The sequence below is a fragment of the Squalius cephalus genome (genome assembly GCF_949319135.1).
Source record: "Squalius cephalus genome assembly, chromosome: 20".
NCBI lineage: Eukaryota > Metazoa > Chordata > Actinopteri > Cypriniformes > Leuciscidae > Squalius > Squalius cephalus.
The window spans coordinates 32095450-32167538 of NC_137141.1; the positions used below are offsets into that span (position 1 = coordinate 32095450).

General features: G+C 37.8%; 3 protein-coding genes across 7 annotated transcripts in view; 1 reads left to right on the forward strand and 2 right to left on the reverse strand.

Annotated features, from left to right (window-relative positions):
• Positions 1-33114: 33114 nt before the first annotated feature.
• Positions 33115-42691, reverse strand: supt7l (SPT7 like, STAGA complex subunit gamma). Its single transcript, XM_079853647.1, has 5 exons — positions 42560-42691; positions 41547-42024; positions 39441-39765; positions 39121-39358; positions 33115-34888 (listed from the first exon to the last, which is right to left on the reverse strand). Exons 2-5 carry the CDS (start codon positions 41975-41977, stop codon positions 34626-34628), a joined length of 1257 nt encoding a protein of 418 aa, XP_079709773.1. The 5' UTR covers positions 41978-42024; positions 42560-42691; the 3' UTR covers positions 33115-34625.
• Positions 42692-42893: 202 nt separating this feature from the next.
• slc4a1ap (solute carrier family 4 member 1 adaptor protein) lies at positions 42894-58728 on the forward strand. 5 transcript variants are annotated; one of them, XM_079853648.1, is made up of 15 exons: positions 42894-43246; positions 44278-44721; positions 45691-45889; positions 45979-46107; positions 47527-47587; positions 47756-47895; positions 49971-50131; positions 50218-50287; positions 50367-50559; positions 51958-52060; positions 52284-52464; positions 52718-52825; positions 52983-53062; positions 55274-55343; positions 56487-58728. In XM_079853648.1, exons 1-15 carry the CDS (start codon positions 42905-42907, stop codon positions 56534-56536), a joined length of 2331 nt encoding a protein of 776 aa, XP_079709774.1. In that variant the 5' UTR covers positions 42894-42904; the 3' UTR covers positions 56537-58728. The 5 variants fall into 5 exon arrangements, with proteins under 5 accessions (XP_079709774.1, XP_079709775.1, XP_079709776.1 ...); XM_079853649.1 differs by having other exon boundaries at positions 52986-53062; XM_079853650.1 differs by having other exon boundaries at positions 42897-43246; positions 51961-52060.
• A 3197-nt stretch (positions 58729-61925) lies between these two features.
• LOC307147674 (uncharacterized protein) overlaps positions 61926-72089 on the reverse strand; it is a 35514-nt gene continuing 25350 nt past the window's right edge. The window contains exon 6 of the mRNA XM_079852583.1: positions 61926-63674. Within this exon, the coding sequence (XP_079708709.1) occupies positions 63549-63674 (126 nt within the window). The 3' untranslated portion in view covers positions 61926-63548. The remainder of the gene's footprint in view (positions 63675-72089) is intronic.

Sequence of the window (72089 nt, forward strand, 5' to 3'; positions counted from 1 at the left end):
TGTAGATAAATAAAATTACTCAGCACTTGTGTAATTACACTGTAACAACTTCACCTGAAAATAAAGGGTTACACTTTATTTTAAGGTGTCTTTGTTACAGTGTAATTATGCATTTAAGTACTGTGTAATAATAATTAACTACATGTACTTACTATACGGCTTGGTTTAGTGCTAGTTGCATGTAATTATGCATAATTTATAGTTATTACTACAGTTATACATGTAACATGAAGGACACTGTTACCAAATAAAGTGTAACCATAAAGCGTTACCTTACATAATCACATTTTAGTATCACAATTATTGTAACCCAAACTTTGTTAAGAAAATTAAATATTTCCTAATGTAGAGAAGTGGTCCAAGTCCCCTCCAAATGTTAGCAGAGACAAAAACAAAAAACAGGGTTTATTACACTGAACAACAAGGGCTTGTAAAGTTGTGTGTTGCTGACACTGCTCTTTCTGATATCTCGCTGTCAGCCCTTTTTCAGTCAGTCTGGGAACATCCTCATTCCAGGGTTTATGTGAATGGATATGTTTTATTGTGCTTATAAAACACCCTTTCTCTTTCAGGCTAATTCATTTAGCTGTTCCTTGCTGAATATTATTTTGGCAGATCAGTCCTGCAAGTTTGGGAAAGCCAGTTAGAATTGCCTAGGCTGCCAGAATCGTTCAATAAACTCTGCCGCTGTCATGACATTTCAGATACAATTTGGAGACGGGCAATAACCATGACAGAGCTTGTAACAAAGGACTTTGACATCTCATTGAAGTCCCTATTGATGTCTAGCTAGAAACTTTGTAAAAAAAAAAAAACTACTTGTGCCCTCTCTTAGAGATAAATCAGTGATGAATACAATGTGAGTGAAGAGCAAGTGGTTTCAATGATAGTGAGAAATCCTTGTTTTTAAACAAGATGCGACTGTGTCATGATGTTCTTCCCTTTAACAAGCAATCAAATTGGAGTGTGTTGCCAGCACTTCAGACATACTCCAAGAAGTGTGGAGAGGGGTAGGGTAGCAGGGTGTGCTAATTGAAGTAGAGAAGCCCTGCACCCTGTAAGTCTGCCGGAAACATGGATCTTGGATTAGAAGTGCTGGGTAGGGACCGACATGGAAAAACTACAGCATTAAAAAGGTAATTGTCAAAGTGAACATCAGAGCAAAGCATGGACTATGTCTGCAACTGAAGGCAGACGCCCGGCTGCCCATTTAGGCCGTTTGCACCTGGTATTAAAGTCAAGTCAAGTCAAGTCAAGTTTATTTATATAGCGCTTTTCACAACATAGGTTGTATCAAAGCAGCTTCACAGTAATAAATTAAAACAATACATCAATGTTTGTTTCTAATGGAACGTCCATGTTTGGTAATGCTGATCAATAGTATCGTTGATTGATTAATTAAATTAAATATCCCCAAATATCCCCAACTGAGCAAGCCAAAGGCAACAGTGGCAAGGAACCGAAAAACTCCATCAGGTGACCTAATGGAGAAAAAAAAAACCTTGGGAGAACCCAGGCTCAGTCGGGGGCCAGTTCTCCTCTGGCGTTTATGAACTAGAGACCGGATTTAACTGTAAGATTAAAAGTATTATATGAATGCCTGGCTGAAGAGATGCGTCTTTAATCTAGTTTTAAACTGGGAGAGCGAGTCTGAGCAACAAACAGTATCCGGAAGACTATTCCAGAGTTTTGGAGCTAAATGTGAAAATGCTCTCCCTCCTTTGGTGGATCTGGATATCCTAGGTATGACCAAAAGCCTCGAATTTAGTGACCTTAAAGAGCGCGATGGATTATAGGGCGATAGAAGATCGGTTAAATAGACTGGAGCTAAGCCGTTTAGGGCTTTATAAGTCAGTAGCAATACCTTGTAATTAATACGGGACTTTATAGGTAACCAATGTAGTGATGATAAAATTGGTGTTATATGATCATATTTTCTTGATCTAGTTAGAACTCTAGCGGCAGCATTTTGGACTAACTGTAGCTTGTTTATTGAGGATGCAGGACAACCAGCTAATAAAGCATTACAGTAATCTAGTCTCGAGGTCATGAAGTGCCCTTTTAAGTGGCCAAAACGTATTAAAGTGCGTTTTGGTCAATTGGATCACAAGTAGACGAGGGAGACGCATACCCATTTTGGTGTTTTAATCCGTCTCTTCATCCACGTCTGTCCTGATTTCTTCGAGGGGAGGGTCTATAGGCAGGTAAATGTATGTTGTTGTTTTTTTTCAGATCTTTCAATCTTATGGACAAAATATGCTCACGCAATTTACATAAGAACGTGCCCAGAGACGACGGAAAAACATATGGACAGCAGCTTTCGTTTCTGCTCTGATAGTCACAAGACCAGCTGAACACTGTGAGTGTGTCCTAGATATCAGGAATGGTGAGAGAATATTGTGCTTTGTTTGTTTTTCATATTCAAACCAAACTTGGGTCTTCAGCCATAATGTTTAGGCATTAAGTCAGTAGACTGAGAGTAGACGTTCTTTTGAGGCTGTTTGAACACATTCAACCACATGAGCGTTTACACTACGAAAGCAATCCGGTCGAAGTGTTTTCGACTACCTTTGGAAGTGGTTGAAAGTGGACAAGCTCAAAATGTTTTAGACCCCGTTTACACCTGTATTTAGCATCGTCCACTTGTGATCCGATCACAATATGCATCTTAATACCAGGTGTAAACAGGGCCTTAGTCACAGACTGATATATACAGAAGCGCCAAAACCAGCATTTTAATTTTGCAATGTATAGTAAATGTCACCTAAACAACTGATTCACATGTGGAAATACTGAAAACCCAAGGCTAACCAGGGAAATACGGGGATGCATAATTGCGAATAGGGGGTTCTGCAGCTGCAAATGATTGCAGGAATAGAAGGGTACAATTAGTTGCCCTCCCATGCATCACTGCTGGAGAGAGATAGAGAACTCAAGTCAAAGAAGCTCTGAATAGCTTTTTCCTTAAGGCCTCGTGTTTTAACACATTGTTATGCAGTTGCTAGGATGTTCTGGGTGGTTTCTGTGTGGTTGCTAACAAGACCGCGACCAAGTCTCTGTGATCTTCTGCTACCTAGAAATGGCTTGGGCTTACATGTACTTTGTAACGAGGTATGTTGTTACGGGAAGGAGGAGGCGGGAACCGGCGAACATTTAAAGACTTTTAATGACAAAAAATAAAACAAATACAAAATGAAAGTAAAAGCCAGCAGCCCCTCACGGACGACTGCTGGCAACACAGAACATCAAATAAAACACAGGCCTGTTCCTCTCTCGCTCTTCACTGTCGTCGCTCCTCCTTTATGCTTCCGCTCCTCCGTGAGAGATGCGAGACCGGTGCGTCGCGCACGTGTCGCTCATTATCAATCACGCCACCGGCCTCGCGCCGTCCTCCCACGGCCCTCGACCTCGTCGTGCTCGCCACATACTTCCACCCAAATAATCCATTTATAATCAGATTGATGGCTCAATCAGACTGAAAAGCTTGATTGAGCTCGATCCATGTTGGTAGCTTCGAATGCGGCGACTGGGTTTTGTTTGACTGAGTCTATGTAAAAGATTATTTGTCTAATTATATATATATATACTGTATATATAAAGAAAAACTATTTGACTGAGTCAATGGATTTTTTTCAACCATTTTCTTTAATAATCACTTAGAAAAGCAATAAGAACACTTCTCCTCAATAAGTTGAACTGTGGGGATGCACAATTTGGAGTATCATTCATGTTTGCAACATAGGACTAGTTCCAGCGTTTAATATTTAGCGCTTGGAGTTTATTAAAATCTCTAGTCCAAGAATTAACAATAGTAATAGTTACCTTGTCAATATTTTGGCTCAATGATATTCTAAGAATCTCCAGAATTTCATTTAGTATTTTATCTACTTGATAATGCGCAGACATCTGTTGAAGCAGACGTTTTCCTTAACCTTCCAGCTTGGGAAGATATGACTGCAGAGAACAAATCCCAAGGTGTTGCAAAACCCAGCTTGCATCCGGAACAAGAATACTGAGGGAAAACAACAGGCTAATATATATTACTTTGATGTATTTATCAGTTCTGTTTTACAAATAACCCAATCAATATGGCAGTTAGCATATTGATAAGTAAGGCAAACACACTGATATCCATGAACGATTCCACAGAGAAAACATTATTCAGAGTCTGTCGTGAGATTTTGTAACAATCCCACCATAAAATGAGAGCTTCAGCAATCCTATTTCTCCTGTGATCTAAAATGGACTGACTGACTATGGATTGACTATGATTGGACAAGCAATTGTAATCATATGTCAGCTAACCAATTGACTCAGTGGACATTATATTTATAAACACGTAAGTCTAGGCAGGGAAACACTGTCTTAAGGGAATAAAAAATCTCCAATGCTCTTTTTCTTGGGAGAAGGTTCTGCAAAAGCAGATTATTGCAGGCGTAGCAAGGGAACCATTAGCTGTGAACTGTGCCTACACCCCCATGCATCACTGCGGGAGAGAGAGATGGAGAACTAAAAAAAAAAGCCAGCCAGCAGAGATCTGGTTCTGATGAGAGCATACTGACCCCCTGCAAACATTCACCATATACCTCACTGGAAATTAGGGACGCTAAAATGTAACACTTTTCAGAGGTGATCCTGGAACTGCTTCTGTGGACAGCTTTTTAAAAGAACCTAAGGCCTCTGAAAATTGCAAACAGGACTTTCTGTTTTGCTCTGTCACCAATAAGGACTGTTTTGTGCCTCTCCAAATGACCCATGCTGTGCATCATCAATGGGATGGAGTAAGACATATCTTTCCATTAGGATGGTGTTATTTTAATTACTCTAGAAATTACAGCAGATGGTCCATATTTGCCGGGAGCGGAAACAGAAGTCGAAGATGCAGTACATTGGAGAATTGTCTATTGAATAATGAATTAATTTGAGCTTCACACCTCCCTCCTTCGAGATTTGCCCATTTTGGAAGTGACAGGCTGGAGCTGTGTAATTAGATGCGGCTCGACAAATGGTGAATATCAAACATGCCGCATTCTCCTGATTTCTTCCCAAATGCCTGTGTATCTGACCTTTTGTAATACGTTTGGAATGGTATGCTACCATGCGCATATTTTCTGCTGATTTTGCACTGTGTCAACGTGGTACTTCAATTTCATTCAGCCACAACAAATAAATCCAAATACAATTCTTGGTGTAATTGTAGGTATCAGAGCTCTTTGCTACATGTATTCTGGGAAGCTTCACTCAAATATGTCCCCTTGGAATAGTGGTGCAATTTACAGAAATGGTTATTTCACTAAATGGCTTTCTTTTATGTTTGCTGTTTAGAGGCACTTATCTTGCTGATTCATTTTTACTGTTCCCCTGGTTTTCTCCAGTCAGGACACTCTGTTTTGTTACCTGCCTGTGTTGTGATAGAAATGAAAAAAGGACAATTACTGTATGTTGGTGAAGGTCATCAATCTGTGTAGTAGGGAATGGACACATTAATCTTCCCCAATGTCAATACAGCATCTAAGGCCACATGTAGCCATATCTTCTAATGCACCTGATGCGGTGTTGACTTGTGGTGTGTGATGTGGTGTTTTGCCAAATTTTTTGTTATTCTAAGAAATTTTGGAACATTGTTTCTTGACTATATGTTTTCTAAAATTCCATATTTCATCAAAGGTGAATCTGAACTGATTGATACTGCGAAAGTATCTTTATGTTTTTAATCAACACACTCTATGTATTAATTTCAGCTACACTATAGAGCGGTCATGTCCTAATAAGGTGCGATGTAATAAGATTCGCACAACAAGCCTGTTCTCACCAGATGTGACAAAATCAATCAAATCAGAAGAGCGTGGCCAACTCTCACTTGAAATGAATGAGTACATAATCGAATTAACAAATATTTAATTATTTTAAAAAAATTAATACAAATACTGAGTGACTGATACAATCTTTGTCATAGAATTGACTTGTTTGTTTACATTTAGACTTCATAGTTTGAGCAATCTTGTTTCCCTTCATTTATTTTCAAGATCGGATGTAATTGTTGCTTTTAGTATGGCAACTGTTTACAGGTCAGGCAAAATTACATTAAATACCCTTTTAACATAAAAAAAACACAATCAGAACCTGAGATTATCATTGCCATATAGTTTGCATGTTCTTGTTGGCTGGTTAGGACAAAAACTTAACATGATTAACATGGAAATGATTGGCCTACTTTTTATTGCCGCAGGACACAGTGTTAGTGATCACATCTTCACTCCCCTATCCATCTTAACAGAATCCTACAGGATCATGGATCATCCTACAGTGATGTTACGGTGTTAAACTCAAGTTAAGCTCTATGGACCGCATCTGAGACATGCTACCGATTACAAAAGAAAAAAAAAGGACTCTTCCCTCAGTTTGTTAAAACAAGCTCAAATCACGTTTGCTGTGATGCACTTGGAAATAAAAGTAAACTCTTTTAAAGGAGTGAATGCACTACACGTTTGATTGCCTTCTTCAGAAGAAAGGTCAGGGATGATTTCACATCTCAGCTTATATGATCCATTTACTTGGTTCAGAGTTTAGAGTCTGGTTGAGAGGGTTGTTTTCCTGAGATAAGACTTAAAGGTAGGGTAGGAAATGTTGGAGTACTGGTTGAAACTCTCTTAACATCCTGATAGCAATCAATAAAAGCAGACTAAATATTAAAACATGTACATATATCTTCTTTGGAAGATACAAAACATTCGTCCAAACATTACATTTGGTTTGAATGCAATGATACAATGTCCTATCTCCCTGTCAACATGTATTTCCATACCTCCACACACCTGCTCTGTCAGACATCACACGTCATCAGTGTTTTCCGTAAGGCTATGTAGAGTTGTAGACAGACGTCAGTCACAGAGAGACACAAACAAACAGCAGCCACTTTTACGGTTCCTCCTGAACCAAAACAACGAGCTTATGCTGCGTTCACACCATTTGTCGATTGTATGTATGCTGTAATTACGAGATGGCAACCTGTGAGGTTCTACTCTGAGCTGTTCACATCCTCAGATGTATGTGTTTCTATGTCAACACTATCAACGCTGAAATTAATCTGCAGCAGTCAGGAGGTACAATTACAGCACTGTAAGTTGTTTACATTCATTATTATTGTAAAGTTATTTGAGACATGAGGTAATTTAACGGTATCTCTCGTGTCTCTTTGCAGACTCTGCTTCGAGAGGTCATGTGTTTTGGAGGAGGCGTGGCTTTGGAGACGCTCTGAAGGGAGGGTAGCATCTCATGCTTTCAAAGCTTGTTCGCTATTGCTAGCCTCACCGAAATTGCCAACCCTACCTTTAATATTACCTGAAAGACATGCTCAGATCTTGGTCATGACTCTTGGAAATAAAAGTAAACTCTTTTAAAGGAATTATTTTCTTTGCTCATGATACATTTTTCTGGGCTGCTATTGTATATTTCTCTCTGTCTGTCTATCTGGCAATTCTTCTACTGCAACAGAAGGCTAGACATAATTTTGGTCAGAAGAATGAGATGTAAGCTGTCACTGTCTAGGAGCATGTGCTGTCTTTCAAGGTAAGAAATGCTTCAATCCTGTCTTAGCAAATACACAAATACTGCAAAGACCTTTACAGACACAAAACCACATTTATTGAATCCAGTCAAAATAAGAAAAAAGAAAGTATGAACACATATTTCTGATATCTTTTTTCCTCTGATATTGGCATTTTTTGCTCAAAAATCAACCATTCTGGGGTGCGCTTCCCAAATCGTGATAAAACAAAATGAATGGCTTTATGTTCATTTTGTATAATAATTTTAAACACATTAACTGCAATTTCTAATTTATTAATTAGCAGAAATCATCATCACCAGCACGTGACGTCATTAATGACAATCCTATATTGTTGAACTAATGTGGTTCAGACGACAGAGGTGCGACCGGTTTTGGGAAACAGTCGTGACTAGCTAATTAGTTTCTACAACGATGCAATGTACTATTTTGGTTAAACAGCAAGCTATGTCGATGTATGGGAAATGCGCCCCGGGATGTTAGGAGTGCTAGTGTCTGAGAGTGCATATTTTAGGAACAGACAGAGAAGACCTGTTGTTATTCATATCAGTGCATCTGTATTAGATCTGAGATCTTTACACAGCCTCACGTTTTTCCAGATCCATGTTACTTGAAAAATATGACTTTTCCATGTAATTAAAGTGTGTGGGGACTGGAAGAAAAAAGTAACCAGATTATGTGATAACAAGAGAACGAGGTTAAATGAGTTTTATTTTTTGACTGATTATTATTATTTAAAGGTGCTCTAAGCGATGTTGGGTGACGTCACTTCTTGTTGACGTTCGAAGTATTGTCAAACAAAATGAAGGCTAGCTCGACCCTCCCTCCTCCTCATCCCGTCCCCTCCCCCTCCTTTCTGTGCTTCCTAAAACAGTCATGAACCATTTAGAAAAAAAAACTGGATTTCCCCGCCTGTCCATCAAAAACAGAGCCTCCTGAATGTCGGATTGGAAGCCCTTCTGCCGGCGGAGTTCTCACCACCTTTTTGAACGCTTTTCCGATGTAAATTCGGGACTTTCCACGTTCTTTCTCCTTTTCCCCATTCTTTGTTATTTGTTCATCTGAACGTCGTCTCTTTGGTCGTGTGTCAGCCATATAAAAACCCCCACCCCCACCCCCAATTAATTCTTGTCGGTTATTGGCTGGAATACTGTTTGTTATGTTTCGTGGTCCAGGCTGGGCCAGTTTGTTTTTCTTGCCATTTGTGGAGCCGGGGCTGTCTACAGAGACGTGTTTTTTTACAGTGTGTTCAGGGGACAGGCAGCTAGCGGATAGTGAGGAGATGTTTGCTGCATGTGACAAAAAATGTTTTGGCATCGCTTACGGCACCTTTAATTCAGATTGAACTCACTCTCTCCCCCTCTAAATTTCCACAAGCCTTTTTAGCCATGTAACTTTTCTCAAATCAAAAAAGCAATTGTGCACATTTTTGCGGAATGCTCACACAGGGAACATTAAATTAAGACCAGAACATCAACAAACACAATCACTACAAGCCAAAGTGAGCAGATAAATTGGATGAAAAGTAACTATTGATGCATATTTGCCTCTAGCTGCAATTACTGGCATTAACTTAATTTGTTCAGGAAGAAGACAGCAAATTAATTGCATCACTGTCACTGCTGCTCAGAAGGAGCAGGACACTTGCAAGCAAGCAAGCAACTTTATTTATATAGCATATTTTCAAACAACAGACGTTACCCCAAAGTGCTTTACAAAAATGATAACATTAAAATCATATAACAAAGCAAACATAACTTATTCAAAAGCTAAAGAAAATACATAAGTTTTTAAATAAGACTTAAAAGTGGCAATTGATGGAGCTGACCTCACGTGAGTTTTATTGCACTTATCTGCAGTTTCAATGATCTTCTGTGACTTTTCTCATGCTGTCGAATGCTTATACTGGATTTTACTCAGAATGGTCATTTCGGACAGGGAAAGCATGTAGCCCACTGTCTGGTGAAACTACTGGGAGTTTCACCAGAACAGACTACTGGGAGACTCTTCACCCTCAGCTTGTGGAAGTGGAAGAAACATTGAAGAAACCGAATGCATGTCCTGTTTTTGTTCTCATTATTTAATTCCTAACCATGAGCATTTCCCTCATACATCATCATAAAGTACCACTCGCACAAAATTAGTATTATCTCGAATGCATTGTCCTCCAGTTATGTTCACCTCACAATTCCTACAATATTTCATGACTTAATTAATCAAATCAAGTTTATGAAGCCCATAGTATTGGTGAGAGGAAATTTGTTTAAATAAGCCAGAATAAATGGCTTAGTGTTTTGTTAGCCTTATCACAGCTTTGCAAGGTTTATAATTCAAAATGAGAAAATGGATGCATGTGAAAATATGTTAATATTTGTTCACCTGGGACTGTGAAACCGTTCCACCGAACAGGAAACAAAGGTAATTTACACAAGCAGACAAAGCCAGCATTAACAGTCATCAACTATGACCACCAAAGCTACCTGAGATGAAGGAAGAGTTGATGTAAGTGTCATCATCAGTATTTTGACGTACGAGGTATCGCTGAAGACTCACTGATTGAAAAAAATAAAAACTTTTTACATTGACTGCAGATTATCATAGATATCATATTTAGCGTGCAGACTGTAAATTGGCTTTTATGTAATTATAATACAAATAAAATGTCACATTTTATTACAATTAATTTATCAGCGCTGTCCAACTGCAACATAACAGTGCAGCAATGCCAATTTCAGTTGAATGATGGCAGATCTGTCAAACAATATTCATACAATCTATATTGTTTGTATTTGCACAAAAAAAAGAAAAAAAAATTTATCGATGCTCTGGGACTCGTTAATTGCATTGGGGAATCAACTGAGCACAGACATTTCCATATGTTTCGTTGAAGATTGTCTAAACACTGGAATGTTGGATGAGATGGGGTCATCAACCTATCTGCTGCTAAAAAAAAGAGTCATGATTGGCTGCAGAAGCAATGAAGCTTAAGCAGACCAAATAGCCAAGTTATTAAAAAATGAAATGCTTTTTGCTTGTCTGGTGAAATTCACATCTCACAACAGACACCTTAGTGGCTGTCAGGCCCTTGAGGCCCAAAATCCAATTTAATGGAAGTATTCACTCCATAAACGGCGACAGAAAAAAGGGTAGGCAAGGTCTTGGAAATTTAAATGGAGGGTTTAACCCTTTCTGGTCTTAATAGTGTTGATACTAAACTCGAGTGAAATCAGGACTTCACAAAGAGGTTAAAATGTTCACTGGAGTTTTGAATAGTAAGATTTTAGTCACGAGACATACAATATGCATTTGCCCCAACTGAGAGTATTAACAGAGAATTGCTGGAACTGAAGATATGGTGTTGTCAAAACACATGTTCCAAAGAAAATTGTAAATATTGATTATGATGCACTGCTGAATGATGGATCGACTTACTTGATTTTGCCTCCTTTTGGCTCAAATATAAGCTGTGAAATTCTATTGCGAAAAGAAAACACACATGCTGGAATGGATGGCTTTTTATCCATTGACCCACAAGTGACCTACAAATTTAATTGAAATACCTGTTTTTTTCCCACAGGAAAATCCTTCTGTGTGTGTGTGTGTGTGTGTGTGTGTGTGTGTGTGTGTGGACATGTTTTTCTACACCGGTGGGGACTTAAACTTGAATGCACACAGACTCATGGGGACTTGTGTCACCGTGGGGACCTAAATTGAGGTCCCCATGGGTACAAAAGCTTATAAATCATACAGAATTAGTTTTTTTGAAAATGTAAAAATGCAGAATGTCTCCTGTGATGGGTAGGTTTAGGGATAGGGGCAGTGTAAGGGGATAGAATATACAGTTTGTACAGTATAAAAACCATTACGTCTATGGAGAGTCCTCACAAAGATAGTGCACCAGACATGTGTGTGTGTGTGTGTGTGTGTGTGTGTGTGTACTTGTACAACTGTCTCTGTGAGGACCAGTTTGAGTTTTAGACCATTGGAGTGAGGACAAAGAGAGTAAAGTGAGGACATTTTGACCGGTCCTCACTTTCTGAGACCCCTTTAAAGGCCTGTTTGAGGGTCAAGACTTGGTTTTAGGGATAAGGTTATATTTAGGTTAAGGGTCGGTTTAGGGTCAGGGGTCGGGTTAGGCACTTAGTTGTGATGGGTAGGTTAGGGTAAGCGGCTAGAGATTGCACTGTGTCAATGAATGTCCTCATAAAGATAGATGTACATCAATGTGTGTGTGTGTGTGTGTGTGTGAGTGAGTGAAAGCTGAAACATGACTGATGCATGTACATCTTGACGGCATTTTTAACGTGAAGCCGTTTCACCCAAACATGCGACGGCATTGATGTTTCAGCACTTTGGACAGGGACTGCACAGATCTTATTAAAAGCGACTAGGTGTGAAATGACTAAAATCCTCCTGCCACATCCACCTGGAATTATAAGAGACTGAGGCTGTTCACTACTCAGCACACATGCACCACCGACTCAAAAGCGTTGTCTAACATCTAAAGCAGATCCGATACCTGGAGAAAACAGTGGACAAATGCTATTAGTCACCCGAACCTAGACACAAAACAAGGTGCGTTTACCTCTGGCGCTATAGCTCAACAAAATAGCTCATGGGAATACACTCTATTTGGATGCCACAAAGACAATTGAGACCAGACCTAAATCTTTAGTCCACCAGCATTTGTCTCAACTACATAACAATTCATTATGTCTGCCACGGCGGTCAATAACAGCGATTTTTCTCCCTCCCCCTTGTCCTCGATCTTGCGATCCAGAGGAAGTACCATTGACACAATTCACAGTGAGCCATTTATAATGACTGCTTCATCTCACCTGACCCTCCGCACACATTTTTCATTTCCTGGTTGGACAGGACAATCTCGAACCATCCAAGAGCATTTTGCGCATGATGATAAATCCCAGAGTTAAAGACAATAACACTTCCCTATTTCAAAGGGAGAGGCCGTAGCGTGACAGCGGAGCATAGTGAGCTGATTCAGAATGTATGGAGAAATTAATAGATTGGTTTCGACCAACCAGAATCTACAAATCACACATTACTTGTTTGCTGTTTTTAAACGAGAACTGTCAGTGCATAGTTCTGCTGAGGATGAGATAAATGCATTCTTGTTCTTAATTTTGCTCTGTTTTCCCAAACTTATAAAGCATGGAACATGCAGAGTTTGCAAAAGTAAGATCTGCTTTCACATGAATGAAACAGCAGTCAAAGAGTTTCATAGTTTAAAAGAATATTTCAAATGTCAGAAAATTGCTTATGCTAGCAAATTTCTGGAAAATGTGACAACAAATCTTGGACCAAACAGCAATGGAAAAGATTAGCATGATTTCTGCCAGTTTAATACAATGAACAGTATTTATGAAATGGCGTAAGGCATACTATCATAAATCATAGAAATATCTTGAGCACACAATAAAGGTTGCCAGCTTTTCACGTATTTTTGTTTGGGAATAGACACACTGGGAGCTTAATTGCCATATGGCATGAATAAATAATACAGTTTTTTCACTATTTGTTAGTTTATTTTGCTGTTGTAGTTTTTGGTGTCATTTTAAGCTTAGTATTTTTTTTTTTTCTATTCTAAAATCATGTTTGTTGAGTTTTGTATGTTGAGTATTGATCTGTGCAAATATATTGATCATGGTTGACAACATACCGGAAGTTCTAAACAAATCACAACAGATGCAATGTAAACAGAATTACAAAACAGAATTCATTAAAAGTAATTAAAGTCAAAGGTCCCAAAAGTATGTTATTATTATGATTATTATCCTGCAGAGCAGCAGAATGTCTTTGTTATGTGCAGTATTTTGTTGTGTGATGACCAAAACTTACCTATCCAAAGGGTTAGTTTCATTCCAAAAATGAAAATTATCCCATAATTTAAATCACCTTCAAGCCTTCCTAGGTGTATATGGCTTTCATCTTTCAGCCAAACACAATCAGAGTTATATTAAAAAAATATCCTGGCTCTTCCAAGCTTTATAATGGCAGTAAATGGTACCATAGATTTTGAAGTACATAAAAGTGCATCCATCCATCATAAAAGTAATCCATACTGCTCCAGGGGGTCAATTAAGGCCTTCTGAAGCGACGCGATGGGTTTTTGTAAGAAAAACATCCATATTTATAACTTTATAAACTATAATCACTGGCTTCCGGTAACGGCTGTACGTGAGTATAGTTCTGTCCAAAGAGTGACCTTTGACCCGACGAAATGAAAACAGAAAATATAAATAAAATAGTTTCAAAACATTGCAAAGCCTCTAATCGCCTTAAAACCTTAAATTTAAAATATAATGAACAGAAAACACATGATGTACCGTGTTTGGATTCTCCTCTTATTTGAATATGTAAATGAGCTGGATTAGAATGTTAAATAACCACATGAGTATTCACACTCAGCACCAGCACATCTGTGAACATACATCACCTCATGTGGAATTATGTCAACATAATTTATCCATAATGTAGTTGCTTTGTATCTCCAAGGTTGTTCCCTCTTCATATAAACGATTTTATCAGAACAAGTCTCTTACCCAGGTGGATTTTTAGCTCGGCTTGTGATGTATGTCTGAAAGAGCCATGGTGTGAGTGCGTTTAGCCTGCTCAACATTCAACTGGAGCCCGTCTCTGGGGAACACTTGGAAGCACCACAGAAACCGCCTGGGTCCTTGTCCTAAAAAATGCACTCTTTCAGTCTCAGAGCTGAAGTGTCCCAGTGGTGTTTTATTCTGGAGACTGTGGTTCTGAAGTAGCCTGGCTCCGCCCTCCTACGCTCAATTTTCATTTTCCTTCAGTACTCCGCCTGAGTTTGCGGTATAATCATGGGTTTTTCCCAAATGTTTTGGCGGTCCAATCAGCGAACAGAGGGAGTGGCTGAGAATGATGACGTTGATGTCGTGCGCTAGTTTGAGTTGTCACGACCAAACGTTAGCGATTGGTTATGGCAGATCCAATAGTTTTAAACTTCAACAGAGTACCCGCCTTCAAGGAAGTTAACGCTTGTCAATGGAGAGTGGCCAGACTCTCTGTACAAATGAAATGTACAAGAGTCTGGTAGGACCAGGCTAGTATTTAAAAGTGCCGTAAGCGATTTCTGCTCAACATTCAACTGGAGCCAGTCTCTGGGGAACACTTGGAAGCACCACAGAAACCGCCTGGGTCCTTGTCCTAAAAACATACACTCTTTCAGTCTCAGAGCTGAAGTGTCCCAGTGGTGTTTTATTCTGGTGACTGTGGTTCTGAAGTCCCAAGAGGTGAAATCAGTGACTTCATGGTTTCTGTCAATGGAACTTTGCAACAGGGCAATTGCTGGCTGGGGGAAAGTTGGTGATGATGTAGGGGCCTTAGGGGGTCCTGCGATTTCATTTCATCCCCCAACGTTTAACCATTATTGTTACTGAAGCAGACTCAAGAGATGGTTAATGAAGATTTAACAGGAGTTTATTGACAACACAGAGCGGAGACATGTTGCAGGTAAGTGATATGAACAAATATACTTTGGAGAGCGGTGTGCAGGCGATGAGTGGAATAGTTCTTACAGGTATGGAGATTGATCGTGGGTGAGACGGATGATGGAACGAAGAACACTGGAGACACACCGGAGAGACGAGACGCTGGAGATAATGGTCGTTTGGGAAATCGAGGTTTGTGATAGCAAGGTAAGTAATCCTCTTCGATTAAATGAGACCGGACAGTGAACAGAGGTGAAGAGTGTGTCTTTACAGTGATGATGAGGTGCAGGTGTGTGTGAGGGAGTGCGCTGTGATTGGCTGGTGTGAGAGCCTTGCTGATCTGTAACAATTATGGCTCTACAGTTTAACATTTACACGTGTTTTACGTCCTGTCTGTTTAAACATTAAAGCGATTTTAAATCATTTGATAGCAAGAAGGCGTGAATTTCAATTCAGAACTTGTGTAACGGACCCCGCCCGAATGATTGAGTCCGTTTTCACTCAGAATCACCGTAAGAGTTGAACAAACTAAGTACAAGAAGCGCGCATTAACGACTAGTCCAAAAACTCTATCATTAACATTAACATACAGCGAATTACAGAAAACACTCATTACAACAAACAGTAAAACAAAAATATACAGAACTTATGCCTATAACTTATTGAACTTATGCCTATAGCTGCAAAACAACTCTGATGAACTGCGTGCTCTCCCTTTCCTTCCCTGTATCGCTCCGTAGACTACAATACCCGTCAAAATAAAAGTCCCTCCTTAGTAAGACAGATAATGCATTTCTTAAACCTATTTAAACTCACAGAAATATCAAAAATGTATACAAAAACTAATTAGAAGATTTATCACAGCAAAGTGTGTTACAACTTGCGTGCTGTTTTCTGTGTGTGAGTATACCAGTAAACACAGTCGCTTATGGCTTACGTGAACGTAAACAATTGAAAAAAAAACAAAAAACAGATGCGTATCATTATATTGGATCTGTGCATTCGGTCTTAAAGTGACAGAAGCCTAATATTCCTGTTGCTGCCTGTGTCATTAATGTTAATCAAACAACAAAATACAAAGAGAATCACTTTTAGCTTTAACAATGATTAATTATATTTAATTTATGCAGTGAAAACTACACAGTTATTTTACATTTGATTATTCAAATTCTGTACCTGAATACTGTTAGAATTAACTGAAAAACATAAAGCACTGTTTATTTTATTTGTATCTTTGTTCTTTTGTGTTTTTCTGCAGATTAACTCCTCTACAATCATTCTAGAATGATTAATTTTTTCAAAAAGACCTATTCCAGTCATCTGGTGAAACTGTTTTCATATTGCAATTGCAATATATATCGCAATGTCATTTTTTTCCCCCAATATCGTGCACCCTTAGCTTAGATCCAGTTTTTGTTTGGCTGTTTACCATATTTTTAAAAATGTGGCCAATATCAGGTCCTGGTCACGGTCCTGAAAAAATAATAATAACAAAGACGTCAAGAGGCATAAACATTGAGGCCAATGAAATCAGCATTTATATGAGGTAGGAAATAGTGACTGAAATTTATTTTTAGCAAGATCCCTGATCATTTCAGTCTGAACAGTTTGTGTGAATAATTTCAGTGCATATTGTTTTTTTAATACTGCCACAATGTGATCCAAAGAAGCTGTTGTTGAAGGATGGGAGAGCCTCAACAATATTGCATTTGACAGCTAACCCGAAGCCAGTGAGTAAGCTTGGCTAAACTTCAGGATGTGTAATTTTAGAGCTATATGGCGATTCAGGATTGGTTCCACCAAACCTATTCGAATAAAACGGCTCGTCGGCCTTCTACATCTGCCGATAGCAATTTGTGAAAACCCCACGAGTTGATGAAAGCTGAGTGGAAATGTGGATGAAACCCATAGCTTCATTTCTAATGGCCCCTCGAAATTCTTCCAAGTGATGTGAAAGTCATCCAATTACTCAGATAATTAAATCTGTGGAGTGGTGACAGTGGAGAGGAGCAGGTGGCCATCATGCCTCAGTGTTATAGAATCCTGCTTGCAGTTAATGAGCAGCGAGCAGAGAAGTGCCTTTACCTGCGGATCTCAGGGCTTTATATCGGATGGGATGCATTTCATACTGTCTCACACCCGTATTCGGATTGAGAAAATAAGATTGAACATACTAAAGATGCTGAAAGGAACAGGTCAGAAAGAAATCAAAACGTTTTAATTCCGTCAGTATTTACTTATCATTGCTGTTCCAAACCCACATTAGGTTTTGTTTGTTTTTTTCACGAAAAATCAAAGTCTCTATCCAGGCACGATTATAGTCTTGTGGTGTGTTAATACAGGATATGGAATAAAATATCATTTATAAATAACTTCTTCAGATGATTTTCTTCTTTTTTTTGCAAGCAAAGCTGCTAAAAGCTTAACGTTGAAGCGCATTGTTACCTCCCTCATCCCCACAGTTCTCAGTCCCCAAGAAATCTCATGAGCTTTACCAAATGTTAACCTTAAATGAACCAGAGAGGAAGAGAAGAGATTTCAGCCTCAGCTAACCTTGTGGTTTCATGAATATAAAATAGGATTTGCTCAGAGAAATGTCAGACCATAGTCATTAAGATAGTGTCCCTAAACAGTCTATTAGCAACCAAGGCTTTTAGCAATTAAAGCATATTGCTTTATTTAAAGTGAATTAATTAAATGAGGGTTGAATATTAACAGACTAATGATATAAATTGGACAGTGCTGTTAACTATTAAAGAATTATGTAATTACTGAACACCTAATTCCTCAACAATTAAGAGCTGGATTATAAATATATGATGAAATTGCTGCTACTAAAGATCCTAATGATCATCACTAATCATTTGCACAATAAGGAACAAGATAAAGTCAAGACATATTTACTTCATTGCACCACAACTTTGTCAGCAAGTCCAGCTAATACATTCAATTTTAATTGTAATTGCATTATAATTTTACTTGTTAATACAGTGTGATCTAGACATTATATGTAAATTGTATTTCTCAGCCTGACACCCCTGGGTTGTTAGTTACTGCAGAAAAATGTTAAACTGAGAAAAATGTAGGCTCTGTTTTTTCCTCAAGACTGGATTACTGTAATGCTTTGATGTTTCTCTGGATCTCCGTATAAATTACAGCTTATTAAAAACAACAAAACTTTTCACTATAGTATGAGAAAATGTATACACATCACGCTCATCATTATGCGTCTTGTCATCATAAACTGACTGACTAAAAAGCTCATTAGACTACAAAATTGTGCCACAATACCTAAAAGATTTCCTACCGCTTTGATTACAGAACATGGTTCTGATAACCATATTTACAATAATAATCTATATATTGTGTAAAGAACCAAACTGAACAAGTTTTTAATGACAATTAAAAGTAAAGCTGAAATGTGTGTCTTTCTTAAGTCCAAGCAAATGACATGACACTTGGATTTATCATTAAGCACAAAGTAATAAATTAGGGAATTCCCTTCATTTCAATGCATTTCTCGCTGCCAACAATTTGCAGTGTGTATGTGGCCTGATTGTAATAAGACATGCCAGTAACAAATATGCATGCGGACTGACAACACTAGACTTGGAGAAAAAAAACATTATTTTAGACATGGAGGATCTACTTGTAACACAGGCAATTCAATGAACATTTATGTCTCAAAAATCGAACAGGATTTTTTCACAAAAGTGACATGAGACATAAGTGTTCATTGAATCGAATGTAAAATCGATTTTCCATGTCTAAAGACGTTTCCATTTTAAACGCCAAATATAGGCAAATCCACAGACAACTAACAGGCATTAGGACGAACGTAAAGAGGGCGCTTGAGACGCGCACAAGTCAGCAATATTTCTGATGATTTATTGGCGTGAAGTTTCGTGCCCAATGACAAACAGGAGTGCAACATTCTCGAAAAACAATAAGCAGAGTGGACTGCCATAATATCAATGAAAAACATTACTGCAGGCTTCAACATGGCTGTGTTTACGATTACAAATGGGCGTATCGTGACGCGCTCCGAGAGAAGGCCGTTAAAATCGATTCCCTATTTTCGTTTTCGAAACTTGTGTTGGTTGGTCCAATCGATTGTGCAATCGATTTCGAACGTGAAGTGACAGCACTAACAGGCACTACATTTACTCATTAGGCAACACTATTGTCATTATTTTTATTTATTTTTCAGAAATGGCAAAAAACTGCTCCCCACAGCTGGATACTGTATACTGTACGTATAGTATGTTCTAACATTCTTCTCCATCATTTGATCATGATGTTAGAAAATGCACTCGCACATCTCTTTTAATGATGGTCGCATTGTATTGTGACCTTGTTAGAGTGTAAATAAACTGAAATAATGTGTTGATTAATGTATTAACAATGGTTCATTTAGACATTCTACTGACTAAAAGTAACTTTGCAACAACATGTCAACTTATTCTACTAACCCTAGCCTTACAGTCTACTCTGAGTTAGTTGTAGCAAAATTACTTATAGTTAGATGAATGTAGAACGTGGACCATCAAAATAAAGTGTAACCGTAACAAGGACACATAAAATTCAACAATGTACAGTACATACTATGTACTTATTATAGTAATTGCAATAACTAGGTACTGACCGTGAAGCTGTACCCCTAAACCTAACCTTAACCCATGTAGTTACCTTATATTATCCAGTACTTTCTTAGGTAAGTGCACTGTACTGTAAAATAAAGTGCAATTCTGCCTACCGCAGTTCGTAACAGCACACCAGTTAAACAGCGCTGAGTGTGTGAATAAGATATATTCTATTATGAGCCTAAATTACATAGAAAGAAGCTGTGTTCATGCTGAATAGTAAAACTTAATTTAAAGCACAACACTATTTCAGTATATCTAGAGCCTCGGTAACCTCGACTGCAGGTGGTTAGTGGATAAGACTAGGATTTTGTAATGAAATACCATCTGTGGCGCAAATGGTTTAGTGGATTTATGTTTTCATTTTAACGTAACCCGTTTTGTGCATATATGCAAACACACACACACACACACAGATCCTCCTTCAGCTTTGAGTCAGAGTTTAAGAAAGCTCAGTGTCTTTTTATCCCCTCTTCAGGTGAGTAGACCTAGAGCTGAGAGTGGGAATAAAAGAGTGGGCAATTTCGGGTTTCGTTCCATCTTACAATTTGACAGTACCTGTTGTATCAGGTCACAGGGTGGGCTTCAGCTTAATGCCTGTGGAGACCTGCACCCTGTTGCACTCGCACCTGTCATAATGGAGTGCCTTGTGCTACTGATCTTGACCCACATCGAATCTAAAGACTTTCTGACTAACAGACTTCAGGTGGTCAAAATCCATGAAAAAAAAGCTCACCATCTGTCTATATCGGTGTTCTCCACATGCTAAGTCAATTCAGTTCATTCAAATGTACAGTATTTAACAATTTCAGCCACAATTTACACTGCATAGTGAATGGGTTAATTCATTTGTGCAGCCGAATGAAACCAAGACGCATGTTGAGTGTTATGTACAACTGTTATTCTGCTACCTTGCAAGCACTGGTATGTCCTTTAGGAAATGCAAATATAGTTGTTTAGAAGTTGAAATATTCAACACGTTCTTCATACATATTCAACATGTTCTTGGGGCTTCATATCATTTGTGACCTGTCTTACAAATTGAATATCTCCCTTATGAAGAAGCCACAACCTGCATTTTCTCAAGAGGCTGAAGATCTGTGTGAAGACAGACATGCTCAGAGGGATTGTGGACGGCATCCCCATTCAGCTTAGAAGCTGCTCCACCTCCGATAGGAAGGACCTACAGCTAGTTAAGACTGTAAGCATAGTATTGATGGATGAAAGTCTCCACCTTTGGCCTATCTGCCCTTCCTCTTTCTAGGAAACAGCTCCAACATGTTCATTCCAGGATCACTAGTCAAGCATATTTCTGTCCACAGGCTGTCAGAGTATAGCTTTGCTCCCTACCTCTCAATCAGGAGATCATATGTGACCCTGGACCACAAAACCAGTCACATGGGTCAATTTTTTGAAATTGAGATTTATATATCATATGAGAGCTGAATAAATAAGCTTCCCATTGATGTATGGTTTGTTCGGACAGGACAATATTTGGCACAGATACAACTATTTGAAAAGCTTTAAAGTTTACCTTAAAAGTTGTTGATTTATGACCTTATGGTGAAAAAAGACAGGTGTTCAAATACTTATTTGCAGCTGTATCATACAAATAAATAGTTAAAAAATCATACATTGTGATTTCTGGATTTTTTTTTTTTTAGATTATGTCTCTCACAGTGGACATGCACCTACGATGACAATTTCAGACCCCTCCATGATTTCTAAGTGGGAGAACTTGCAAAATAGCAGGGTGTTCAAATACTTATTTTCCTCACTGTATATATGGTTGCAAAAATTATTCTCATCAAAAAAAAAAAAAGTATTTTGATTCAGTACCATGTTTTGTGGAACAGAGGTGCTATAAATGTATTTACACATGAATCATGATTACAGGATTATTCAACTGCTCAAAATATGATTGTTCATTCACGTACACAGCCTTGCTCTGATTGTCATGACAACTAGGTTTGTGCCTTTGAGAGAATATCATGGTCTTTGAAGTCAGCCTAAAAACATTCTGTCGGACACCATGACTTTGGAGGAATAAAGGCTTGTTAGCCATTACTCTAGTTTGAATTGAGCACTTACATTTATTAGTACGAGTTACCTTATTATCTAGCTAGCAGCTTCACTGTCATTTTTTCTATCACTGTCCTATTAATGTTTTGTATGGATTCAGGGTGCTTTTCATTTTGTAACAATTAAAGCATGATGCTCATGTGGGGAACCTATTTTACACAATTTTATAATGTAAACCAATTTTGTTATTGCAAAAAAATTAAAAAATTAAAATAATTCTCCCTTAGATTCTGATGCATTTGGACTTTAGGGTTGATTTTCCACATGGCAAATCCAATGAAGCCAAAAAAAAAAAGCCAAGAAAAAAAAAAATATATATATATTGGCTATTAATGTTTTGGGCATTTCAAAGCAAAAAGAAAAGAATCCTCCAGACATTTTTCTCAGTAAGACTCTTTCCCTGAACAGCCCACAACACACACTTTCCTTGAAATCCAGCAACACAATCTAGAATCTTTCACAAGAGATACTTAAACAAGTGGCTGAAAATCCCTCAAGGACCATACACTGTCAAACAGAACATGATTATTCGTGATACTTTCTTTTCAGTGAATGTATCGGAAAAGATGTCTGCATCTAAAAACATAGCCACTACATTTAAAGGGGGGGTACAATGGTGTTTCATGTATTCAGAGTTGTTTACAGTGTTAAAGAGATGGATTCTCATGCTTAACATGGCCAAAGTTTTTAAAAAATATTTTGGACGAATAACGGAGAATTTCTGTGCCGAAAATCTTACTTCCGGGTTGGTACAAGTTTCGGCTGTTTTTTTTTCGACCGTGGATCTAATGACGTAGACCAGAGTGGAACTCCTTATATGAGCATTTCTCCCGGAAAAGCTCGCCCGCGCACACGTCGACCAGAGGAGAGCGAGACCGCGCACATCAACGCGCTTCAACAGGAAATCATCGGCAGCGCTGCATAGTGTGTTTTTGGATGTGAGGGAAAGCTTACCATGTTCAGCTTCCCAAAGAACCCAGCGTTAGGAACAGTGGATGCAGATTGTTTTTCCGGGGCAAAAACGAGTTGTGTAGACTGTTTGTTCCCTGCATTTCGACGATGAATGTTTTATAAACAAAGCCCAGATCGACGGATTCGCTCTATGACTCTGGCTTCGCCCACACGGCCCGCCTCCAGACGCTCGTTTTTTTCCGGAAAGACTCGGTACAGCCTATCTTTCTTTTATAAATATAATAAAACTAAAGACTTTTTGGAGATATGAAGGATGCAGTACTACTCTATAGGTACTCAAGATTAACAGGGGATTGAGTGAAAATGAGCATTTCACCCCCCCTTTAAAGAATAAAATAACTCTGTGTGACACTAGACTTTGCTTTACTAACAAAGCAATATGACATTTCTACCAAATCAGCCTCATATGGTTTGTTATTTTCAATCTAAATGTTGGGGTCATAAATCGTTTTGGTTATGTTACACCTGTCAGCTTGAGCGTCAATAGGTGCGTTTCCATTACAGATTTTTTCTAAATGTCGACAAAAAACTATTGCGAAATGATGGCGTTTCCATATTAATTTTTTCCTCTCGCGATAGGTAAAATCATTCCAAAAACCATGGCAACGAACGTTGATACTAGGTTTATGTACTATATCCCAGCCACTGCACTAGCCATTATTATTCATCGAAGGAGATGTATGTGTTTTCCAAGCATTAATGGTAAGGAACGACCCTTATTCTTGTGAGCGGCTCATATGAGGTGTTTCTGGGTGTTTCTCCCTCAGATCTGCTTCGAGGTCTTTGATTGTGGCATTTATTTGAGGTTTAGAATCCATTATTCTTGTAATTCTTTTGTCTTATATGAATTTAATAAAGAGCTCTGTCTCGTATTCTGTCCAAACACACCGCGTCATCTACGTCAGGTGACCTGTAAATGCGCAAAAACTGTTCCCATGGCAGTTTTGCGAAATATTTATTTTTCGAATTGCCTGAAAAACCTCCTCATGCGAGCGGAAAACCTTTTTTTCGATAAATGAGAGTTTTTGCAAAATTGACATGCTTCCATTGGGCGTATTCGCAATTTCAATTTCAATTTCCGTCTGCTATGCTGCTATCCCACTGCCTGGACTCATTATTTTCTCATTACTTCCACCTGTGTGTGATTAACTCGTTTGTGTTTGCCTATATAAGCCCTGTGTGTTCTGTCATTCTTTGCGAAGTCTTGTAAGTGTCACATTACATCTCTGAGCATTATTTCTAGTTTTTGATCTTCTGCTTGTCTCCCTGGATTTCCCTGTGTCTTGGACTCTGTCATTGTTTGTATTGTTTGCCTTGTGGTTTTGATCCTCTCCTGTTATATGGATTACAACTTACAAACTACAATGATTGTAGGGATGGGCAAATTAAGCCTCATGAAGCACTGAGGCTTTCCCCGGACCGTTCCAGGAAAAGATTCGAAGCATCAAGAGTGTCGAAAACAGCGCCATCTTGTGGCAGGTCGAATTTATAGCAGCCATAAACCCGAGTGCGCAGCACCCTTGTTTAATCTATTAAGCACATATAAAAGCCTGACAACGCTAAATGTTTTTCAGTTTTCTGATAATATAATTCACATATTCAAGTGTGGCAATAAAAACAATTATATTAATACTTTTATAAAAATACCAACAGAGTTGCTTGATGCAAGTAAATGGAGGTATAATTATTTTATGGTTTCTATGCTGTTTATATGGCAGAATATATGATCATGTAACATAGGCTATAGGCTTATTTATAAACAAATAAAAAAAGTAAATGGACTTAAACTTCCAGAAACCTGTAGAGTAGTGGTCTGGGTTCAAACATCCTGACACGCAAAGTGAAGCATTCACGTGACTGGAAGGAAAGTGAGGTTTCGTTTTTCGTTGATCACGTGTTTCTCTGAAAACAATACGCGCTCCAACACGGAGCTTCATGAGAAATTCCGCTCCGTACTCGACACACGCTTTGAAGCTTCAGTGTCATATGTAACATCAGTACTGGATTGCCCCAATAAAAGCTGCATTTGGATCCTCAACCCCAAGTCTCGGAGCAGTATGTAACATGTAAGAATGGATCAATCATTAGAATGTAAAAATGAATATCAAGTGTCATAAATGAAAAATGTACCAAGATGAAAATGTTATTTCTCAAGCAATTTAACAGAGATTGCAGATGAACCAACTGAGTAGTTCCTTCTAAAATTCTTCAAGAACTAAAAATGGAAACAAACAAGACAATAATTAGCATACAGTATGAGTGTAGAGCTGTAAAATGAACGTGGAAAGTATATAATTTTACTAGAAATGTTGAATATTTGAGTGAAATCTATGACTTCTAAGACTATGAGTCCTAGACTTTGGTATCTTGACAAACGTGTGCACAGTTTGTGACATTGTTGAGATGTATACAATTATTAGGGTATTTTTCTCAGAAGAAACATCTGAGAAGCAGGAGACCCAAACATATTCCCTGCAAATGTCTTTTGTAATTGGTAAAGTGCTCCAGTTCTTTAATGTATTATACATTGTGACCTCTCCATGAATAGTAAATAGGTATATTGGCAGGCATTTAAAGAGATTCCAAGGCCGTTTCTCAATATGCGTTCTTGTCTGTACTTGTGTTCTTGTGGACTTGTGAAACGTCATCAGTCGCTGCCCAAGTACTGTCCCAATACACAAGTTTGCATTTTGGCAAGAACGGTTAAAAATCCCGGAAGTGTTCTTGACACGCCCATTTTACCGAGGATGCAACGGTTGGTAACTTGTGTGAACTTGACGGCAGAAATATCCCAGCATTCATTTCGGCATTCGAGGAAGGAGAGGCAGGTCAATACAAGTCGTTTTTCTACAATTTCGTACGCTATTTCATGACTAAATTCACTTCTGAGAACATTTGATGCGAGAAATAAACTGTGTAGATTTCAAATATTGGCATTTTTACGAAAATTTATGCCGAATCGAAAATGTGCTCAAACGGTTTCGGAAGTGAGAATCTCCATAAGAATAACGGCCAATAAGAACGTCAATAATTCTCGTTATGCTTGGGTACTGCAGACGGCGTCTGTGCGAGGGTATTATTGCGCAACACCAGCAAGAACACATCGTCTCAAACTGTCAGCAGTGTTCTGTGTGCTCGTCACCTTGTGAGTTCATTCTTCCAAGAACAACTAGCAAGAGCGTTCTCCCCAAGAACACAAGTCCGTTCTTTGCATTCTTGGTTTTGAGAAACACCCCAAGAGATTCATTTGGATGGTATCCATAATTTTCATTGGTCAAAACACAATCTATGGTTTGGGGACCAATGGGGGATTTCAATGTAGCAGCAAAAGCGGTAACCATGGTTACGACTGATCAGCCGAGGCATCTTCTTCTCCAGCCTACAAAAGCAGATGGACTGAAAAACAGAGAAACCCCCGGTCCCTAGTCCTGTCACAATCCACAGGACTCTTCATTTGTCATTCATAATAAGCAAGTCATCAAATCGTGAGGCTTTTTTTTCCCCCACTAGGACTTTTTTAAGTGGATAATGAGTTCTCATCTTTTTAGCTGTTACCTAATTACACAGTGTGTCATTAAACACCCAATGGAAACCAGGCAATTGTGTTAAAAACTAAAGGGAATCTATAGTTTTTGCCATTCCTATATTGAATGCTGAAATCTTTCATCTGTAAGCAGTTTTAGTCGTCATATGTTGTCCACAGTCGCACGAAACTAAGGTGCTAAGGTTAATTGCGCAACGCAGGCTTACTTTATTTCATTTATCAGTTAAATATCATACGGTGGTGCATTGCTGCCACATACATATTATTTTTTCCACTCAATTATGTCGTAATAAGGAGATGTTATGTTGTTTAAACAGCACTTTTCACATTAAAATGAAATCTGTTCGTAATAATGAGATATGTCATTAGAATTATGTTTTTTTCGTAATAACGAGATAACGTGTAGTTAAAATGATATATTTTCTCGTAATAAATGACGTCATAAAAACAATATGTTTTTATGGATAACTGGAATACACTCTTCTAATTTTATTTTTAATATTGTTGTTTTTATTGTAGCGTCATACTTAAAAATGTATTTATTTTTTACAGTGTGATTTAATTTAAATTACATTACACTGACTTTTAAAAATTTGTTGAATCTTGTATAACTTATAAAAAAAGTTGAAAATTGCATAACTTGTTTTGGTGAGTTAAAGCAATGTAAAACCATGTTGTCACAACTTATTGATCATATATGTTTAATATGACTAATCTCCAATCTGTCTACAGTATAATGCTGTCCAATCATTGCACTCAAACCTGGTTATATTTTAATATTTTTACCATTATTTTTGAATAATCGACTCCGTCACATGCAAAATATTTTGTTTTAATAATATAAGATTGCGTTATAATAGGAAAAGCTTATTGTTTTTATGCCACATTGTTGTTTTAAGCACATAACATCTGGTTGTTACGAGAAAATATGTAGTTTTAACATAGTTTATAAATGCCGTTATGTATAGTTTATATGACACAATGAGAAAATTATGAGAAAATATATGGTTTAAACAGCATAACATATTGTTATTGCAACATAATTGAGTGGAAAAAATAATATGCGGCAGCAATGTGCCACCATACTGTTATATTTACATCTGTTTAAAGGGATGGTTCGGAGTAAAATCAACCATGGTCATTTTTTTTTGCACCATGACCTCGAGCCAAACACCCCCCAGAAGCCTTTTTTCCCTCGGTCGAACATTATTAAAGTTAGAGCTTATTTAGAGATATCAGCCGAATGGCTTAGTGCAGGCGCTAACGGATCCAAGGCTGTATCTGGTAAATTACCCCACTAATAATGCCAAGAATGGTACCAAACTTCTACAGTAGTACAAATAGGTTCTGTACTCATAAAACGAGGCATTGGAAAGTTTGTAAGTACATCAGGAGTTTATTTAAATAACACTTGCCTGACTGCTAACCCGGACGTCAACGTCACTTCAGTGGTTTGGGAAAAGCACGTAAAAGTCCTGGCATAAAGCGATGCAGAAGGATAAATTATTATTTTGAGTACTTAGTGTTAACTAATAATTGTTGCAAACTGGTACTACCAACAAAATATTAGTGCATTCCTGGAACTGGGCATCGTTACACTTAGTACACCTATTTGTACTACTGTAGAAGTTTGGTACAGTTCTGGGCATTATTACTGGGGTAATTTACCAGATACATCATTGGATCCGTTAGCGCCTGCACTAAGCCATTCGGCTGATTTCTGGATGGCTGGAGGTCATGGTGCAAAGGACACTAGGTTGATTTTACTCCGAACCATCCCTTTAAATAAAGTTTGGGTTCACACACCTTCCATTGACATCAAATATTTACTATTGCCCAGCCAGTATTCCAGTATCCCACTCTTTCTGATGCATCAATTCCATCACCAGTGAACCTGTGCTCAAAAAATGTCATGGACACGCCATAATGTCAGCGACAAAGAAGGTTGAAAATGGAGAAAGGAAAGAGATGTTCTGTGATCATCTGACCCACAGATATCTGCCCTTTACCTCTTTGTCCTTTCTGATAGACCTCTCGTACACAGAGTCCCTTGTTGCAGTCTATCCTGCTCAATGGTGACAAATCAAATATCCACCCCATGCAGGAACACTGGATCCAGTCTCTTTGCCAAAACTCTCAGCAGTTTTGTCTGATACCCAAAATCAGTAACACTGCATTCTGCCTATTAACTAAAAACCTTCTATCAGCCTGAGATGTTGACAGATGAAGCCTGAAAGCAGGACACAATGATGATAAAAAGAGAGAACTTTGTCTTGTGCTTTGTCTGACTAGATACAAATCCAAAAGGAAAAGCAGTGGGAAAAGACTGGCTCACAAAATCATCCCTGTGACGTTAAAAGCCTTGAGCTGGAGACATTCTCTTATCTCTAACCCGTGAAGACGAATATCCCTTCACACCACACAATCATTGGATTAAACAACAACAAAAAGCACTACAAAAGCAAGGGAAATAAGCTAAATAATAAAAATGAATAAATGCTTAAACTAAATGATTTAACAATTATAAATGAATAAATGCAAATAGGTTTCCATTAAGAATCAGTAACACTTTAGTTTAGGGTCCGATTCTCACTATTGGTGAGAATCGGCTGCTAATAAGCTGTTGCTTATTAGCATGTCATGTCTATTACTAGGTTGTTGGCTGTTTAATAGTACTTATAAAGCACATATTGATGGGTTAGTTAATGATATAGTTATTTGTATTCAGATAAATGAGAATAGATTAAAATAATTTGTATGTGCATTATGAATGGCAATTTAATGAAATGCTTGCCTTAGGGAAAATGTTACTTAAGCATTTTTTTCATATTGTGATAATTAGTTAAAATATGCCTTATTTAAATTTTTTTAAAAATTAAACAAATGTTTGGAGTATTAGAATTTAATACTTCAAATTAAAACTGTAAACTCTGAGCTCTTTTGGCTCTTTCTGTTAAAGTGCTTTAATCTTTTTTTTAGTTCGTCTGCATTAACTTAACTTTTCTTTCATTAGAACCAAACAACATCTGACACACTGAATATTTCAATATTCAGACCCGAGTGTTATTTGCGAGGTAAAATTGCAAGGCGTGCGTTTCAATTATTCGCTCTCGCCACAAAATATGAACAGCCAGAGAGATTTCAATGCAACGTACCCTAGCGCTGTCTTGCTCTACTAATCACATTCACATAAAGGACATCTTAAGTCACTCAATTTACCCCAATGACTGAGCTAAGCTCAAAATGTCTGCACTTCATGTCAAGCGGCCATTGAAAGGGATGAATTATCCATACTGCAAATGTAGTTTCACTTGAAAGACATTATAATTCTGTAGAGGTGGGGATTGACATGGATTTTTGAAGATCAGATTCAGGAGCGACTCTGAACACTTAGTTTTAAATGGAGGTAATCTAAGGATCAGATAAAGAACGCTGTGCACGTTTCCTCACAGTTGGAGACCGAGTAATGTATTCAACTGAGCTGGAGGGAATCTTTTCATGTGAGAGGGCAAATCATACGGTTGTTATTCAGTGTTTGGCAAATTAAAGTGGTACTGGGGGTTGGGGGGTTAGAATTTGTACTAGAGCTTTGCGTAAATATGGAATCCTTCAGATAATGGAGTATCGGGTCTTTAAGTTCATTGGGAAAACGATGAAAACTAGTCCTAGGCAAATCAAATCAGCTGCAACTTCAGGGAGAAAGAAAACTGCCTTTGGACACGGGTCATAAAGGCCACATAAAATCAGCCATTTTAAATGAGAACTTTGGTGCTGCTAAAAGTTCTTGCACACCAGCAACTTACTATCACTACTTTCCTGCAATTTTGATCATCTGTCTAGAAATAACAGCACTCACAGTTACGGTGCACAGTTCAGTGAGAAGGCAGAAATACTCAATGCAGTATGACCTTTTTCAGCACAAACGAACGTTTCGCATATATTATTTTTAAAGGTTAACGTTTGTGATACTGTCCTTCATATATAATACAGCTTTACAAAAGAAGCCAATGAACACGTAACACAAAGTGAGTTTTAAAACCTTGGAGCAATTAAATACTAAGTGTGAAACATTTACAGTGGCGTTGATGCTGAGGACTAACATACTAGTGGCATCAGGTATTGAAACAATACAGAAATACTTCAACTGTTGGCTAAAAGAGACCTAGAAAACAATGTGATTGATTCTTAAAGCAATTTGATAGAAACAATAACAACAGTATGTGGCTTTACTTACTGACATTACTTGGTAATTACACTTTTTGAATGTAATAGAAAGTTTTCCTGAAATTGAAGGGGAGAAAGGGTTTTGGTTGAGCTAGTGTTGCCACGTCGGGATAGCCAAACAAGTGACACAATTTTGACTAGCACTAGATAGCCACAGTGTTTACACTCTTCGGAGAAAATCATCTTACAAATGGCTTACCTCTATGTTTAGCTAGTATAGGAGAAAGTCGTTTAACATCAAATAAATGCACAAACAAAACTTTTAAAGGACCAACGAGATGACTATGACCATGTTGATGTATTTCCAACTGAAACAGGAACATATGGGGAGGAACATATCAAAGAGTTAAGGCCCATTCACTCCAAGAACGATAACTATAAAAATAACTAATAGGCCTAATTATACTCTAGCGTCTAGCGGATAATAAGCGCGCACTGCAGTTATGCCATCTCTCACTTTAAATGATCAGCTTTTTAAAACTGTGTGCATTCTGATTGGCTGTCAGTGTTTTTATTGTTCATCATCAGCATGGAAAAAAATCGTTCTCAAAGTTATTCCAATGATCTTGTTCCTCGATGTCATCATTATAGTTGTAGTGTGGACTCTGCTATTCTTTTAAAGGTAGACTGATTAAACTTTATCATTAATGTTATAGTATGGTTCTATTCATTTACATTACAAAACCGACCTAATCTCAGGAGAAAATGTAAGTATTTTACGAGGTGCACAATTTCGTATGCATTTGTATGATGTGATTCATACAAAAAAAAAAAACAAGGAAAAAAGAAAAGGAAATGATGGTCCATCCCTACCCGCCGTAAGCAGATAATATGAAAATGAACCAATGAGATTGAAAGAATTCATACAAATTAAGCCGGGTGCACACTGTGCGATTTATAATAGTACCTAACCCTGACTGTTGCTTGTCTTAAAGTGCCCCTATTATGCTTTTTCAAATATTCCCTTTCATGCAGTGTGTAATAAAGCTGTATGAATGCCCGAAAGTGCATGATAACTCCCAAAAGGAAGAATCGACTCTGAACTGCTTAAACGAGTCGTCAGGAATCCCAGTCTCACTTCCGTGTCCTGCATACATAAAGCAATAACTAATTTGCTATGGCCTAATTGGCTGCCTGCGAACAACGTCTACTTTGATCCGCCCTCAAACACTGTATCTGGTTTGTGTTGTGTACATGTTGAGAAGACGCTGATTTCTGCTCTCCAAAAGCGAAATTTCTTTGTAAACACTTCCAAAGAATGAGGATGTGAAGAGGTTCAAATTAAGGTCTTCCCACATGTGCACCACGATAAATCAGAAATGCACACATGGGTTTGTTGATGAACATACACTTGTTAATACTCATAGGGAGGAATTACAGTTGCAACATCTCATAATGTACCTAAAAAACAGTAGTGTATCTCTGAGAAACATAATGCTCAAGTCGTCCTTGCGATGGAGGTTCGGGTTGAATGACTAGTTCTTCCAGTGTTTCATCATCGGACCCATGATATGGTAAAATCGACGCCATCTTTACTGTCTTTACAGTTTGTACAATCGTGCACACTATATATATATATATATATATATATATATATATATATATATATATATATATATATATTTGAATAAATATATATATAGCTTGCTCAAGCACAAGCTTGTAGATGGACTCAAAGCAAACCTACATTTTGATACAGTGAAGGCCATGTAACTAAAGCAGCTCAAGAAATCACAATGAAGACTAAAGCATATGCTAGTCACGATCTGTAGTATTGTTGCTTTATCTAAATTAATAATACAACAGATCATAAGAGTCCACAGAGATCTGATGTTTGGGAAACAGCTAACCATATAAAGGAGTTTTATGCCGTCCTATTCAGCCCAGCTCTCGAATAACCTTCCTATATATATATAATAGCCTACTGGTTGTGAAAAATTAAGAGAGCTTGAAACATTTGTAAACCTGAATCATTTGCATCCCTGAACATGTAATGTTAATGGTGTAAATTCATCTGAACTACAAAGATGGAATATTGCTGACTGGTGTGTTGAAGTTTGCTAGAGGACGTATGACATCTTCCACAACACTGAAATTACCTTTGCTCCCTTTTAAGCCACACTGAACGTTCCTCTACACTTCACTCACTCACAAGCATATATATATTTGTAAGCATCTTCAAGCCTCGTGGGTACAATTACCTGCTGGAGTTCTGAACATGTTTCCATTTAGTGAAAGTACTTACTGTAAAGCACAACTGCCACTGGAGGTGTGTAAACTGGAGAACTCGCTCAGGCTCGAAGCAGGACGCTCAATAAAAGCACACACACACACACACACACACACACACACACACACACACACACACACACACACACACACACACACACACACACACGACACAGTCCAGTGGAATATCGAGCAGCTGGAGTGAGGATGTCAGTGTGACGGTGTGATGCAGCACTGCCCTCTGCTGGTTCTGTCAGCACAACAGATCCTGGTGGCAACAACATCCAATTAAACTGGAGATGAAGCTGGAATAAAGAAAGGTCTTTGGAGACTAACGTAATGAGCACAAGGACGGGAAACAATTCTTTTTTTAGTTGGTCTGGAGTTTACAACGAAGATCAGAAGAAAATGCAGAAACATTACAAAATTCACATTCTTCGCACTAAGTGTTTATACGTTACAAAACTATGGCCTGGTTTCACAGACAAGGCTTATTTTAAGCCATGATTAGGCCTTCAAGTAGCTTTTATACTTTGATACTATACTTTTAGTGTGCATCATGAGACAAAACAATGGCACTGACATATTTTAAGATCTGCCCGTGCAAGTTGCTTTCAGTCAAAACATGCAAACATGCATTCTAGACTGGGACTAGCTTAAGCCAGTCTGTGAAGCCAGGGGTGTAAATAATCGATTTTTAAAACTTTTTAAGATAGCTTCTTGTTTATTTAGAAGGCTGCACAGTCCAACAAAATACATTTTAAGATGATAAATTGTGACATTTTGTTCAGAACATCCTCGCCAATTCCCATTACCATAATTGCCATGATGTTTGTGTTTTCAGTGTGCTTTAGTTCTGAAAAACTCTACTTAAAATGTGTCTGCTAGATGATTTTAAACTCCAGATTAGGGGTGGCTCATATGATCATCATCTGAAAAATTATACTGCAAGTTCTGCAAATACTGTTTTTAGTATAAAAAAACAACAATAAAAAAAAAAAAAAAAACATTCATTGCAATGATGAAAATCTAATGAGAATTAAAGAGAAGTACAAATAATCTCAAAATTAAAAAGGTCCATGCGCATTACAATAACCACAATTTGGGGGTAAAACATGCTTATTTGTCATGAAAATAATGTCACAATGTATCTACTATGTGGTTTCTTTTAATTTTGGGGTGAAATATGACTGGTATATGATTTTGTGAAAGATGCTTCTAAGACCCTTTAAAACTATGTACTGGCAGATGTTACATATTATGTGTGAACTCAAGATTTTTGTCTAACTGAAATGAAACGTCCCTGAAGTGGCCACTGGAAGCTCACACTAATTAATTTCTGAAAGCTGTGTGATTGCTATCAAGTTATAGATCCTTTCGATTGAGTCTCAGAATGCATTGTTACCCGGCGAGGGTGAGAAGCTAAATTTACTCTAACCAGAATGTTTTGGCGCAGGTGGCTAGAAGACAATAAGGAGTGTGCATGTAATGAAATGGCCTGCGTATTTAACATGCAGATGTATGCATGCTGTAATTAATTTGCCATTACTCCTTGATTGATATCCCTGTGTGTTTTGAAGCAGACATCAGGGCTATAATTACTCCCCATGTTGTGCTCCCTCCATTGTTTCGTTACAATAAACAGGTGCTAATTTTACCATGGCAAACAAGTAATTGTCCTGCTCAATAATTGGGTAAAACAGTGACCGTCTGCCATTTGCTGGGGGAGAATTCAAACACGCACATTATTAGTCTCTTTCGTTTAATTTCACTGAAAACTTCCATTCAAAACCAAAACATGAAATCCCAAAAGAAGGCGATGATCCTATGCATCACAATGACTGTGAGGTGCTTTCAGTCTCTTTATTTAGACGATAAAACCACTATACTTTTCTCATCCGTTTCTTTGGCCGCTGGGTGAAAGGTGACGTGCCCATGAGAGAATCTGGTGAGTGGGACATGTAACTTCCTTCTGAACCTCCAGGAGATGGAGGGATGCCAGCCTCACTCATGGTGGACATGGGACCCTCTTCAAAGACGTCGCTGCCCAGAACCCCGTGACCTGACACCTGGCCCTCCTCACTGTCCTGGGGCTCCATCTTTACCTGGGCTAGATGCCACAAGGGGGAGCTGTTCCCTGCTGCTACTGTTGAGGACACAAAACAAACAAACACTGGATTCATATGGAGTATTAACAAACTTTCCGAATGATCCTTGTCTTTAAAGCTGCAGTCCGTAGTTTTTCCTCTTTGTCGCCATCTCTGTTTGAAATCTGCAATTGCAGTTATTCGCAGAATTATCTTTACGTGGGTTGTGCCTCGGCACGGCACAGCGCGGATGAATCCAATGTTTTGAGGAGAATGTGTGGCTGTCAGTCGGTGTGGATACTGGCATTCACAATCACAGATTCTACTTTTTGGAAGTATGAACAACATAATAATTTTCACCGGAAAATGTCGTCTGAACAAGTAACATCCACTTTTGTTCTGACCAACTAAGGGGAAAAAAGCATTGCAGTAAATCGCGCTGATTAAATCTAACGATCGCTTCTCATATCCCGTCAAACCGTGCAAATTATACTTTGTTCTCAAATTGTTAATGTTAACAACAACATCAGCATTGCGTGACTACATTTAATGCCCTTACGATATTTGAAGTCTTTAGCATTTTACAAAAGGTGAATCTCCATTTGTCACTGGTGATTGTCGCTTGAACCTTTCTGGATCTGCCATCAAATTGATAAGTTTAATTATCAATTAATCAAGCAGGTAGTTTTGAACACTGGCTGGTTATGTACTTGCTATAAAATTTATTTTGGATAATTTTTAACCCAAAAAAGTTACGTACTGCAGCTTTAATTCTGATCACTATCCTTGCTGTTTCCCTTAAAGATGCCATATTATGCTCTTTTACAAAGCCTTCCGATGCGTCCCAAATCGCGTACTGTGTGAGTAGGTACTACTGTACATCTGAATTTGAACTTACTTTACGACCGTTAAAAAAATATGCTCTATATAGCATGAATATGGGTAGTATTAATGAAATTCAGACATACTACATCTACGATGTTGTTTCTGTCACGTGACCTTCCAGTATCAGTTCACTTCCATTCATGATAAAAATGAATTGGCCTCATGGGATAGTAAAGTGTCCATCGAATGCGCACTTCAGAATCTCTGTGGGAGGAGTGGGTCATCCGGAGACTTTTTGCCTACTGTTTTACGAATACTACACTATAAACCCGAATAAGTTGACAACTCAATAAATTTGAGGTAATCAGTTGCATCCAAAACTTTTCTTAAACTTAAAAATCTTAACTTAAAAATTAAGCAGAACTTGCATATTTTTATTTTGTACTCAGACATTTTAATTGCTCTTAACATGAAATATTTGAGTAAGCTAATTCATTCATTCATTCAACTTAAAATTATCATGTAATGGCTAGCTTTAACGAGCTAATTCGGTAAATGCTAAAATCCCAGGCCAGTTTCAGTTAAATTTAAGTTTGACTAAATTAAAAGAAAGTTAAAAGTTCATAAAACTCAAAAGAAAAATAAATTTCTAAAAATTCATTAAAGTTAATTTGATTGAACTAATTTGTTAAATTTAAGTTTACCCTACTCAAACCAATAAAACATTTTGATTGATTGAAAGGTTTACAATGTATGAATTTGGACATACTACTCTTTTGACATACTGTTTTTCACATACTAAATGTAGAATAGTATTCGATTTCGGATGTGATTTTGTGATTTTTGGGGTCTACTAGAATAGGTTTTCATGCTTATTTTCCCCATATTCCCCATTGTTGCAGCATCTCTTTCTCCAGTCTGTCAGTAACGCTCTGTTTAGTTGCAGTCTCTATGAAGCCCCTCCTTCTGAAAAGCACAATGTGCTCTGATTGGTCAGAGTGTTGTTATTTGTTGACCACTTTGAGAGTGTTTGACCACGCCCCTTACCATAACACACTACTAACTAACTCAATCAGGCCCCGCCCCTTTTATTTTCATTAACATCAACATTTTTTTTTTTTTTTTAATTTCAATACAACAGCAAAAACTAATTCAAGCCTAACTAATGGAAATAAAAAGATCAATTATTGAAGACAAGTAAAGAGCTGGCAATCAGTCCCTCCAGGATTACACGATTCTTCCTGCCATCACAGAATTGAATGTAAAATCAAACAAACTCCACATTATTTGCGGTAGCTTGAACTTTTGTCTTATTTCCGCAATTGTTCCAGAAAAAAATGTGTCCCGAAACATGAACAAACTGTGAATAGTTGCTTTACATGTCAATCAGACGGCATCTGTGTGTTTGTTGGGCAATGAAAGCTGCGATGGAGTCCAGACCTTCTGCCATCTATAAAGACGAACTATAATCTATTTAATAAATCGAAGCTCACTATAGATATGAATATCATTAATGGTTGAAACACACAGGTAAGAATGAGAAGGTCTGCAGTGACTGCTGCATGCTAGTGGCAAAATCATTATTTATTATTCAGGAACTACATTTGTAAAGGAAAATAAGTTTTCATATGCAAATTTTACCAAATTCAAAATTTGATATAAATGGCTTTACGCTTGACAGTCCTAAAATAATTATCCGCTGATGTGCTGAATGCGGTACCGGAAACGCCTGATCCATAATAAGCAGAATTGCTTCAACTCATCCTCTTTAAAGTACCACCTCAACAGCCGCTTGTGTAACAAATTCGATGCCTTCAACAATAAATTTCAAAGATAATCACATTCAGACATCAAATTGCCTGCAGTGAGCAATGTTCCTGATATTATGCAGAATCCACATGTTGATTTGTGAGGTGTTGTTGACAGATTAAAGGACAGTATTTCTCTAAAGTCTGTTGTTGATTCTTTATACTGTGCTGCTAGCTCGCGAGTGTCTGTCAGAACAGACAGATAAAATATTTGCAGTAGAAAAAAAGGATGAAGCACAGCTGGGCTTCAATTAGATGTTTGGCATGCAATTTCTCTAGTCTAACAATTAAGAATGTATTAATGCAGAGTAAGCATCAGCCTCTGAGTCCAAACACCCAGATTGTATTAAAACTCTTTAATTTCATGATGTGGGCTTTGAAATAGTTATAGTAATTTAGACCAAGGGCCAGATTTGCTAAACAGGGTAAATTAGCGTGAGAGCACAATCCCATAAAAGTGCAGATGGGAGGGGAAAGTTCTGTGTGTGATCTACTGACGACACACACATTAAAGAACACAGATAAAGCCGGATAATTTCCATGATGACCAACGGCATCTACCCAGAGCAGAGCAAATTAGCGTCTGGTTTAAGACATGCTTTCTTGGGGTGTAAATAATGGCGCAAACACCAGTAAACTGACTAGCACAAACCTTAGTAAATCACCTTGCGTGATTCATTTAAACACTCTCCTCCCATACATTTGCATGCAGTAAGGTCAGCCGCAAATATAACCCTGTCCACTCCTTTATATAATGCAAATTTTTCACTGCGTGTCTTTAGTAGGCTAAATCCTGACAGTAGTTCAAAGTGACCCAGCATGCTATGATTTGTTAACATTTTTAGACTTTATTTTTTTATTTGATATTTCATGAATTCTTCAAAACGTGTTTCATACCTACATTAATGTCATTTTAATATTTCTTGATCATAGGATTAGAAAAAAAAAAAAAATTTGAATCACAAGCCCAAGAATGCATAAAGTGGGTCAAATTGACCCGTATTCATTTCCTATGGAATTTTGACTCAACACAGTCCTTTTGGATACATTTTTGTCAATAATAATATTTATTTTCTTTAAACTTTATGGCTTACTTAAGACTTGTTTTGCTCTGAGCCAAGAATTTGCCTCAGAAACCAACCCTGTGTCTGAATACGCATATCTGCATTATACTATACTATATAGTATGTGAAAAGCCGTGTGTGAAATTAGTATTATGTCAAAAATACGCGGATGACCTACTGCAGTGTAAACAGCCTCAAGTAACTGTGGCGCATGTTAAAAAATGCACCGGGTGCAGATATGTTTAATGAGCTTGTTATAAGCGAGACACTTGTATTTTCTCTAGACAAAGTGTTCGCCTATTCAATTGCTTACTCATAGTCTACTCACAGCAACCCAGACCTTTTATTGAAACTAGCCTACTTTTACCTGGTGAGACATGCTTTCATAAGCAGCCAAAATAACTGTATTTGCAATGTTTAATGGGGAGGTGCGATGTTGTTTGAAAATGTGCTTTATGTTTGTAATTCTGCTAGATGCTACTAGTGTTGCTGTGAACTAACTGTGAAGAAAACTGTGAAGTAAAGTATGAATAAATTGCATGGTGATTTAAATGACCATTTAAACATCTGTTTGGTAAAGGATCCTTCAGGTACCTGAAGTGTGAGGGGAATGTCCTTCCTCCAGTCCTCCAGCCAGTCTTTCACTGGATGTTCCCAGCACACCGATGGGCAGGGCCTGGTCACCTGAGGCCAGATCCGCTTCCGGCTCCTCGCTCAAAGGAAACGCAATATCACTCACCGGCTCCTCTTTAACCTTCAAGGGTTTGGAATCCTCCAGAGCCTTTTCCGGATTCACGAGTCTCTCGTACTCTTCTGAGAGCTCCTTACTGACCTACAGTCAAAGCAATGTCAATAAAAGCTGCATGTACAGTCCTGTAGGAACTGAAGCTGAAATAATATTGGAGATAGCTCACCTGCAGCATGTAGCTGTGGTAATCTTTGATGCGGACCTGCCAGAAGCGCTGGAGCGCCAGGACGCTGCCGATGCCCACCTCATGAAACACCTGTTCCACCACATCAGGGAAGGGTGTAGAGCCCCGACAGGCCTCTCTATCAACAGCCACGCGCAGCAACTTGGTGAGCCGCAGGTAGTGTTCGTGAACCATATCGGTCAAAGTCTCCAACACGCTCTCATTGGCCGACTCGAATCCAGCGTGAGCGAGCACTGTGGCGACCGACTGGTACAGAAGCTGACGGCAGGACAGCCAGCTCAACTCAGTGACTGGCTCACCTTTACCTCTAAAAGGAGGGAAATGTGGAGAAAGATAGAGAGAGAACAAGACATCTAATTAGGAATCACAGGGCAATAAAGTTTGGACCTTTTCTAAATAAACACAAAAGAGTTTTGTTTTTTTGAATAGCTGATGATACCTAGAAAATGGTTTCATCAAGGTAAATGTAAATGTGGGCTTTGAGGTTGTAGGCATCACAGACAGACAAGGGTCAAAAATGTATAACAGTGTTGACGATTTTTAATCTAGTTCAGAATATAAATCGAATTCTAAGAAATGTTTGTTTTGAAACTTTTTTTTATTTTATTTTTTTTATAGTCTATATTTTTAGTCTAAAAATATCATGTGGTGTAACCAGGGCCTAAAATGAACACTCGCCAAGTGCCAAATAAGAGTAAAAATCAGCGTTGGCGAGTAAGACACTACTTATCGTCTTAAGGTCCTTGCACATTGAGTCCGAAATTCTCGTCGGAAATTACGCATGTTAAAAAATAAATACGACCTCACGTTGTGTCAATCACGTTTACACACTGCCTCCTTCAGAGCCACCGAATGACGAATACGAAAAAATGCATACGTAAATTTCGAACTCCAAGTGCAAGGACCTTTATTGTGCTTAAATTGTCAAATACACATATGGTTTACATAAACACAGTAATTTCTATCTTAAGTGGATGTAAACGGATGCGTGTCAGTATATTAGATCTGTGCATGAGCTCTTAAAGTGACAGCGGCCTAATATACCTGCCGTTGTCTGTGTCATTAATGTTAATCAAACTATGAAAGACAGAGCAAATCACTCACTGCTCTTGACTGAATAACTTTTGTAGCTTTAAGAATCAGTGTATATTTAATTCATACAGTGAAGTCTATGTAATCTTTTATTTTTACATTTGTTTGTTTAATTTCTTACTTGAATGCTACTGTTACAGTAAATGTACCTACTGTGGCTGAAAATATAAATGCACTGTTTATTTCATTTGTATCTTGTATTGTATGTGTCCTATTATTTTTTATTTGCATCTTTGTTCTTATTTTTAATAAGATTTTATTTTGGACGATTTTGCACGTATCGCCCACCCCTACTTTGGCCTAAATTGTCTTTTCTTTTGTCTTTTGTTACCTTGTAAAGCTACATTTTTTAAATAGGGAAGTTGGAGTGCTGTGACTTGCAACATAGTCTTAAAAACCTACATGAAAAAGATTGTGGATCGTGATCCTGTCTGAAAAAAATTGTGATATATTTTTGATACATTTTGCCCAATATACAAGGTAAAGGGATTTTTTAAAACATTATGAATTAATATTTAACTCTAAATAAATAAATTAATATTAGTTTCTGGGTAGTTGCATCACATGAGATTTTACAAGCTCAACTAACCTTGCCTTATAAAAATAGAAAAAGTTATAATTAACTGTTACAGTTACAATAAAAAGTTACAATTAACTGATATTTTAAGAGACTTCCTCCTCATTAATCAATCATTTCCTGTTTTAAGTTTTGCTACATAATTTGTTTTCTAAGAAATAATAAAATTCTGCATAATAAGGTTCTTATTTAATGAATTTCATTCTTTTAATGAGGCTTTTTACTTCATTATGATAGCAGGACAGTTGCATCACCCTGACATTTTCACTTTATTCACCCATCAAATATCATTCAAAATTAATTTGAATGCAGACGTGTTCACCCTACAAGAGGTGCAAGTATGAGTTTCGTTTTAATGGATCTTTAACATACTTTTAGAAAAAACAATGACCGATATACATGATGATCTACAGACGTACTTGTAGAAGTCGCTCTCTGGGTCACTATGGCGTAGCTGGAATGGATGTCGAGGAGCTTTACTATCCAGTGGAAGCAGATCATCAGGTACAGTGGGTGTGACAGGGCGAGGAGGAAGAGCATCCACATCCTCAGGTTTGAAGACACCCTGGGCATCTAGTAATGTGGGCAGAGGCTGCTGGCCCTGCTGGGCGGCAGCAATGAGACCCCGGAGACGACGGGCATGCTGGCTCAGCTGCACGGTGTGGATTGTGAGGCTGCAGGGCTCTGAGGGGATGTCCAGCATGGTGGTGGGACGTGGACGCTGGGCAGAAGGTTGGTGCAGGGGAGGGTCCTGCATCTCCACCTGCCGGAACTCGCGCTGCAGAAGGTCAAACGAACTGCGGCCCGAGGGAGCCGAAGCCACTGGTAGCTCGCCCCAATAACGCATCATCTTCACACAGTGCTGCTTTTGGCAGTGGCACAATTCTTGAGGACAATCTGAAACGCAAGTGAGCAAGCAAATTCATTTGATAGCACAACAGATGTTGTCCTGAAGTGCTTTACAACAACGATGACATTAAAACCAACAGTTACTGATATACAAATATCATTGTAGTGTTTGTTGCACTGCCTTTATTTTATGCAAATTGTAAAAATAAAAAAATAAGTATATTGAAACCATCAATGGTTCTCGTTAGATTGTCAGACAGCCACAAACAAACTCAAAAGTAAAAGAACAAAATATATAAGTTAATGGTCCTAAAAATATGATTCATTTCCTTTATCATTTTTTATTTTGGACATGTTCTTCATGAGATTCCCTTTCAGTACTAAAGATTACAGCAATTTCAATACTGATATGCTATATTATGCATATAAAACGTGTTATTTATTTATTTATTTTGCAAACTTTCATGTATTTAAAGACTTTTTGAATTGACACTGCACAACAGACGCCCTGCAGACTCTAATGTTTAATGTAACAATTATAAAGCCTAATCATCAGAAAACAAAATGCTTGCTTTAACGTTACCTTTTATGAGTAGATGATCATCATAACGATGAAAAATAGAAAAATAGTGCAATATATATCATTTATTTTCAGTTCCGACTAAAACAACATAACCGATTAGCGGCTACCATGGTACAACACTAAAATATTTCCGTGGAAAATGTAAATAGTTCCTAGACATTGGAGATAACAGATAAGAATTTAAGATGTTAAATTGGACATATATATGACAGATAATTATTATACATCCACATTAACATATTCTGATACATTTCTTGTTATGAACAAAATAAGAATTTTTAATAAGAATGACATTAATTCAAGAGTACAGGAACGGAATCATAAAAGTGTTACACCAAACACACCATGTCGGTTACTGAACACACGATGGAATCTGAACGCAGCGAGCAAATAGAAAATAATAAAACTGAAATAGAAACAGAGAAGAGTTTGGACCCTACCTGTGATAGCAAACAGCACATCACCAGCACTAATGAAAACACAGATGATCCTTTTAAGAAACCGGTTATTTTCGCGGCTCCATCTCTCACGGTGAGGAAACCAGGAGGATCAAACTCAACCAAGAAACTCACTGAAGAATTAAAATCAGAGAATAAAGACACACATCTTATTACTAAACACCAGCCGACAGACACTCAGACAGACCCATCCGATCATCCATCATCCGAGAGAGCTGAGGCACAGAAGGTGGGTCATTGACAAATAAAAATCATTTTATTTCAATTTTGCTTGTTAAATAACATTTCAAAGTGTTTAAATTAATATTTTGACTATTTTTATGTCAGGCGGTACAACCAAATATTTGTATGTATGCATACTGTAGTTGTGCCACCTGACATGGAAAGTGTACCAACCTTCCCATACTTGAAATGAGCAGTTTTAACCAGGATTTGAGAGAGATCGACTAACCTTTTCACTCTGCCACAAGGATTATTTGGGCTCCTCTGGATGATGCATTATCATGTATCATCTTTACTGTTATTGCCTTGTCAAATCATAATAAGAGCCATGTTTGCAGTTGTGTCACCCTGACATTTGAGGACATACAAATTGCTGGACAAAAAAGTTGTTCAATTATCTCAACAGCTTTAATACTACTGATATTTTAAAAAAAAATGTGTTTATATGAAAGGTTTCAAACCTTAAATGATGATATAGCATTTAGTTTTCAATTTTGTGTTTTTAGGACACAATATTAAATAGTTTTCTGAATCTGTTCATTTGTTCAGACAGTTGCACCACCTGACATCTTGGGGGTTTAAGATAACGAAACATAGAAATGATATGTATTATTTAAATATACTAAAAAAATGAATTCAAACTAAGTAGGTTTTATAGAATAAAGTGATATACAGTACCGGTCAAAAGTTTGAAACATTACCATTTTTAATGTTTTTGAAAGAACTAAGTCTCTAATGCTCATCAAGGATGCATTTATTTTATCAAAAATACAGAAGAAAAACAATAATATTGTGAAATATTCTTACAATTTCAAATAATGGTTTTCTATTCTAATGTACTTTAAAATATAATCTATTTCTGTGATGCAAATCTGAATTTTCATCAGCCATTTCTCCAGTCTTCAGTGTCACATGATCCTTCAGAAATCATTCTAATATGCTGATTTATTATCAATGTTGGAAACAGTTTATCAAATTAGTTTAAAAGGAAATAATGCACTTGGACACAAAAAGATGCATGTCATGTCATTGACCCAGGTCCAGCCCAAACCAAAAGACACCAGACCCAAGATCACTGCCAGACTACCTCCGGCGGGCAAGTTTCCTCCTGTCCCGTACACCGAGCCCCCGTGGGGATCTGTTCCTGACATCAGCTACTCGTTCGAGCTGCTGAAAAACGGGGCGATACTAGACGCGGTCCCGCTGACCCAGAGGAGTTACTTCGTGGTGGGTCGGCTGCCGGTGTGTGACGTGTCTCTGGAGCATCCGTCTATCTCCCGCTATCACGCCGTGGTTCAGTACCGGGGCACAGCCGGGCAGGACGGGGGCCTGGGAGAGGACAAGGGCTTCTATGCCTATGATCTGGGCAGCACTCATGGGACTTTTGTGAATAAGAACAAAATACCCCCTAAAACATACATAAGGCTCCGAGTGGGACATGTTATAAAGTTCGGGGGAAGCACGAGACTCTTTATTCTGCAGGTATGTATTTCTTAAAGGGATAGTTCACCCAAAAAGGAAAATTCTGTCATCATTTACTCACCCTCAAGTTGTTCCAATCCAAACCTGTGTGAGTTTCTTTCTTTTGCCGATCACAAAAGGAGATATTTTGAGGAATGTCAGTAGCCAGACATTGATGGTAGCCATTAAAAAAAAATATATAATAATACTATTGAAATCAATTGGGCATCAACTGTTTGGGATAGCTAAAAAATATTTTAAAAACTTCTTAAACTGTTTAAAGAGAGATATTTGGGTCCCACTTTATATTAAGTGGCTTTAACTACTATGTACTAACATTGAAATTAATAATTTGAAACAATGGACTTATTGTGGACATACATGTTTTTACATGGTAATCTAAAGATACCCAATCCACCACACCTGTCCCTAACCTTACCCGTGTCACACCTCAATAGCAGCAATGCGTTTTACAATACAACATGAACACAATAAGTAATTGTACTTATTTTTAGATGTAAGTACATAGTACTTAAAGCCACTTAATATAAAGTGGGACTGATATTTGTTTTAAGTGTTATTGGTCTACTGATATTTACCATGATACTGAATGATTACCAGATTAATTCACCAAGGTATTGACATTATACTTGTTCATAATACATTGCATTTTTTGTGTCTTTACAATAGTAACATAGATGTAGTAACTATGGTTCCACCAGAAACTGTAGTTACCAATATTATGTTATATTTTTGTAACTAAAAGTCCAGCAGTTAATGAAGTTCTGACATTATTTTATTTTTATTTTATTTGAATGTACACCAACTAACTAATGATACTGTATGTTAACCTGATAATTATTATATTGTTTTATTTTTATTATTTTTAGTTAAGTAAATAACATGTTACCAGTATTCATAATAGATTTATCTCATGCTCATATTGCTTGAACGTGAACATCAATTATACCAGATTACGTGTTTTCCCAGGGTCCAGAGTTTGACGAAGAAGCAGAATCTGAGCTGACGGTGACAGAGCTCAGAGAACGTGCTAGAAAACAGAAAGAAGCGCTGGAGAAGAGGATGCTGGGAGATGGCTCAGATGAGGAGGAAGAAGAGAAAGAGGAGAGTGAATCCAGCGCTATGACGAGAAGCTCCTCAGAAGACACTGGCTGCTCGTGGGGAATGGGTAACAATGAGAACAGATGATCCTCGATCCGTTAGCACTACGTGAGTGTTTGTTGTGAACTTACACTTTGTCTTTGTTTGTTTTTTCAGATGAAGAGGCAGTGCCAGAAGAGGATGAGAATGAGGAGAATCCGTTTGCCACAGAATTCCAGGAGGATCAGGAAGCAGCTTACTTAAAAGATCCTAAAAAGGCCTTACAGGGCTTCTATGATAGAGAAGGTAAAATATGAACTTAAGTTAGACTAAGGGGGTGTTTATACAACATCGCCTTTAACTAAAAAACAGAAAACTTTTCTGTTGGCCGTTCGTTTTCACGACAGCCACGTTTTGCAGGCTTGGACGAGTTGCAAGTTTTTGAAAAAGAAACCATTATCGTCTCTGTGTAAACTACAAAATGTATGCGTATTATGTGGCCAGTCTATACATAGTTCCTACATGACGTCACAACATACGGGCATTTGCCGACCCTGCGCCATTTCTGTGGGCATGCTGTGGGCAGAACATTAGAAGAAGAAGCTGAAACGAGTTAATTTCGTGATAAAAAGTGAAAATGGTCATCTCCTGCTGGGTCAATGGATGTTCAAATCGTGCCGGAGGTTCATTTAAATTTGGATTTTACAGTATACCCGTCATTAGACTTCATGAATGTGAGAAGACTAAGCTTTTGTCAGAACAACGACGGAGGTTATGGCTGGCGAGGATAAACAGGAAAGAAACTCCCTCAAAACACGCAAGAATTTGCTCAGAGCACTTTGTGTCAGATTTTGGTTGGGTGACAGTTGTAGTTTACAGTTTGACAAAAGCACAATTTTGTGTTTTATTGCGAGTGTACGCAAATATAAGTTAACACTTTGCAGTTTGAATGATGTCCTGTATGAACAAAATGACAAGGTATTAAAAACAGACAAAAACAACATTTTTTCCACTGTTCGATCGCGGCCGCGCCTCTCACTCACTCACACACGCACGCACACACACACATTCCAGCAGTTCCGCATTACATTAATTAATTTGCACGCGAGTTTTATTTATTTTTATACTGTGTATATTCATGCACCGAACCGTGACGTCCGTACCGTTTCGGTTCAATACCAGATAATGGTACACATGATGATAATACTGTATCTGAGGCAAAGCTGGATAATCAGTGCTCAGTGCTTCCTTCGTTAGCGCATACGGATCCACACCATTTATGACTGAAATTTTCGCATTGTACCTCTCTCTGTCTTGTGTTAATAGAGTCTCTTTATAATCTCTGTCACTTTGTCTCTTCAAGATTTTCGTAACATAAACAGAAAGAAATATTCGAAATTTGCTTGTAAAACTTTGTAAACACAGCAGCTTATGCCATCAAAGATGGCGTCTCCGGGGAGGTCACGTGACATTAATTGGCCTGTGGGAACTATGTATAGACACGTAGTGTTTCTTTACAAAGTGATATCGCCAACTACAGGCCTGGCAGCAGAACACAGCATTTTTAGTCGTTTTCGTGGGATCGTTTTGATAACGTTGTCGTCTGTACTCTAAACTTTTCAAAAACACGCAAAGGAAAAACGTACCCTTAAATGTAATACATTTCCTTACCACACACATCCGTGAAGTCACATGCATGGATTTAACTGTTTATTTTCATTGCAGGAGAAGAACTAGAGTTTGAATATGAAGAGAAAGGCCATGGCTCTTGGCTCTGCAGAATTAAGTAATCACTTCATCTCTATTTGTAGCCAAACTACCTTTTTTGGTTTTTTAGCCGTTTAGCACCAGTTCAGTGTTCAGTGGCTATACAATTTCCACTTATTAATAAATGATACAGGTGATTTTGATGACATTTATTTGGATATTTATAATATATTTCGGTGTGTTTTAGGTTGCCGGTGGATGATGCCATGGGCAGGCAGCTGATGTCTGAGGTGACCCACACAGGGAAGAAGAAAGACGCTGCCGTCCAGTGCTGTTTAGAGGCCTGCCGGATCCTGGAGGCTCGAGGTCTTCTGAGACAGGAAGCAGGTAGGCATCGCCAAAGCAGATTCAGGACTGAACTCAGACTAATGGAGCTGTCAAATAAACCATTTGTTTAAAAAAAATGGTCCCACTTTATATTAAGTGACTTTAAGTCAAACAAAATTATCCCATTGTAAAAACACAAATACATTGAGTGAGCAAACATTTAGGAGAGATAATTGTAAGGTAGGGCTGTGCAATTAATTGAATTTCGATTTCGATTTTGGCTCCCAACGATCACCAAAATAGTACAATCGAGTAAAAACGATTATTTTGCCATGTTCTGTTTTGAAAGAACGCTCTAATTTTGTTTTGTGTTCTGAATGACATCCGCCCCTCCCGATGCCATAAACTCTCTCAGCTTGAATGTTTAAACTGATAAGACTTAAAAAGAAGTGAAAATGATAAACTTTAGTTACGATGCAATGCTGGTCCGATTGTGCAACTGACAATTCCGTCATGTCCCAACTCCTAAACGCGAAAGTGTAGTTTCGACGTTTGCCTTGTCCAACCCATTCAGAGAGACGAGAGAGAGAGAAGATGCAGCACCGCTGAACACTCACGCGGTTTGTGAAATTGCGTCTTAGATAAAGTTTTAAAATTATTGATTTGATTTTATAATCTGTGTGTATTAATTTAGGATACTCATACAATCTACATGCTAAAGTGAATCAATGTTTGTGGGGGAATTTCCCGCATTATAAGTGGTAGACCTGCGGGAATTATTAAAATACTCATTGAAGTATTATCTGTTATATATATATAATTTTTTTTTTTTTTTTTTACAGTTTAAAAAGTACAATCAATGTTCAAATTTCGATTTTTTAAGAATTGTTGAAAGGTGTCTTTGGTAACACTTTACAATAAGGTTCATTAATTAGCATTACTTTAGTTAACATTAACTAATAATGAACAATACTTCTACAGCATTTAATAATCTTAGTTAATATTAATTTCACCATTTACTAATACGTTATTCAAATTAAAGGTTGTATTTGTTAACATTAGTTAATGCACTGTGAACTAACATGAACAAACAATGAACAGCTGTATTTTTATTAACTAACATTAAAAAATATGAATAAATACTGTAACAAATGTATTTCTCATTGTTAGTTCATGTTAGTTAATACATTAACTAATGTTAAAGTCCCCGTGAACCGGAAGTTGCAAACGACTTTTCTCCAGTGTTATGACGTATTTCCCAGTGAAAAGGAATATTGAACAGAGGGCAGGGTTTTACTCTAGCGCTCCTCCTCTCCATCTCTGCTCATAACAGACTAACGGTCGGTTTGAGGGGAGTGGTTAAGCGTTGCCCAAACCAATTCCTCAAACCTACGTCATCAGAGAAGGTCCTCCAATGCAGAGGGGAGGGGCATTTTCAGATTTTGATTAAAGATTACCATGGTAAAAAAAAATTTTTTAAAATATTTTCTTGCACGGATTAATTGTTCACCACAAGACTAGTAATATGCGCTAACAAAGTAAATAGGGTCAATTTTGATTTCATGGGGACTTTAACTAATTAACATTATTGTAAAGTGTTACTGTGTCTTTTTAATAAATGCAACACGTTCCCAAAGTCATGTGAAATAATCGTGTTACATAATCGTGATTTCAATACTGACCAAAATAATCGTAATTATGATTTTTTCCATAATCGAGCAGCCCTATTGTAAGGGTAATTGATCAATGTGAATAAAAGCCTAAATTAAAATCTGTTCATCATATAAAGCGATCATGTCTCGTCATAAGACTTGGATTAAACCGCTCCATTCTTATGGATTACTGTTACGCTGTGTCTTGTACTTTTTGAAGCTTGAAAATATTGATTACCTAGACTTTCAATGGATGGACAAAAAAATTATGAGATAATTTGAAAATGGGATCAAGTATCGATATTTTGTATCGAAGTGAGAAATTCCAGTATTGTGATAACACTATGCATGCAGATCGCATGTAAAGGACCGCTCAGCCTGCGCTGTATACAGTTTCATGACTCAACTAGATATTTATATTTATATTATAATGCTGACCGGTCAATAGACTTGCCCACTCACAAATATTTTATCTCTTTACAGTGTCCCGCAAACGCAAGAAGAAGAACTGGGAAGATGAAGATTTTTATGACAGTGATGATGACACGTTCCTTGACCGGACAGGTGTGGTGGAGAAGAAGAGGAAGGAGCGCATGAAGAAGGCCGGAAAGATTCAGGAGCGTCCTGATACGTATGAATCACTGGTAAAGAATAGTTCTTTTGTGTTTATTATTATCCATGTCCTGTGTGTGCTGTACCTGGCATTGATGTAACATGTATTCTTTCATAGCTAGCCAAACTGGCCAAGGTTGAAAAGGAGCTGGCTGACACTGAGAAAAGGCTCAGTTCTTCTGGGAAAGGTGAGGTGGTGAAAGTCTGCTTTTCCTCCATATTTCGTCATGTGTGAGTTTACACTCCCTGTTTGTTGTCCTCGTTCAGGAGGCTCCAGCTCTTCCACAGAGGATCCTCTGGATGCTTTCATGAGCGCGGTACGGAGTGAGGTCGCGCTGGATGGGGTGGAGAGAAAGAAGCTTCATTTACATGTAGCTGAGCTGAAGAAGGAAGGTCAGAGACTGCGCAAGCTAGCGGATCTGGCTAAACCTACCCAGATGCCCTCATTACAGCCCGGCGGGTGAGCGGTGTTCCCTCCACATCCACTGGGCATTTCAATATCTACTATCAGGGTTCCCACGGGTCCTTGAAATCCTTGAAAATTTGTGAATCTGAAAAAATTAAATTCAAGACCTTGGAAAGTTTTTGAAAATAAACAAACATAGATACAGGTCCTTGAAAGTGCTTGAATTTATTTTGTGCAAGAAGTTTCCTGGAAAAAAATTCCATATTTTTCCCTCCGGTCCACCAATGTGTAATTTCGCTAACACTTTGTGGCCTATGCACACTAGCTTGCTTGATTAACGTTAGTTACGCGCATTTACGTGTGAGATACTTTGTGTTGTACATTGCCATGGCGTTCACGCGTGCACGAAACTACTATGTACCTCATAGACACACCGTGAAACATTGCAAAAATAGGCTGAAAGGATGTAACCTTGCTCTCACTTGAAATGTGTCCCCACATTAAGTCCTTGAATTTGAGGGTATTGGAAAGTCCTTGAAAGGTCCTTGAATTTGAAATTAACCAAGATGTGGGAACCCTGTACTATGTATTCGGACATGCTACTCTGTTGGCGTACTGTTTTTCGCGTACTATACAGTAGGGAAGTATTCTGTTTCTGGCCCAGCGATAGTATTCCAGTAATTATTTGTGTGGAAGTTTTATGTGTTTTGTAGGGCCCTTTTATTTCTGGAAAAAACGGCAATGGAATCGCAGGATCCAGTCGTAATTTACTTTATAACTCAGAATGTCTCAAAATGTGGATAAAGAAATCAAAAGTAGTGCTTTATGCTTAATCAAATCACAGTGTTTGAAAAGTTTCTGTTCTCATAGTAAATGAGCGGCACAGTTTCGTCTGTTGCATGTACTGCTCAACCACAATACCAGTCTTATTATATGAGGACACTCCACAACGTTTCATTTGATAAAACTATCGTCAAATACACACAGAAACTCAAAGGTCTTCACTTCAACCCAACAACATAAAAGTTTGTTTAAACTTGATGAAAATTCTGAAAGAGATATATTACTCTTTTTTTTCTTTTTTCTTTTTTTTTTTTTTACAGCAGAATGTACTTCTCAAAGTGATAATTACAATAAAAGATTTAAAAGATTAATTAAATTGTTAGTTTATTCATGTATGGGATTACCACTGTTTTTGTTAATAAATGTGTATTATATCAAAACAAAAGAATCCAGAAAAATTAAAACAGACAACACGGAATTTCTGGAGAAAATGGAAGGAAAACGCATTTTAAAGGGCAATAGTATTGTTCTTACACATTCTTTAATTAAACCATTAATACGGAAAAACATTTTTAATGGCATAACAAAAAACACGTAATTTGAGAAAAAAATCTAACTAAAGGCCCTGTATGTGTGATTTTTTATATATATATATTTATTTTTTTACAGTAGTCAGTCCACGGACTCTGAGAAACCTAAGAAGTTATCTCTACCTATGTTTGGAGCCATGAAAGGAGGGAATAAATTCAAACTGAAGACTGGAACAATAGGAGTGAGTCTTTCCAAATTGAAATAAAAACAATTGATGGGTAATTACCTTCAAATTATTAAAAATGAGTTAAATGTCTCTCTCTCTCTCTCTCTCTCTCTCTCTCTCTCTCTCTCTCTCTCTCTCTCTCTCTCTCTCTCTCTCTCTCTCTCTCTCTCTCTCTCTGTCTCTGTCTCTGTCTCTCTCTCTCTCTCTCTCTCTCTCTCTCTCTCTCCTAAATGAGCAGACGTTACCCCCAAAGCGAGCCAATCTGCCTCCTGAGCTCTTCAATATGAAGGAACTGCCCCCTGGTGGTGAGAAAGAGGAAGAAGAAGAGGAGGAGGAGGAGGAAGAAAACAACAAGACTGAGGCTGGTGTCATGGAGGTTATTCAGTCTGCAGAGACGAACAGCGCACACCACACTAATGGTTAGACCTTGACCAACATAACTACCCTCTGTCTAAACACTGGGTACTTAGGTACTCAAAATTACTAATGCTTGATTCGCAGTATAGAGTGTATAGTGTAATTCTATATCTGACCACAAGTAGGCAGTGTTATGCTACTCGAAATGAGTTAAATGTGTGTTATTTGTTGTCTACCTTTGAGATTTGTTAACCTGTAATCCATAGGTTCATAGCTAATATGTATTTACTAAAATATTTATATTTGTGTGTCTAGAGAAAGAAGACCATGAGGACCAGCCTGCTAAGATAGTTACATCTCATGAAAAAGAGAAATACAAGTCATCCCATCTTCACAAAAACAAAAGTGACTCTGCTCCAAAAGGTAGAAAATCACATATTCTGTGGCATAAATATGAAGTTTCTTCCATTGTTTCATTGATTGCAGTTGCATTTGGTGCTTCTAACTTCACCTTTAAGTGAATAATAATGGTTGACAGTTATCTGATGCACTTTGTTTTAAATTATGATTCATATACCAGCAGAAGGAGTAGACCATGATGTCTCAAATGATCAGAGTACAAAGACAAGTACAAAGAAGAAAGTTATTGGCCCAAGCAGGGTAAGTATTTATGTAAATGACTCACCTCAAGAGTCAAGACGTAAGATGCATCCAAAGATTAACTAAAGTGATAAATAAACCATGAACGGTTTGTACCTACAGTGGCCCCAAAATATCAAACAAAGTGGCATTTATTTCAAAGAAACAAACAGAAGAACACTTTTCAATCCAAATATTTTACAAAAATATTTAATAAATGAAGAAGAACAAAGTATTTGGACATTTTCTGGTTGTCAGACGAGATGTTCATGGTTAATATGATTAATTATGGGGTCACTATGCAAGCTAGAATAGCTTTTGAACTTTATATTCTTTGAAGAATCCTGAAAAAAGAAATGTATCATGGTTTCAACAAAAACATTAAGAACAACTGTTTTGCTAAAAACAAGAAATGTTTCCTGAGCCGCCAAATCCACATATTAGACTGACTTCTAAAGGATCATGTCACACTGAAGACTGGAGTAATGATGCTGAAAATTCAGCTTTGCGTCACTGGACTAAATTACACTTTAAAATATATATTAATATAGAAAACAGTCAGAACGCCAAGAGAACACGACAGCGTTTATTGAGTTTCGTCTGGCGCTCTGAGACGCACGTCATTTATGATGGAGGAAAAAAGAACCACGGTTTCTTCCCCGATTGCAGCAACTTCCATTTTTATTACAAATATTCTGCGCCAATTTCCCAAGAAGTGACGATGTTGTTCTCTTGAACACATGGGAAGGAAACGCTGCTCAAATTTTGTCCATAAGTTGAATTCACAACATTGAATTGAAAGTTGATCTTTATCTTTAACTTTAACTTTCGTCCTATATCCATTGTGCCGTTTATTTCCAAGGTATTGGAAAAAAATATATTTTTACAGCTTCAGACCTTCTTAAATGACAATCATATTTCTGAAAAGTTTCAGTCAGGGTTTAAATCTCTGCACAGCACAGAAACCGCTCTTATGAGAGTTCTCAATGATATTTACATGGGCACAGATTCGGGAGATTCCGTCATTTCAGTAATGTTAGATTTGTCTTCTGCTTTTGATACTGTCGACCATACGATTCTCGTTTCTCGGCTGGAGTCTTGCGTTGGCCTAGGGGGCGAGGTTTTAAGTTGGTTCAAGTCTTTTTTAACTAATAGACGTTCCTCTGTAAAAATGAGACGTTTCTGCTCTTCCCTCCGAAATGTATCTTGCGGTGTGCCTCAGGGTTCTGTCTTAGGTCCTGTCCTATTCTCCCTACATCATCTTCCTCTGGGTTCTATTCTTAGGAAATTTCACTGTTATGCTGATGACATGCAGATTTATATGCCTTTGTCTAGGAAAAATAAGAGTGCTCTAGACAGTTTGACAGCAGGTCTTGAGGATGTAAAAGCTTGGCTCGCCAAGAATTTCCTATTTTTGAACTCAGACAAAACAGAAGTTATTGTTTTTGACTCCTCAGAAACCAGGCCAAGACATGATCTTGACCTTGGATCTCTAGATCTATTTATCTCTCCCCAAGTACGGAATTTAGGTGTGATGTTAGATAGCTCCTTCAAATTCGATAGGCAAATTAGTGCTGTCATTGGATCCAGCTTTTTCTATCTTTGCTCTCTAGAGAAAATCATATCTTCCCAAGCGCTCGTTGGAGACTGTGATCCATGCTCTAATTACCTCGCGCCTGGACTATTGCAACTCCCTTGATTTTGGTGTATAAAAGTCCCAAACGGCACGCTTACAGATTGTTCAAAACGCTGCGGCGAGATTCCTGAAGGGAAAGAGAAAATTTGAGATCCCGATAAATTTCAGAATTGAATATAAAATGTTAATACTGGTGTATAAATCTTTAAATGATTTAGCACCTTCTTATCTGTCCGCCCTACTCCATTTATATTCTCCCACTAGAAGTCTTAGATCTGTGGCTAAAATCAAGAGCAAACTGAGCTTTTGAAGTGGCTGGCCCCACACTGTGGAACAAGCTCCCACTTTATATTAGATCGACTTCAAGTCATGTCTCAAAACGTATTTATTTTCTGTTGCTTTTAGCTTATAATGATTGTTCTGTTTTAAACTGTGTTCATTATTATTTGTGTTACTAATTTCTATTAGCTCTATTTTTTGTGTACAGCACTTTGGTCGGCCAGTGGCCGTTTTTAAATGTGCTTTATAAATAAACTGAACTGAACTGAAAGTTGGTTTTCTTGTATATATTTCTATATTTCCACATATATTTCTAGCCTCCTGTGACCATGTCCAAGCAATACCCAGAGGACGACCCTGACTACTGCGTTTGGCTTCCTCCATCAGGTACAAAGCTTCCCTTCTTCATCCCTGTAGGCTGTGATATTATTAAGTCATATGAAACCGAACATAGAAATCAAGAAAATCAAGCATTCTTGGCACTTTAATCTCAATTTACAGGCCCTCGCTGATTACTAAAAAATTATCTTCAGCGATTATTAGCTTTTTTGATCTTAGGACATTTCAAACACAGTTCTAAGATTTCAGAGGATTAGCATTGTGGGAAAACACATTAATACCTGGCCAAAGAGTTTACTTTAAAGTCACAGGGTTATTACAAGATAAGGTTCTCTTTATTTCTTAAAATTAAAAAAAAATGTATTTCCAGTTTCTGCCAGTACAATATCCTTTGTTATGTTCCATAATCCTTTGTGTGTGAATCCTTTCTTGTTGACAGAATATTAGAATAATTTTAGAATATTAGATTTTATTTACATTTTCAGAATTGTTGCCTTTGGCTTGCTCAGTTGGGGATATTTAATTTAATTTAATCAATCAATAATACTATTGATCAGCCTTACCAAACGTGGACGTTTTTTCCACTAGAACCAAACCCTGTTGTGTTATTTTGATTTAATACTGTGAAGCTGCTTTGATACAATCTGTATTGTGAAAAGCGCTATACAAATATACTTGACTTGACTTGACTAAATGGGGAAAATTTTCAGCTTCAGAAAATCTGAAATTTTTTCTATTTACATTCCTGATAAATGTCCCTAATGGATAGAAATAAGGGTAACACTTTACAATATAAGGTTCATTAGTTAAGGAATTAACTAACATTTAACTAATAATGAGCTATACATTTTTTACAGCATTTATTCATCTTTGATCATCTTAGTTAATAAAAATACAGCTGTTCATTGTTAGTTCATGTTAGATCAGGTCCATTGAATAATATTATTTATAGTAAATGTTAAAATTAACATCAACTAAGATTAACGAATGCTATTTTCATTGTTAGATAATGTTAACTAATATACAGGTAACACATGTTAACAAAATAGCCTTATTGTAAACCAAATAAAGTCCTGTCCTACATTAGTTTGCTTTAAATTATGAAAGTTGAATGCATTGCATTTCTTTGACTAGACATTTAAACGGGTGAACTAAGATATGATTGTGTGTGTGTGTGTGTGTTTTGAACAGGTCAGTCTGGTGACGGTCGGACACATCTGAACGACAAGTACGGATACTAAATACAGAAAGTGAAGACTTCCTCACTGAAATGGAATCAGCCCAACCGTTCATCTTAGTCTTTGGGAGTGTGCAGATCGATCATTTTCTCTCTGTGTCCTTTTTCCCAACTTTATACTTCATCTGCAAACAAGGAACGTCGTGACTCGAGTAGCACTGAGATGTTTCTAGCACTTGGTAATGGAAACAGCTTAGTCTTGTGACTGATTTTCACTTCCCTTCGCCCAGTTTTCATTAAAATGCAATCGTTTTCCACACGTGGTTTGGGGCCAAGTTGCCAAATATAGTTTTGAAGTGGAGACTGCTTAAGGTTTGTGTAATGATCTGTTTGCAGGATTGTTTTCATAGGTACTTACTCAATGGTTATTCTCCACACTAGCATAATAAACTATTTTAGTGGTGTAGAAAAATGAATCGGTTTTCTGCTTTACCAGTTGGAATATATTGGTTTTGACATTGCATTTGCTTCAGATGCATCATGCCAGTCACTTATGTTTAAGCACTGCTGTTGTTGACAAATCTCTCTCCACGGTTTGCTGTCCTGGGATCATTTCACCAGCCTTAAGCGGGCTCTGTAAACACTCGATCCGCTGTTCTGGGTCACTCTCTGAGTAACGGCGGACTCCCTCCTCAGTTCGGCTCCGTATGGCGAGCGAGCGAGCGCTCCTGTTGGATGCTGTTCTGTTGAGAGAGAGCCGGCTTTACCAGCCATCTGGACACTTGCTTGGCAATCTAGGATTGGGAGCAAGCTGTTAATGAATCAGTCTATGTGTGTGAGCTCTGCTTACATTATTTGTGTGAGTGTGTATTCGCTTCTCTTGATATTAATGAAGAGTGACTCAGTGTTGGTGACGTGTTGGCGTGTCCAAGGAAGGATTAGGCCCCCCACGTTCGCTACTACGCGCTGGTCTCTCCCTCTGTTTATCCAACTCTTTTAATGCTCTTGAGTTCTCCATTGTTTGGAGAGCATGATTAGTCGCATACAATGTGTTTTATGTGTATTTTGTTATGTATATTTTGTAAAATAAACAATTTTTTCCTGTGTCTCGCCAACATGGGGGCTTGTGTTGAATGTTTGGGTCATAAAGTTGTAATCAAGTACATCCAGTAAATGATCATCATGATCAACTTTTCTGAATGACCTATTGTACACAATCTGCTACATGCCTTCTGTAATCTGATTGATAGTTTATACATTTTTAGCAAGTAAAAGGCCTTTTAGTATGATTCTAAACACGTGGTATACGGGGCTTGACATTAACTTTTTTTGCTCCGCAGCCACTGTTGCGAGTGGTTTTCCAAAGTTACTAGCCACTCGGCATTTTCACTGGCCACAATTTTGACATCAATACCATGGGGAAAACTGCTATATAGGTATTTTTAATAATATCTTATAATTTGGCTGCAGATATATTAGGCTGCTGTCACTTTAAAACCTGACACACTGATCCATTACACCGTTTTCATTCTCAACTGTTTACGTTCACAAAACATAACTGACTGTGTTTACGTGAATACTCGCCAAGACTGGCATTTTGACATTATTTTGTGTGTATTTGACTGTTTAAGCGCAATAATCACTGAAAAAGAGGTGGCTTTATGTGCCGCACTTTGGGTGTTTGAGCACAAAATCTGTGAGAATGAGTAAAATTGATGGAGAGATGAGAGGTATCGTATATTTCTATTTTGCAGAAAATGAGTATTAGAAGAGTTTCAGATATTTCAATATGTATCGAATAAATCAATATTTTTGACAACACTAAATTGCACTTAGTTTATTATTTCAGATGCCTTTTTAAAGAACTACAATCGAGAAATGTATTTAAATTCCAACTCGCCAAAGTAGTTAATAGGAGTGAAAATGCTGAATCCATCCGCATTTATTGTCAAGCCCTGATTGTCAGTAATATTTCAAGATGAACACTTACTGGACGGAAGCAACTTGGGTTTACTTGATTATCCTTACAGATGTTTTTAGAAAAATCATGTTCAAATGTGAGTATCAAAGTTGATACATCTTTTGTTTATTTGTGCATTTTATCTAAGTGGTCTATAAGATCTCATTGATTTACATCACACGATATCAGAATATCATCTTACTTTTTGGCCATATCATTTTCAGCAACTACACCAAATTGCATGTTTTTGCTTAGTTTGGGCCTTGAATAAAATGTTGTTTTTTTCTCTCTCTCTCCTCGAGTGTGAGCTCCATATTCTCATTCTTATATCATATATAAGCCATAAAAGCCTGATGTATCAAATATGATACTCAACAATTTTTTTTTTTTTTTAGATCGTCCAAAGGTTCACTAAACTGTTTCTGTTTATTTGTTCATATGCCAGACTTCACAGGGCATGTTCAGGCATGTCTCTGGATACACTCACTGGAAATTGATCAAGCACCAAACCACCCAAAATACTTTGATGATCTGTTTTTGTTCACATTTTTACAATATTATTGATAATCTTTTAAAGTAATGTTAAAGGTTCAATCAAAGTTATGCTTACCACAATAAAATTAAATAGACAGCGGCTATTTGCACTAAGTGAGCGATGGATGCTATTACACTACGTGAAAATGGCAGTATTTTAAATAGTAGATGCTATTTATATGTAGTACAAATATTGACAGATACTGTTTGCACCTCCTGTGTAGTGTAATATTATTATAAAACAGTATGTAATAAAATATTCAGTAGGCCAGTATATGATCTATTACTTACAGACAGTGAATATATATGTATTAAAATCACCATAAAAACGGATGGTGTTTTATTGTCCTAACCCTACACTTTAAACACTTTAGTCCCACTGCAAAATACACGTTAGGCAATTTATTTCCACTTTTTGTATATTTTCTCCTAGCTGATATGCGATGGGAAACGGGGAAAGAATGATTCAACCTCGGGTCAGTCGCATCAAAAGCACACCGCACCGCAGGAGTTCTTCTTAACTTTATCTGGCTTAATCAGACAAAGGTGAACCAGACTTACTTCCAGTTACCACTGTAATTCTGTAGGTGGAGTTGCCACAGTGTTGTGTGGAGAGTCACGTCACATAAGCTTGTGCAGATATCATGCAAAATTTACCAGGTTAAACCAGCTTGGTCATGACATGAGTTGAAAGATTGCATGTAAGTGCACACAAATAAAAATATAAAATACAAAACAATACATTTCCTTAGGGCGTGCTGCTTATATCATTGTCTGCCCATACAGCGATATATGTTGTAAGCAATTTTATCACACTATATTTAAAGATGTTAAAAGATTGTAGCTATACTTTTGAAACTGTCTTTTAATGTTCATCCCTGTGCATTATCCCTCATGATGGTGCCATACACTATTTAATTTGGACTCCTAGACCACTTTGCACAAGGTTTCATAAATTGCTAATCAACTGAATGCATTCCAGATTCTAAACTGAGTGTGTACATACTGCTAATCCTACAGGAAACTGGATTTGATAGGCATCAGATCGCGCCGTATATTATTGTAGAGTATCTACTGATCAGGCCGCACACACCCATCTTGATGTCTCGATTCCTGGCTCACTTCCTTCAGCCCCTCATCATAGCCGAGCACTGACGTCACTCTCCGGTTCCCTGTACACAAACACACAGCTCATTGCACTGTTTGGGATCTGGCACGGATAGGCCTGTGGAATCAGCCCACGCTGAAATTAGAATGCTTCTTTATGGTGGATAAGGAACCTGCAATGTTGACAGACTTGCTTATCGTCCGACACACATGCAAACACAGCAAAAAAAAATGACACAAACACCTTCGGCTCTGTGTGAATATGGTTGGCAGCACTTGTGAACACGTGAGCTGTGTTTGAAATTGCCCCCTATAACCTCATTCACTATGTCCTACGTTACTCCACTAATATAGTCCACTTGAAGGAGTGAACACGATAACGTCCACTATGGTTTCGGACGCCACTATAAGTGTCTGTCCCATCAAACGGCCCTATTTACTGGTATAGGGGGGCGATTTCGGTCACAGCCATGGAAATCGAAAAATTATGTCATTGAGCATGCAATATTTTATGCTGTTGTTTTGACAAATTGAAAACACTGATATTTTTTAATTTATGACGTTAAATCCCTGAAAAGCCAATCAAATGTTGATTCTTGTTTTATTACGAGCTCTGTCACGTTCTGTTGTGACTCTCCTCTGTTCGGCAGCTTGTTTTAAACACATGATGTGAATTAGCTGATCCATGTCAAACTTTCTTCACTCGTTGTGACAACTAACCTTTTAACAAAATGTTCTCTATTTACGGATATGACAAGACACACAAGGTAGAGAGACGCATGTACGCAATTTCCTGCGAAAACCATCCCGACAGATCTTAAAGCTACACTGTGTAATTTTTTAAGTTGATTCTTAGCAAAAAACACTTTGTTCTTTCAAAATGATATGTGCTCATTAATGTGTAATTACTTCTACCAACTAATAAAGTATTCTCGTAAGCGTATAATCTGCCATTTAGAATACATACGAGCGAGTTGCTCGAATGGCGGCAGCCATGTTGCGCCTCCATCTTGAAAATACATTAGCCAAAGAGGGACATATCTGGAAATTCAAGCTTCGCCTTTCGCGTTTTTACACTCAGTGGCACCGTGACGAATGCGAGAGGGAGATTACTCGCGACTGCCGGCAGATTTGAAATAATACGGCCACCGTAGGAGTTAAAACACCCTTGGAATGGGAGGGGCTAGAAAGTAATATTCAGTTGGTAGTCATAAACAATTTCACTGCTAGATGGGAGAAAATCCTACACAGTGTAGCTTTAAATATAAACACTCATAATAGGCTTACCATAGTGAATCAGGGGAAAACAAAAACACGATTGATGATGTATTGAATCATTATTTAAATAGTTCATTTTGAACAAAAAAGTTAGTGTACCTTTAAATCAAAAGTAACAAAAATGAATAAAAAAAGGCTGCAAAATAAAACTCGGTATAGATTAGTGCGATTATCAAATCATAGGCTGCGAAGTCAGTTTAATATAATTTACATTGAAATGACTTGTATTTGATTATACTTAAAAAGCTGCAACAGATCTTAGTTGAAATAGATGGATTTTTTTATTTTACAATGTAAAAGCATGGGGTACTTCAAGTAAATCGTTTGGCTGACAAAAAGGTTTGGGAACCCCTGCCTTGAGGTCTGTGTAGTGTGGTATCTACACTAGAACCTAAAAAAGCTCCTAAGAATATGTCAGCAACTGCCTCAACTCCTCTGGGGAACACTGGGGGCATAGGTTGGGGTAATTACCCCAAAAAGTGGCAACATCTGTTCTAGACATGCCTTTAAGAGCTTCACCAAACATACTTTGCAGTAAGAAAAAGCATTTGAAGTGAATTAACAAGACACAAACTGGGAAGAAACATTTATTCGCCTCATTTGAGGCATAGAGACAGAAAAGGACAACTTTTCACGTTGCAAGCATGTACTGTACTGTTCTATATGTCCATATAGCTGTAATTTAAAAAATATTGTATTTGATTCATATAGATACATATAACACCTAGGTGAAACTTATGCAACAACTATGAATAATTGTCCTTATTGATCACCCACCGGTTGGCCTAGCTTATTGACCCTTACACGGGTTACAACTGCAGTTTACATTCAGGAAAAAAGTATTAAAGTTTGCTGCTAAGTACATCACATCCACTGTCAAAATCCTCAGATGGATTGTTTCTGAAATATACTGCATGGATAGGAGTCATGTTGTCCATATTTATGTAATTTTCTACACATCAGAAGAATAACACATAGGCAATGCTCGGAATAGCACACTAGCATACTCATGTTACTATTTCTACAGTATGTTGTATTTCTGGAGAATACTACTGTATATCCCACAGTACACTGTTCAACTTGACCTTTCCTTTCAAGTTTCATTAATGAACTAGAAGACATTTTTTTTTTTTTTTTTTAGAAATGAATTAATGCGAACAAACATTCCAAAATAAACAACATACCTTTTGAAACATTTATTGCAAATATAATGTATCCTGTTTCACATTCTATTATTTTGTTTGTTTGTTTTATAGTAAACAGTATACAGTGTGTACTTTGCAGTATGCAGCACGCTAGTATTTTATTCTGAACAACAACTGTGTGATAAGGGCTGTGATTCAATCCCTGGTGTGTGTTCAAACAGTGTCAAAACATTCATAAACTAGATATTGATGGTAAAAGTCATTGTATTTAGGTACATAGTACTGAGTATGCTACATAGTAAGGCGCATGTTTAATATATGATGTTAAAAGACTCTAGTATAGCGTTGTGTTGTTTTTCCCCCCCCGTTCTTCACTTAAGATGTAATTACTTTGGAATACACATCAGATAATCAGTATTGTGATTACTGACACACTGAAGCTGAACAATGACTTGGAATGTTTAGCCTGTGCTGTCATTATATCTGATTGTTTTCCGGTTTACCCTGGTTATTATAGAGCGAAACGCTTTATTTTATTACAAACCGGTTTTATTAATTAAGGCCCATTCTGGCATCAAACTGATTGTCTCTCATTACATTTCCCTGTCTAAACAACCAACTGCCTAATAAATTGTCTTGCATGTTACCTTCAACCCAGTGGTCTCAACACAACCATGTGGCCCAATCGTCAGACGTTGTCAACAATCCGCTGCTCACTCCTGTTAAACCCATCACAGAAACCAAACCATTTGGTTGTGGTTTTATAGATAGCGCAGTGGTCATGGCCTTGTCATTAAAATAAGTTCTAAGTGGGTTTCCTGAGAGATAGAGAGGATGAGACGGCTAAAGGCGAAAGGTTGCGTCTCCTCATTCCTCTCATACATTCTGGCCCTGATCACATTTCCTGTTTTGTCCACAGGCCTTATCACGGGGCCTTTGTTCACACTAATATCCTGCCAAATAAAAGGCAATGCAAACATACATTGTCTTTATGTTGGGAATTTTTGGTCCACAAGTGATGTTTCGTCTCTGCAAAGGTCCAGTCGCGTCCCTCACGCACACGGAGGTTCCTCAGCGGGGATCAGGGGACTGCAGGGAGGAGCGCTGCTCAGGGGCCGGAAAGCGAAGATGGATGGATCGTAGGAGTATCGGGGTGCGTGACGGCCGCCACTCAGGTTCTGTGAGGGAAACACATAAACAAAAAGATGAAGTGGGAAGAAACTGGGTTTGGTTGGAACACACCAAGCCGACACCGACGAACTAGCGCCGATGAAAGCCGACTGTTTTGTCGCCTCGCGTCGGGGGGAAAAGCTGCACTTGAACACACTACTGCTGACTGTCAGCTAGAATGCGCGTTCTGCGCCTGCGTGTGAATGAGACAACTGTCTATTTCTGCAGATATATTCGTCTATTCGTCATTCAAAAAGGGAAACCGATGCTGCAAGGTTGAAGATACACAAACCGTAAACAAAGTAGGGCGTGCTTACCGTTTTAAATATCAATCCTGCTAAAAACTTTCTTTATTCCACTCCGCTCGTGTTAATATTGAAATATTCGCCAAGGAACACTCGGGTAAGATGACGTAACATAGAACAGCCTTCTATCTGTTCCGTTTTGACTTCTTTGCTCGCTGTTTTGCTATTATTCTCGTGCACTGACTCGTTCACTAAGCTGAACAGCCAATCAGAGTTCCCTCTTTCACCGACGGCCCGACGCCGTTTCAACATGTCGAATCGGCCGAAAAAAAGCCGACGAGGACCAATTTCAGCCGACGGTGCGGAACACACTGAGAAAAATTAGTCGGCCGACGCACAAAAACTGTCGGACTGCCGACCGTCGGCTTGCTGTGTTCCAGGCTTTAGTCAAGTCAAGTCACCTTTATTACCATAGCGTTTTATACAACACAGATTATTTCAAAGCAGCTTCATTATTCAGCTCAGGTCAGTTTAGTGCTGGTGCACTTTTTTTACAATAACTGTAAAATTCAACAATAGGCAATTCAAGGCAATAGTGTCATTATTCAGCTTGAGTCAGTTCAAGTCCCCCTCTGTCCGTTCGCGTTCGAGGTTCAGAGTTTACACGACACAGAGCTCATGTTTAAAGGTGTAGTAAGCTATTTCTGAGAAACACTGTTGAAAGTGTATGCGGACCGAGCAGCACAACACACTTGTAGCCAATCAGCAGTAGGGGGCGTTTGAAGAAAGACTGTAGAAAGGGAGATGGCTGAGAGACATTACAAAAGAGAAAAGGTCAGAGGAATATCACTGGGAAAAAGAAGGGTTATATGATCAGGCAAAAGCTTTAGGACCCGTGCTAATATTAGAAAAGCTTTCCAGCACTGGAGAGACCGAAGCGGGAAGTCCTGGAAACAGATGCTGAGGTTGTGTTGTTTCTGCTCCATACACGAGTAACATTGTTTTCAGTCGCCAGCAGCAGCACATCAGCTCCAGACAAACAATGACACTCAAAACTAATATACTCTTGTGTACAGTATGTTCATTTTTTGTTCTTCCTTGTCATTCGTTCCTCATCTTCGCTTTATTTTTCGCTAAGCATTATCTTGCTTTGCTTTTGCTATGATAAAGAGACATCCTCTCTTGCATTGCGTGTTTGTGCATTTTGGGGGCGGAGCAATGAAGGGAGGGGTGTGTTTGTTTTGGGTTCTAATATCAACAATGTTCAAAAACAATTTTAAGAAATCACATACTGCCCTTTAATGTGATAGTTCATATAATATACTGCTAATCCCAATATCCTTCACATCAAAGAATAAACACATATGTCTGGATTATTGTTTGTTATATCCTAATGGTCTGGTGGTAGAATTGTTGTCCAAAGATGTTCATCAGTGATTTTATATCACACGTTTGTGTGCATTGTGTTTTGTGATTTCACCGGATGAATGAAGCTATAGATTGAAGTGCCAGATTGCCTCTTATTTAATAAACAAACAAAATAAATACACTGCTAATCAAGTGGAGAAAAAAATAGAAAGATGCCAGTGACTTCTGGGGTATTTAATAATTTATTGTATTATTAATATTTCTTTCTAAACAGTGGCATATGATTTATAAATAAGTATGCCTGTTTCCTTATTTATTTTGTTATCAAGGATGATGAAGTTCTGGATCTTCTGTACTGTTTTCTTTTCAATCTTAATATGCTGTATTGGGATTTAAAAGCTATTTAAAATGAAAAGATTAAATTCGCCTAATCAGACACTTGGGAGAGAGTAACCAAAGAACGGATTAATATTAAGCAAATCAGTAAGTAACTAAGGATACGTTTACACAACAACAATGTACTAAAAAAATGAAATGCACATTTCGCTTTGCGTTTCATGTACAGACAGCGTTATCAAAACAATCCCCGTTCACACGGACCTGCGAAAACAACTAAAAACGGTGTATTATTCATGCCAGGCCAGTAGTTGGCGATGTCACTTTGTAACACGATACGCATGCGCATGATGTCACCATTTTCACAAATCCGCGTTTTTGTAGTTTACACTGAACGGTATCATTTTCAAAAACTTGCACTTTGAAACCCGTTTTCAAAAATGGGAGTTTTCAGGCCCCCAAACTGCTGTTGTCGTATAATTGAACAGTTTTTAGTTGAAAAAGGTGTCGTGTAAACGTAAGACTATTTTATTTCAATCTTTGTCTGTCAAAATCTATCCAACTTTAGCTTAAATGTGCAAGTTGTTCACAAGAAACATGCTGAACTTTGTCGAAAAATTCCTCTAGTGTGTTATCGCTGGCTTACATGACCAAAATTATATTTAAAACAAAACCTGAGTAAAACCAAGTGAGCAAAAACCCCAGAGAAAGGAGGGGTTCCTGTCCTGGGGAATGAAAGAAGTAGTTAATATGTTTCACATATGGTCAGCTAAATCTAGCCTGGCTTAAAAAGCACAACTCAAAAAGATATACATGCGTATACCACAAGGTTAAGCTCTTTTCCTGTCAAATAGCCACTCTATTTGAGGTTTTCAAATCCATCAAGGGGCCAGATCAACACTTCATCAAAATAAAAAGAGTAGGCCTCAGGGTTTCATTGGATGTTACATGATCCCATTTACTTTCTACAAGCAGCTGTTTTCCATGAATCTCCCTCCAGGAAACAATGTTCTGAGTTTAATCATTTTAAACTGGTTTCATCCATGCATTCCTAACAGCCAATGACAAACCATCAAATACTATTCTTTATTTTAAGTTTTTAAGAGTTCAACAGGCTTTTAGACCGTCAAATACCTGCAACTGTAGGAAGAGTAATTATATTATGACAAACAGCTCAGGCTTTTGTTTCCTGGTACATTTTACGAGTACATAATGCTTTTAAAACTTTACACTACACACCATACTGCTTATACATGGGAATGAATTAACCCCTCAACCCCTAACATCTGTCTTGTCAACAAGTTTGGAACATCTAGGCGATGAGACCGTTTGTCTTCTCTGCCTTCATCCACCAATGATTTTCTTTTTCCCCCCTCCCTCCTTCTTTGGTTTCATTTCATTCTTGTTTCTGAGCCCTCATTCTCTCCGGTCTTGTCCCAGACCTCAAACCCCCATGATGATTTTCTCTCTTCCCTAACTGGCCCCCTGATAGCCGCTTCCCACTCCATCTCTAGCTTTACCTGGAGCGTGGCCAGCAGAGACAGGGCCCGGAGATAAAACCAGGGGCCCAAACCCTACATACATGAGCAGAAGACCAGAGGGAATGGGAGAAGCAGGGAAAACCAAAAGAAAAACGATTTTACTCTGAAATACATGAGAAACTCTAAACTAAAAAGTATGGCTTAAAGGGGTGGTTGATAATGGTTTCACTTTAATGAGTAATTTTTTAGTGTGTAATGTTGCTGTTTGAGCATAAACAACAACTGCAAAGTTACGACGCTCAAAGTTCAAAGCAAAGGGAGATATTTGCTTTTAAAGAAATCGTTTTTTAAGGACTACAACAAACGGCTGGTAGAGACTACACGACATTCCTCCCGGGTTAGTGACATCACTAACCCTAAAATTTACATAAACCCCACCCCCGGGACATGATTTATAGATTATCAAGACAGAATATGCTAATCAATGACTAGAAGATAACTACACATCAGCTTCATAAATTCATCAACTAACCATTCAGAAATGTCCTGTTGCTTCTATATGTTGTCACTTCTTCTTGAGTCTCTACATTATTGTCTGACTCCAGTTTGAACATAAAAGTCTAAAAGTTTTTGAAATTTTCAGTGCATGTCTGTGTGAGTGCAAGCTGTTGAAGCTCCGCCCTCTGTGCCGGGAGCAGCAGCTCATTTGCATTTAAAGGGACAGACACAAAAAACTGTGCGTTTTTGCTCATCCTCAAAAATGTGACAATTTTAACATGCTATATAAAAATATCTGTGGGGTATTTTGAGCTAAAACTTCACATACACACTCTGGGGACATCAGAGACTTATTTTACATCTTGTGAAAAGGGCATTATACCACCCCTTTAAGGGTTTAACAGAAAAGGAATATTCAGTAATTGTATCGATTTAAATGCACCGATCGGATCGTAACAAAACTGGATATTGTAACCATTCTTTGCAAAATCAACACTTATTGAACTGAATTGAATCTACATTGAGCTGAATAATGACACTATTGTCTTCTTAAGAGCTGCTTTGAAACAATCGGTTTTGTATAAGATTTTCTGGTCTATTTGTCTGTTTGGGAGAATACATCCCGCCTGTAGATGGTGTATAGCGATAACACATGTAAGGTTGCCGATACCAGAGCTGCGTCCCAAATCGTCTGGGTAGGGCTGCGTTTAAATCCAATTTTTATGCCCTTCTCTATGTTAACTTCCCTCCGTCTCATTCACTCGGATGTACGTCTTTGCCAATGGACCTTAAGCTCTTGATCACTGGAATCTGCTATGGAGCTGATTTATTATTTACAGTTATTTTGCTTATGAATTTGTTTTATGCACAATTCTAAAGGCCTGTATGATGTATGCTTGGAATGTTGAAGAAAATATATTTAAAATTACACAAGCAAAAACAACAATACCATAAACTAGCAGTCAGCTTAACAGTCAGCTTAAGGTAGCTACAAGCAATAAATGCGGTTAAATGTCAAAATAACTCCAATATCATACACTAGATTTATGCGGGCTGTAATAAAATATGACAATATTTTCTAAAAATATGTTAAAAATACAAATAAAATATGAGTCAACGATCAAGGACAAAAGGTAAAGGAAAGTGGGAAAGCAAAGAGAGAGTGGGAAGAGCGAAAGGAAGTTGAAAACGACAACAAGGCGGAGGAGTGAAACGAAGAACATCTTTCTCTCTGACTGTAGATCCTGCAACAGCCGGCACTCTATAAATGGAAAATGACTTCATCCTAACACACACACACACATCCTTCTCCCTCTCCCTTTTCATCCCTTGCTCCTCTCCTCACCTCTTTCCATTAATCTAATAAAATGGTCATCCAATCTCCTGCAGATGAAATGGAGGTTTCTGGATGTTCATTGGAGAGAAAGACTATTACGCATCAATTCTTTTGCAGTCTACAAGAGGAAAACCTGCATTTCTAGAAGCTAAGAGAAGGGTTTTTATTTTTATTTTTTATCGTAACATTTCAGCACTGAAAATTTGGAGACTCCATACATTGGACATTTTGGTCACTTTAGATTAGGATCCAATTCTCACTATTAACTATGATTTTTGCCTCAATAAACACATAAGTAATTAATAGTTAAATTAATAACTGCTTATTAATAGTTATTAAGGTAGTTAAATGTAGGTATTGGGTATAGGTTATGGTCATGCAGAATAAGGCATTAATGTGTGCTTTATAAGACCTAGTAAACAGCCAATATCCTAGTAATATGCATGCTAATAAGCAACTAGTTGATAGTGAGAATTGGACCCTAAACTAAACTGTTACCGACATTTTCTATTTTCATGCGTTTGGCCAATTAACGTACACTTGCATCTCTGGTAGTTCCTGTTGAGTTGGGTTAGACTCTCCTCTGAAGTAGGTGCTTATTTAGATTTTTTAAGGTGTTCCTGTAACTAAAATCATTCCCAGTTCCTGAGGTGTGAACACGTTAAAAAGCGGTAGTTATATGAACTATGAAAACGTTCCTCCGGTGTGAAAGCCCCTTATATGGTTTAGGTCCCTCTTTTAATGTAAATAAATGGGATTTTTTTGTCCATTGGTGTCAGATGGTCATTGTGCTGCTTGATTATCATATTCATATACTGTACTGTGGTATTAACCCTATAAAGCATAACCCTATAAAATTCAAAGGCCTCTAAATAATCAATATGATCAGAACATTGCCTAAAACATGTACACAATCTGTCGTCGGACTGATAGTTTATACTTTTTATACTTTTAGACTTTTAGTATCATTTCTAAAAAAGCCCTCTTTTTTGTTGTGAAATCATCACTGATTTTTATAAAGTAAAGATAAGAATAACTTTGATATCGTTAGTAATATTTCACGATGAACACTTACTGGACTGAAGCAACTTAGGTTTACTTGATTATCCATACATAATTTTAGAGAAATGTTCAAATGTAAGTATCAAATATGATACATCATGCTTTTGAGGAATGTTTATTTGTACATATTGTAACGCATTTCAAACAATTGAAAGTACAGAGCTTTTATCATAAAACTAAGCTTTTAAATATCATCTTACTAAGACATGTTATTGGAAGATGTAGAGTGACAACTGATATTTACAAGCACTTTATGTAAATATCTGATTGATTTACATCAAGCTATCAGAATTTCATGTAACTTTTTGGCCATATAGATATCAGCAACTGCATATTGCATATTTTTGCTCAGTTTGGGGCTCTTTTTTTCCTCCTCAAGAATGAGCTCCATATTCACTATATAAAATATGGTTTTTATCAAAAGTCAAATATTACTTTTTTTCTTTAGCTTTTTTAAATAATTTGTCTAAAGGTTCATTAAACTGTTCCATTAAAGGAACACGCTGACTTTTTGGGACTTTATCTTATTCACAGTATCCCCCAGAGTTCGATAAGTCCATACATACCCTTCTCATCTCCGTGCGTGCCGTAACTCTGTCTGACGCACACACCGCTAGCCTAGCTTAGCACAAAGACTGGAGGTAAACGGCTCCAGCTAGCATACTGCTCCCAATAAGGGACAAAATAACGCCAACATTTTCCTATTTACGTGTTGTGATTTGTATAGTCACTCAGGTGCTGTGAGCTAATCACTCCGCAGAAGTAGCAGTGCTTCGCCTTCTGAGAATATAGTTCCCAGTATGTATACGGTTAGAAGATGCCTGTGACTCATGTGACCTTGTTATTCGTACACGCTGTGACTGTACAAATCACAACTTGTAAATAGGAAAATGTTGGTGTTATTTTGTCACTTATTGGGAGCAGTATGCTAGCTGGAGCTGTTTACCTCCAGTCTTTGTGCTAAGCTAGGCTAGCGGTGGGTGTGTCAGACTGAGTTACGGCACGCACGGAGATGAGAAGGGTATGTATGGACTTATCTAACTCTGGGGGATACGGTGAATAAGCTAAAGTCCCAAAAAGTCGGCATGTTGCTTTAAAAAAATTAAAATAATTCAGACTATCACTAATAATAAAAACTATTCATTTGTTATTATTTTTCTGATCTTTACAGGGTTAAATGTTACTGAAGCAAAGAATGCAATGGTAGTTTTTCTGGAAAGGGGCCCCTGCGAGATGAGACAGATTGTGTTTGTAATTCCTCTCTCTGACTCCAGCGGGCTGGTCTGCAGCCAGTGTTTCCCATGAGTGTTCCAGTTCCTGTGCCATGCAAGCGGGAGTCACTGTTCTGCAGTCCAAAAGGTGCCGAGCTCATGATGACGTCACACACTGGCATCGTTCAGCTCGGGCCTTCTGGACCAGTGTGAGGAGTGCCAAACACACAGCCGGGGTCCAGGGCCATGGCTATGAGGGTCAGCGGGTGCGTTTCGGCCCGGCTCCAGCGCACCGTGCTCACGGGTCAGGCTTTTAGAAACCAATCCAAAACACTCGCATTCAAAGCATTCAAGCTACTGTACTGACCTGATCCAAGACCAGAATTACAAAAACATGTCCAAATGATTTACTATTTGCAGAAAATTAACTATTTGAACAATGCCAGCAAAGAAACAATTCTTCAACTACTAACAAATTGTGTAAACAGTGACCCCAAAAAGTATTTAGATACTTAAGGTTGATTGTCATTGGATTAGAGAACAAAAAATCAAACCATTTTATTTTCTAGACGAGTTGAACACATTAACTATATTAACGCTATAATATAGTAACTATAATATATATATATATATATATATATCTGGCAGGGAAAGCATTGATATAGTTAATGTGTCCATCAACACCCCCAAAGCTTCAGTCCTATAGCTCGTCCTGGGTCAACATTTCATTCATTAACATTTGGCAGTTTTGATTTATATGCTGTAATGTGTGATGATTGTGTTATTTTACATAAGCAATGCCTCTATCGCTTGTTTCTGCTTCTCTTTCACCTGTTTTTTGATCAGGAGATTCTGTACTCTTTCAGAAGATGTGTAATAGCGCCCC

What these genes read in the sequence shown, in the direction of transcription:
- supt7l (XM_079853647.1), bottom strand. Translation starts at nt 41,977, where the DNA reads ATGATGCGTTATTGGGGCGAGCTACCAGTGGCTTCGGCTCCCTCGGGC. An exon ending in CCAGAGAGCGACTTCTACAA is followed by an intron (nt 39,766 to 41,546) that starts GTACGTCTGTAG and finishes CCCTCCTTTTAG; the next exon opens with AGGTAAAGGTGAGCCAGTCA. An exon ending in ACCACAGCTACATGCTGCAG is followed by an intron (nt 39,359 to 39,440) that starts GTGAGCTATCTC and finishes CTTTGACTGTAG; the next exon opens with GTCAGTAAGGAGCTCTCAGA.
- slc4a1ap (XM_079853648.1), top strand. Translation starts at nt 42,905, where the DNA reads ATGTCGGTTACTGAACACACGATGGAATCTGAACGCAGCGAGCAAATA. An exon ending in TCTTGGCTCTGCAGAATTAA is followed by an intron (nt 47,588 to 47,755) that starts GTAATCACTTCA and finishes GGTGTGTTTTAG; the next exon opens with GTTGCCGGTGGATGATGCCA. An exon ending in CAGCGCACACCACACTAATG is followed by an intron (nt 52,465 to 52,717) that starts GTTAGACCTTGA and finishes TTGTGTGTCTAG; the next exon opens with AGAAAGAAGACCATGAGGAC.